Raw genomic sequence first — 72,089 nt, forward strand, 5'->3', positions numbered from 1 at the left:
TTTCATGTTTTTCATGTTTTCATTTTTTTCATTTATTCCATTTTTTGATTGTTTTCATTTTTTCCTTTTTTTCCTTTTGTTCTTGCCTTTTTTCATTTTTTCGCGTTCACTCAACCCGGGATAACTCAAATAGATAGAAAGCTATCTAGCTAGCCAATAGATAGCTAATAGCTAACCAGCTAGATAGCTATACAGCTAATAGATAGCTAGCTGTCTATTAGCTAGCCAGGGAGCTCGATAGCAAATATTATAAATAGCTAGCTAGCTAGCTAGATAGATAGCCGGCCAGGGAGGTAGATAGCGAATAGATAGCAAATATTATAAATAGCTAGCTAGCGATATAGATAGCCGGCCAGGGTTTTTTCAGGTGTCAAGTTTTTCTATGGGTGAGCAGTGACAACCATACGTGCCAGCGTATGGCAACCCTGAAGTAACACAAATAGATAGAAAGCCTAACTAGCTAGTCAATAGATAGCTAATAGCTAACCATCTAGATAGCTATAGAGCTAATAGATAGCCGGCCAGGGAGGTAGATAGCAAATATAGTGATTATCTTTCCGTCAAACGTCCCAGCCGCCATTTTTAAATCTGCGCTCGTCTGTAATGTGACCATAAAAAAATAAAATGAGCTCCCGCTCTTTTCCTGACCCTCGGCGTAACATTGCGGTCGGCACAGAGTGTCTTTCTACCCCCCCCCCCCCCCCCCCCCCCTCACGATCCCCCGTCGTCCTCCCGCATGGCAATTATCAGCCACTCCACCGGCGTTGCCCTCCCAGCTACAATTGGAGAATGGCTACATTTCTAATCAGTTTTTTCTCTCTCTTTCTGTGTGCCTATAGATTAATTTTCCAAGAAGGCCTGCCGTCGTAGGCAAGGGTGCTTGGGTGCTGGTTTGGGGTGTCGTCGGGGGGGTCTCATGGGGGTGAGGTTGGAAGATTGGGGCTTTTTTTTTTTTTTTTTTTTCCTTGACAGATCATTTTCCACGCGGAGGTACCATTCTAGCCCATAATTGGCATGCAGATTGCGGCTGATGGCGGCCCGCCACGGAAGAAAAGAGGCCGGTTAGTAGTTGGAATAATGAGCTAGCTTGCCTGATGGATGGAGGTCATACACAAAAAAAAAGCCCCCCTCCTCGGCCCTCAACGCCTTTCCTCCCTATGCTCAGAAGTTTTTTTTTATTTAATTTAATATTTCTATACGCCACCCAAAAAAAAAGCCCTGATGTTTCATTATTTCCGCTGCGTCGGGCAAATGAGATGGTCCCTCGCTACCTTTTTCCCTTTTTTTTCGTAGCATTCCAGCGACCAAACGAAGTCTCAAGTCATTAGTCGTCCGTCGGCCTTAAGAGACGACGGCGGACTTGTAATTACAACGCGGGAGTTAATTGCGGGAATCTCACTGGATTTGTGTGTTACGACGTGCGAGGATGGAAAACGCTGTAGCGTTAGCGGACGGCTCGTATTGTTCTTTTTTGCTTGTTAGTCGTTCACTCAATAAGCATCCGATTAGTTAACTGGATGGGGAATCCTAACATATCCAGCTAGATAGCTAGCTATTTGCTACCTAGCTAGCTAGCTAGCTATGTAGCTATCTAACTGATTTGTAACAGATGAGACTGAATGAACTTAACACAACTAGCTAGCTATCTATTAGCTATCTATTAGGTAGCTAGCCTTCTATCTATTTCAGTTATTTCTGGGTTTAGTGAACGCTGGCGCATGTGGCTCCCGCTGCTCACCCACAGAAAAACTTATCCTGTGACTGTAAAGTGACCTTGAGAGTTTTGAAAGGCCTTAGAAATGAAATTTATTCTGATTATTATTATTAAATGTACTTACATGCAAATCTATTAGCTTTGGTTTTGCTTGGACGGGGTGCCGATCAAGCGCTGGTCAGACCTCTGGCAATGTTTTTTTTTCCTTCAAAATTTAAATTAACTATTTAAAACGACTTTTTCATTTGGTTTAGCTTCATGCTAACAGACAATGCAAAATCCCATAGAAGAGTTCACCAAATTAGCAATTGCGTAATACCAATAATACATTACAAATGATTAATCATTAAATTAATTCATTGGCTGTCATTCCCGAATTTACTCGGGTTTTGTTTTTTCTTGCCGCGTTGGGGTTAGAGGGGTGCGTTTAAAGCTCCGGTCAGACCTCTGGCAATGTTTTTCCCTTCCATGAGGGGGTGCAGCATTTGTCTTTTGTCCATGTTAGCGCCTTGTTACAGCTTCAGCTGTTGTTAAAGCGCTATACAAACCGATATGTATTGGATTATATTTTGTACAGCTGCCCCCATTTCAAACTCAGATAACTCCAGGCCCATATCACTTGGCAATTAACTCGGGAAGATAATCTAAGGTTTTTAACGCTATATGGAATGTTTATGTAGTCGTACAACTCAATATTCTGTGGGTCCTGGAATTCCAGTGACAGTGACAAAAACCCTGGCACTGGAGTGGACACATTTTTTTTGCACATCATCTGCCAGTCTTCTTCTTTTCCTTTCAGCTTTTCCCTTCAAGGTGTCATCTGCCAGTGATTGGATTCATTTATGGTCAAACTAAAATGTGCATTTATTTAGCCTTTAGCAGCTAGCGCAATAGGGAACAAATGGATGGTTTCGCAGGGCGTTCTTCCGTATTGAGTATACAGTACACATCAACGATCGATCAAAGAGCTAATTGAAGAATAATGATTGGCGCTTAATCACGGCGAGCGGCGGCGGCGGCTAATTGAAGTGAAAACAGCAACAGAGAAAGAGGATATTGTAAAAAGCTGCCATTGTCTGGCAGATTAAACAGGAGAGAGCTATTAGCTCAAGTTAATTGGCTCGCTCATTTAGACGTGAAAGCCTAACGGATGCCCGCCTGTCGTCCGGCGACCGCCGCACTCTGTCACGCCGCCCTGTGACGCGCCCTGATTGGTTAATTACTTGAAGGATTTTTTTTTTTTTTTTTTAAGTTTAATGCCATCCCTCAAACGTAACACGATGGGTGGATTTGTCCTTAGCGGCTTTAGCTTTCTCGCTAATGCTGGCGTTTAGAATGACGGTGTTGTTTTATTCTGGGGTTTAATAATAATAATAATAATAATAATAATAATAATGGTGGTAGCAATATAAGATTAAGAATAGTAATATTTGTTACTTATAGAGAGCTTTAACAACAGCTGAAGCAGGAACAAAGCGCTAACAAAAATAAAAATAAACAAACATAAAAAATAAAAATAAACATAAACATAAAAAATAAAATTAATGTTAATAATAATGAGAATGATAATAATAAAATAAATAAAAATAACAATAATAATCAGCATCATCATCAATAATAATAATAATAATTTGCTGCTGTGAAATGTACATTTTTCCACTGCGAGACTAATAAAGGCAAATCCATTAATAATAATAATAAATGTCATTTATAGGCGCCTTTCAAAACTCTCAAGGGCACTTTACAGTCACAGGATCAGTTTTTCTGTGGGTGAGCAGCGGCAGCTCCATGCGCCAGCGTTCACTCAACCCGGAAGTAACTCAAATAGACAGAAAGGTAACTAGATAGGTATAGATAGCTAGCTAGAGCTAATATATTTGCATGCAAGTACATTTAATAATAATCATCATAATAAATGTCATTTCTAAGCGCCTTTCAAAACTCTCAAAGTCACTTTACAGACACAGGATCAGTTTTTGTGTGGGTGAGCAGCGGCAGCTACACGCGCCAGCATTCACTCAACCCAGAAGTACCGTATTTATTCGAGTATAACACACATTTTCTAACTGAAAAAGAGCTCAAAGTTTACTCGGTTTACTGGTTTAACCAGTAACTAATCACACATAAGAGTCGGGAAAATGAAATAAGACGTAGTTTGAGGTTTTTTTTCTTTTTAATTACAATAAAAAAACATGACGTTGGCTTCAAATGTTGCTGTATCAAAGGCTTGCACTCATGTTTACTTCCTGCAGTGTTGGGCCTCGTCTGCCCTCTGGTGGTCGTCGATGGGTACTACACCTCGCAGCACAGAAACACATTGACGTTGTTTTTTTCTTTCATAAAGGCGGAAGAAAATAAATGGGGCATTTTTCTACCATTTCCTGACGCTGCCTTTCATCATTTCCAGGACACCTCTCCCTCTCTAGTGTTTTCTTATTGTGGCCTGCTGCTAATGGAAGCTCTTGACTGCGCTCGCCAAAATCCCAAGTTGGTGTCTTTGTCAAAACTTTTCACCCCCTCAGCAACGACAAAGATGGCAGAAAATGAAGGCCGATTATGCCACAGCAGGTCGCGCTTGTCTGCGTTGTGGGATGGACTCTCATTTGGGGCTTTTTAGCCTTTTGTCGGCAAAGGCGCTAGCGGCATACTAGCCACAATTTGTGTGGGTGGTAGCGGGGCCATTTTGTTCCAGGCACAAATAAATGTTGCACTATATAGACATTCGCATTCAAGAAGGCTTTCAGATCTTTTGAACAAAGTCTGCCTTTTTTAGTCCCATAAATACACCTTATGGTTAAGGGGTTAGCTTGTCACGCACCCAAACAGGGTTTAGCTATCTAGCTATCTAGCTAGCTATCAAATCTAGAGAGCTTGATAGATAGCTACCAAATATAGCTACCTATCAAATCGAGAGAGCTAGATAGATAGCCAGATAGCTATCAAATCTAGCTAGCTATCGAATCTAAATAGTGAGACAGATTGCTAAATGGCAAGCTAGATTTGATAGCTAGATGAATTTGATAGCTAGCTAGCTGTCTATCAGTCGGGAGATAGACAGCTAAATAGCAAGATCAATTTGATAGCGAGATGGATTGGAGAGCTAGATAGCTAGATAAATTTGAGAGCTAGCTAGCTAGATAAATTTGAGAGCTAGCTAGATAGATTTGATAGCTATCTAGCTATCTATCATAGGGAGATAGATAGCTAAATAGCAAGCTAGATTTGATAGCAAGATGGATTTGATAGCTAGATAAATTTGATAGTGATCTAGATACCTATGATCGCTAGCTATATAGCTAGATTGATTTGATAGAAAGCCAGATTGATTTGATAGCTGACTAGATAGCTAAATTGATTTGATAGCTAGCTATATAGCTAGATTGATTTGATAGTGATAGCTAGCTAGATAGCTAGATATATATGATAGCTAGCTAGATAGCTAGCTATATAGCTAGATTGATTTGATCAATAGCTAGATTGATTTGATAGCTGACTAGATAGCTAAATTGATTTGATAGCTAGCTATATAGCTAGATTGATTTGATAGTGATAGCTAGCTAGATAGCTAGATATATATGATAGCTAGCTAGATAGCTAGCTATATAGCTAGATTGATTTGATCAATAGCTAGATTGATTTGATAGCTACCTAGATTGCAAAATTGATTTGATAGCTAGCTAGATAGCTAAATTGATTTGATAGCTAACGAGATAGCTAGACAGATTTCATAGCTAGTGAGATAGCTAGATAAATATGATAGCTAGTGAGATAGCTAGATAGATTTCATAGCTATCTAGCGAGATAGATTTGATAGCTAGATAAAGATGATAGATAGCTATATAGCTAGATTGGTTTGATAGATAGCTAGATTGATTTGATAGATAGCGATATTGATTTGATAGCTAGCTAGATAGCTACATTGATTTGATAGCTAGCAAAATAGCTGGATTGATTTGATAGTGATAAATAGCTAGATAGATTTGATAGCTAGCTGGATAGCCACATAGATTTTATAGCTAGCGAGATAGATAGCTAGTTAGATTTGATACCTAGCGAGATAGCTTGATAGATTTGATAGCTAGCTAGCTAGAAAGATTTGATAGCTAGCTAGCTCGATAGATTTGATAGCTACCTAGATAGATAGACAGATTTCATAGATAGATCCATTTGCTAGCACCAACACTAGATAGGGCGCTATCCGTGGGAGAAAATGCAGCATATTAGCTTGTAGCTAAATAGCTTGTTACCGTACCTGCCAAGGCTCAGATTGAAACCCCGAACTGCGAGGCAAACATGTTCGCCGTGACCCATGCTGCCCTTAACTTTTTGTTGTAGCGGGAAATTAATTTCAATTTAGCACGCAACGGGACAAAAAAAAACCAAACGCAAACAATGGAATGCGTGCGTGTCTGAGGCTATCGCACCAGAGATGATCAAAACAAAACATCAGGGACCAAACAAGCTACGTGTTGTTTATCCTATTAGCGTTATCGGGAGCAAAGGCATTGGTCATCGCCGTCGTCTAGCTACGCTACGTTATCTGCCGGCCTGCAGCATAAGCAACATGAATGAGGTAATTGGCGGTCGCCTTGTTTCCACGCCATTGATTCGGGCCAGTGTACATTTTTTTTGCTTCTTTTTTTTCAAAATTATTATTATTAAAGGCTTTGTTGCGGCGTGACGAGAGTGTTGCTTCCTCCTAAGCCTCCGGGAGGTGTCTTTATTTCTAAGGGAACAGACTTTAAAGGCTTTAAAATGGTGTGCGTGAAATCACATTTCTTGATGGGGCACAATTAATGGAAGTAATAAGTGTGCACACAGAATGGATCGCTTCATTCTTTTAAAGCGTTTTTTTTTTTTAAGGCTTGCAATTTCAAGGAATTAATACCTGCAAGGTGAATTTTTTTTTACATCACTTACTTTGTTCTCATACTTGAGTCTCTGTTGTAGTTAATGCTGTAAAAATAACCCGATGATGACATTGTATCTGTATGATAGAACTGACAATATCTTAGGGTTCCTGTTATGTCATAAATTATGACAATCTAGCTAGCTATCAAGTTACCTACCTAGCTATCTATTTGCTATCTGTTATATGTTAGCTATCTATTAGTGGTCTAGCTGGCTGGCTAGCTATCGAGCTCGCTATCTACTGTGTTAGAAAGCTAGCTATCTATTTGAGTTACTTACAGGTTGAGTGAATGCTGGCGCGTGTGGCTGCCGCTGCTCAACCGCAGGAAAACTTAGCCTGTGACTGTAAAGTGACCTTGAGAGTTTTGAAAGGCGCTTATAAATGAAATGTATTATTATTATTATTATTATTATTATTAAAGATAACAAAGCCGATGAACTGACGCAAAATTCCATGTGATTAATTAGTTAGGTTGTTAGTTTGATTGGTTGGTTGTTAGCGGGTTAGTTTGTTAGCTGGTTGGTTGCGAGCTGGTTGGCTTATTTGTTTGGTTGTTATCTAGTTATTATTATTATTATTATTATTATTATTATTATTATTATTATTATTATCAATTGTGGAACTCAAATTGGAATGAAATTGTGTACTGTCACCATATGACATCGCAAAATTACTCTCCTCTTTCATCTAAAACTGTTTCATGTCACAAAGAGGGTACAGCAAGTGCTGATGAAGAATGAATGACTCTCTGTGTCCTTGTGTTGTCATGATATTTAGTTTTTCGTTTACTTCTTTCTTTCCTTTCTGCTTCCTTTCATAACGTTGCTGCTGTGAAATGTAAATTTCTCCACTGCGAGACGGTACATCCAATCCAAAATAACAGAATCTAATGTCGCGAAATAAATAAATAAATAAATAAATAAATACAAATAAACAATGTACTGTAACGGTATGACTTTCAAAATTATGTATCTGTCAAAAAAAATGCTTGATGATAACGTATTTTAACTGCGACTGTCAATGTCATGTAAGCCTCTGTGTTCAGTGTACACTCCAAAACTGGATGATACAAATTACATTACAATGGAATGTAACTGCCTAATACTACTGCATGTTACAAATCATTATACAACATAATTTACACCGAATTCAACATCAACTTTGACTTATTGCAAAATGAACTGAACCCATTACAGTCCCAGTACAGGGACTCCAGTTCTGTTAATGTAACTCTCTCGCCATCTAGCGGCAGGAAACGACATCACGCCCAAATTCGTCAAATTTACACAGGATCGTGCAGAATTTTACATGATTGACACAAGACATAGATTAAATATTCTCATGTACTGAAGTACATCTACATATATACCTGTTGAGGGAGGTTATTGTCGTTGTATCAAATGAGGCGCGCGTTAGTCTAGCTGTTGTGTTAACGTGGGCATTTTTATTGGTTATCTGGTTATCGATGCCCTCTGTCGTCATCACCCAGCGACTCAAAACTTGTCAAACACAGTTATCATTACGGATTCAATTTTTGTATTGAAGTACAAGAGAGTCTGGAATGTCCATTGCCCAAGTAAAAGTAAACACGAATTGACAAGAAATCTATTTCAACGCAGTAGTAATGAGAAAGTAAAACTACATTGGAAATCAAGGCAGTTAAAGTAACAAGTTATTCAAGTATCGATAACAATGAAAGTATTTGGTACATTGTTACACAACATTACTTGTATTGACAAACTTATCACGTGACTCTAAAGTGTCCTTGAGAGTTTAGAAAGGCGCTTGGGAATTAAATGTATTATTATTATTATTATTATTATTATTATTATTAATACAAACTTCAGGTAATAAATGTTTGAGTTCAATCCGTAGCGCACGGCAGCTCGAATGTCAGATTGCCAACCACCATTTGCCCACGAAGAAGAATGCGGAAATGGCGTCACACGCTACTTTTGGCAACAAGCTAGCAATCGAGTCCCAACATCAAAACAAATATTTGCGTTCACATTTTCCTAATCGTATTATTTCATGGACGAACCCGTGTTTACTTTGAGATTTTCGAAGGGTCCAAAGTTTCCGTTTATCAACAGAAATGAGAGGAGAGGTGTGAAGTTGACGCTAACAAGATAAGCTAACAAGTTTAACTCTGGTTGAGAGCGTATTGAGTTATGGGGCAAGGCGGTAGAATTTAATCGCCGATTGTGAGGTTCGGATTTTTTTTTAGTTTGGTGAGACGTGGTCGACGACGGTGCGTGTACCGGACCCGAGCGGTGGTGATGCTCGTCGTGTGTGCTTAATGGGGCTCGTGAGGGTCATGACGCCGCCCAAGTTGCAGCTTTTGGCCCTTCTGACATTCGCTGTCACCATGCTCTTCATCGAGAACCAGATCCAAAGACTGGAAGAGTCCAGAGCCAAACTAGGTAAAGTACAGTGATACCTTGGCTTACTAACTTAATTGGTTCCCAGACAGAGTGTGTAAGGCGAAAAGTGTGTATCCCAAAAAATGATTTCCCATAGGAAACCGTTAAAATGAGAATAATCCGTTCCCAGGTCACCATAAAACATACTTTTCTACTTTCTAATTTTCTAAACCTTAAAACTACACAAAATATATCTTATTTTATGGATACTAAATGTGCTATGGTCTTATAATTAAAGAAATAAACTGTTCTGTATAATAGTGGTTTTAGTTACATTTGTGATGGTTCTTGATGGCTTGATGGAATGAAGTGGTCGGTTTCCTCAACATTAAACACTTGATGAGGAACTTAACCTTATTTCACTATCTTGAGGAATGATTCCTTGTAGGTGCTTTCTCTGCCATAATTTTATCTAGTTCCTCATCAATTGCGTTCTGTTTAGCCGGGTTGATAGCTTTTTGCATCAAGTGTGCGGGTTGTTTGTGGAACCTGTTTGATGGGATATTTTAACCTTGCAGTCTACTAGTCTGCGAAAGTTGAAACACTTTTTTTTGTGGGGGATGCTTTGTTTTCTTTAATATTAACAAAAATAATTTAAAAGCTGTTTCGATTGATGCTTCATTTTTGGGGGGGTTTCATCCCAGCAAGATACAAGTTGTGTTTTTATTTGTGTGTATGTTTTCAGCTTGGGTGAAAGCTTTTTAGTTACAAAATGCAATCGCACTAAGGTCATACTTGGTGTCGTTTTTCCAAAATATGACACACACAAAAATGTTTTTGTAGACTGTGCAAGTGTAACTAATCAACTGTCCAGTGATGTTGATGGAAAGTCAAAGAAATTTGTGTCCAAGTCCTGTTTAACTTCTCTTATCTCATAACGTTGATGTGTGTTGATCCGACAGAGCGCGCCATGGCCAGACATGAGTTTTCTGAGGTAGAACAACAGCAGCCGCAACGTCACGGCGAGGACAACCGTCACGGCTTCTCAGAAGACGACGACACGGTGATCATCTACAACCGGGTGCCCAAAACGGCCAGCACGTCCTTCACCAACATCGCCTACGACTTGTGCGCCAAAAACCGCTTCCACGTGCTGCATATCAACACCACCAAGAACAACCCCGTCATGTCCATCCAGGACCAGGTGCGACCCCGTGCGTGCTTTGTTGGCATCGTCATGACAACATGTTCTGCTTCTTAGTTTTATTAAAGGACAAGCGACACCTTTTTTTTTTGTTTCCTAACTGACATCAGAAAAATGTTTTATAGCATTTAAAATAGCCAAAACACGCAGGCTGATTTTTAGTCAAACGCAAAACACCAATAAAAATGACTTAAACTGTCCCAAAACTGCCACTAATGAGCTCAAAACTGGAGAGATTTAGAAAGTCCCGCCCCCCGGTTCGTGACGTCTCGTCAGGAAACTCCTTCACAAACTGCCTTGCTCCAGAATCAAAACAAACAACAAGAGTTCAGATTCGGAAAAAAAGATCCCTTCTTGTTACTCATCCAGTTATGAATATGAGTCAAATAGTTCTGAAGAGGAAAGCATAAATGTTTGTAATCGATTAAAGAAGTCCTTCCGGATCAATTTGAGGCGTATATGATGAAACTGGTGACGGACATGACATATGAAGCTCCGTGAATAAGCAATGTTGCATCAACTTCCTTGATATGTGGCATATAAGGACATGGATACCAAATAATAAACTACAAGATGTCAACATCAATACAGATAGTTTCATGGTTTTGCATGCAAATTGTTGTTTAAACAACTTGTCCGGAGGTGTCGGTTGTCCTTTAAAGATAACAAAAAAGAGAGAGAGAGAGAGAGAGCCAAACTTTGTCTTTTTGAATCTAGATACGTTTTGTTCACAACGTCACGTCCTGGCGAGGGATGAAGCCCGGTTTCTACCACGGCCACGTCGCCTATCTGGACTTTTCCAAGTGAGAGCCGCCATCTTGTCGCATACTCCTTCTCTCATTTTAAAATCAAAAAACAACTCAAACTCGCTGGAGTTCGATCTACTTGCTATCTATTAGCTAGGTACCTAGCTGGCTATCGATTTGCTATCCATTTGCTATCTATTAGCACATGTAGCTATTTATTAGCTATATGGGCACCTAGCTAGTTAGCTAACTGTCTTGCTGGCTATTTATTTGCTATCTATTGGCTATCTGTCTAGCTAGCTAGCTATGTAGCTGGCTATTTATTAGCTATATGGATATCTAGCTAGTTGGCCAACTGTCCATCTGCCACAATGATAATACATTTTATTTCTAAGCACCTTTCAAAACTCTCAAGGACACTTTACAGTCACAGGATTTTTTTTTCTCAGGGTGAGCAGTGGCAGCCACACGCGCCAGCATTCACTCAACCCGGAAGTAACACAATAGATAACTAGCTAGATAGCCAGCTAGCCAGCCAAAGAGCTAATAGACAGCAAATTGATAGCAAATAGCTATCTAGCTAGGTAGCAAGCTAGATAGCTAACTAGATAGCCAGCTAGCCAGCCAGATACCTAATAGACAGCAAATTGATAGCAGTTGGCTAGCTAGCCAGCCAGGTAGCCAGCTAGAGAGATAATACATAGCTAGCTAGATAGCCAGCCAGCCAGATAGCTAATAGACAGCAAATAGATAGCTAGCCAGATAGCCAATAAATAGCTAGCTAGATAACCAGCGAGCCAGCCAAATAGCTAATAGACAGCAAATAGATATTGGCTATCTATTCGCTAGCTATTAGCTATCTATTAACTAGCTATTAGCTATTTGTTAGCTAGCTGGCTCGCTTTCTATCTATCTGAGTTACTTCCGGGTTGAATGAACGCTGGCGCGTGTGGCTGCCGTTTCTCACCCGCAGAAAACCGATCCTGTGACTGTAAAGTGACCTTGAGAGTTTTGAAAGGTGCTTAGAAATGAAAAGTATTATTGTGATTATTGTGGCGACACTCGTCACGCTAATAAGGCTCTTTGTTGTCAGGTACGGCGTCAAGGCGAAGCCCTTTTACATCAACGTGGTACGAGATCCCATCGAGCGCCTGGTGTCCTACTACTACTTCCTACGCTTCGGCGACGACTACCGACCCGGCCTGCGGCGAAGGAAGCAAGGCGACAAGAAGGTCTTCCTTCGCTCCTCACAAAATAATTTGACAGCCCCCATCATACGTTTCCTTTCCTCTTCTACGTCTTCCAGACATTTGACGAATGCGTCGCTTCCCGTGGCTCTGATTGCGCCCCTGAGAAACTCTGGCTGCAGATCCCTTTCTTCTGTGGACACCAGTCGGAGTGTTGGTGAGCGCAAAATATTTGAATTGGATTGGATGTACCTTTATTCGTCTCGCAGTGGAGAAATTGACATTTCACAGCAGCAAAGTTATGAAAGGAAAGAAAGAAGTAGAAAACAAAATACAGGAGCTGCTGGAAAGGTAGCCACTTTTGCGGCGCCACGTCATTCCTCGAAAAATAGGAGTCTAATGATAATTTCTAAGTGCCTTTCAAAACTCTCAAGGTCACTTTACAGTCACGGGATGTGTTTTTCTGTGGGTGAGCAGCGGCAGCCATATGCGCCAGTGTTCACTCAACCCCGAAGTAACTCAAATACATAGAAAGGTAGCTGGCTAGCTAGCTAATGGATAGCCAACAGCTTATATCCAGCCAGGTAGACAGCTAATAGCTAGCCAGCTAGCTAATGGATAGCTAATAAATAGCTAATAGCCAGATAGCCAACAGCTCCCAGCCAGCTAGACAGCTAATACCTAGCCATCTAGCTAATGGATAGCTAATAGATAACCAGATAGCCGACAGCTTACAGCCAGCCAGCTAGACAGCTAATAGCTAGCCAGCTAGTTATTGGATAGCTCATAAATAATTTGGTGAATTCCTCTATGGGGTTTTGCATTGTTTGTTAGCATTAAGCTAAACCAAATGAAATAAGGCAAAGCTTGTGTGGTGGTTTTAAATCCATATGCCATGCTCTGTCTTATAGTTTGATGCTAATCTTTGACGCAACTAGCATGAATGATTTTTTTGGGCTAAGCGCCAAAATGCTGCTAGCCGCGAGATAGAATTCAGCATGCATCAAGCTTCTAAATCATAGCGAAATATCGTGACCCGAAAAACGCACTTGGTGAACAAAGACGTCGGTTGCTAATGCGTTCAGGAACGCGGGCAGTCGCTGGGCGCTCGAGCGGGCCAAATACAACCTGGTCAACGAGTTTCTCCTGGTGGGCGTGACCGAAGAGCTGGAGGACTTCATCATGATCCTGGAGGCCACCCTGCCGCGCTTCTTCAAGGGCGCCGCCGACCTCTACAAAACGGGTACGGACACGCCAAAACCCCGCCCTTACGAGCTCATCAACACCCGATTCCTCCTCCCAGGTAAGAAATCGCACCTGCGCAAGACCACCGAGAAGAAACCTCCCACCCGAGACACCATCGGGAAACTCCAGCAATCCGAGATCTGGAAAATGGAGAACGAGTTCTACGAATTTGCGCTGGAGCAGTTCCAGTTCGTACGGGCGCACGCCGTCCGGGAGAAGGACGGCGAGCTCCTGGTACTGCCGCAGAGCTTCTTCTACGAGAAGATCTACCCCAAAGTCGCTTGAGGAGGACAACCGAGACGCACTACATGCTGGATTCCAGGACTGTTTACAGGTACGGGTGTTTTGACTTTGGTGATTACGGACTGTAAAACACAACAAACGCGACTTTTTTTTTTTGCTGTCGATGAGAACATTTCGAGGAACGGCCAAGCTGGTCAAACCAGATGAGGATTTCTTAATTTTCTACGCTCCATTTCCAGAGCGCCTTTTCGGTCAACGCGTGACGAGACTTTTAAAGATGGCGACGGAAATGTGAATGGAGCAAATATCCGTCGCGTAAGATCACGTCGACGTTCATGATGCTCATTTGCACAAATACGTACCAACTGGGCCTCAATATCGGGACGCGGTTTTCAAAGCGATGGCTTCCATTCGACGTGGCGTCGGCCGACCTCTTTAGCACAAATATTCTACAGACGTGTCAGTTATAATAAGGCTTGAATTACCGAAAACGGGAACTTCCCGAAAACTCGAATATCATCAAGAGGCAACTACATCAACAACCATCACAAAGGTCAATAAAACGACTTTATTATACAATATAGTTTATGTCTTTAATTACAATACAATAGCACCGTTATTATACACAAAATAAGGTCTATTTTGTGTAGTTTTTTTAAGGCTAATTTAGTCGAAAATGATGTTTTATGGGGACCTGGGAACGCATTATTCTCATTTGAATGGTTTCTTATGGGAACTAAATGTTTGGAAAACGAACCCTTGGCCTTACACACACTTTCTGCGAACCAATTAAGTTCGTGAGCTGAGGTATCACTATACCATAGTTGAGGTTTTTTTTTTTTTTTTTCATGAGTACATTAGGTGTCCCAATAGGTCTTTTTTGTCTTTGTGTCGTCATCCATCTTAGGTCCATTTTGGGAGCGCCGCGGTGAGTTCAGAGTCGTACTCTTGATTGTGCCTTTTTTGTTTTACGCGGATGATTAAATAGGATCACCTTGTCGCGTTGGCACTCAAAATAATCATATTTGGATTTTTATTTTCGGTATTTCATCATGTCCACTTTCATTTCAGACATAAACACCTATCGACAAATGTTGTCTTTGTTTTGTTTTTTGTCTTACCGTGCTTTGTTATAGATGCGGCCCAATATGTCTTTTAGTAAATACTGGAAAGTGTCCTTGAAAGTTTTGAAAGGTGCTTATAAATGAAATGTATTATTATTATTTATTATTACTTTATTTCTGCAGATTTGGCTTACATTAGCTATCTATTATTAGCTATCTATCCGGCTAACTATCTAGTGGCTGGCTATCTATTGGCTATCTAGCTGACTGGCTATCTGTTAGGTGTCTATCCGGCTGGCTAGCTATCTATTAGCGAGATGGCTGGTTAGCTGGTTATCTATTAGCTATCTATTAGCTGGCTCACTTTCTATTAGCTCGTTAGCTACTTCGTCTATGATCTATTAGCTATCTATTAGTATGCTAGCTGGTTGGCTGTCTATTATCTATCTGGTAGGTAGCTAGATAGTTTTATTCATAATAGTCACAATTTGTCAGTCATCGGGGTGTACTTGATGATCCAGGACCCTCTCCCCAAAATGCCTCACAGGGACGGTGATCCACAAAAGTCCACGAACGCGGTGTCCACTCGGTGAGTTTCACGCTCCAACGGACAGGAGCACCCGTTTGCCGCTTTGAGGCGGTGAACACAAAAAAAGGAAAGTTTGGCCTGTCTCGGGTGGGGTGCTCAATTATGCATTTTGCCGTGGGCATATTGGAACATTGTTTCATTAAGTAGATGAATACAACCTGATAATTACTTTGTCTCAATTAGAGGGGGCAGAAAACTCTTATCGATTGCGGCAGGTGAGCCTAAAGGTTAATTAGAAAGACAACATTTTCTCTCCTATTCAATCGGAGTTTCAAGACTTTTCCACTTAACGACACGCAGCTCGTTGCCGCCATGAAAATGAGACCAAAGTCGTCTTAAACTTTCGATCACGAGCAACCATGCCCTCCTAAAAGGTAGCGACGGTTAAATATTAGTCATTTCACGATGCTAACATCGTTCATTTTGTTTTTAAAAATAGTTTTGTTATAATCGCCACCACAGGTCGTCGTGCTAAACAGCTGCTCGTTCTTGTACTAAAATGAGATTAAAGCTGTTTTTCCTCTAATTCTCTGCACATCTGTCGGTAAGTGACCATCGTCAACCCACTAAAAATATAGCAACGGTTAAATATTCATTTCACGATGCTAACTTTTGCTAATTTGTTAACAAAAACCGTTATGTTGTTCGGCACTAGAGGTCGCCGCGCTAAACTGCTGCTCGATAGCGTCATCAAAATGAGACCAAAATATATTTCCCCCCTTCTTTTTTCGAAAAAAAAAAAAAATATATATATATATATATATATATATATATATATATTTCTCTGAACATTTTTAAGTGACCAGCAGAAGCCCTCACCAAAAATATAGCAACGGTTAAATATTAGTAATTCACGAAGTTCACATCATTAATTTTGTTTTTAAAAAAAGCAGTTGTTTATTTGCCACCAGAGGTCGCCACGGTAACCGGCTCGTTGCTGTCATCGAAACTCAACCCCAGCAGCTCATGTATTTTGTTTTTCTACTTTCATTCCTTTCATCACTTTGCTGCTGTGAAATGTAAATTTCTCTACTGTGAGACTAATAAAGGCATATCCAATAACACACACACTAACTCGAACGAAAACATTCAAATATACATAATATTCAAATAGTTTAAATAGGGTTGAGTGAACGCTGGCGCATGTGGCTGCCGCTTTTCACTCGCAGAAAAAAACGATCCTGTGGCTGTAAAGTGATCTTGAGAGTTAGGAAAGGTGCTTATGAATGAAATGTATTATTATTATTATCGTTCATTTTGTTTTTCGCCGTCACAGGTCGCTGAACAGCTGCTCGTTGGTGTGAAAACGAGACCAAAGCATCCCGCCATCTCCAACCCCTTCGTTTTCCGACACTTTTTCCTGAACACAAGTCAGTAAGTGACCATCTAATATAGCTGAGGTTAAATATTCGTCATTTCACCCGGCTCCCATAGTATATTTCATTTAAACAATTTTGTTATTCGCCACCAGAGGTCGCCACGCCTCTTTCTGTCGAGTCTTGCTGTTCAGTGTGGCCTGAGAAACGGTTCAGCAAGTTATCCTCCTAACTCCCATCCCCGAATGCACCTGAGCTCAGCCCAACGGAACCCCCCTAATAGCACATTAGCATCATCGCCACAAATGACGCCATTAGCCTCACCTTGGACATAAATATTCTCACTTGGTTTCGGACAATTTGTTCCGCTACTTTGGTGTAATGATGCCACTGTCGCAGAATCGAGAGAATGTTCTGTGAACGGGCACTTAACCAAAAAAAAAAAAAAAAAACATGACGAAACTCTCCAAAATGAGCACAATGGTTCCATTACGCTTTATCTCACTTTACGGACAATTTAAGGAACCGTTTTTTTTTTTTCATAAAGACGGACGGGCGCGATATGGATCAATTTTTTGAGCTGCGTTGTCATATCAAAAACGTTTTGTGACATTTAATTTGAAGGACATTTTGACTGTGCTCACGGATATAAGTCCCATTTGCCAGATAGTATATTTTTAAAACTTATTTGGTACTCATCATTTTCAGAAAAGACAACTCCGAGAGTGCCAGCCATTTTGGAGCATTGGACTGATCTACCAAAACCCTCCAAAAATGTTCACCAAATTCACCAAATCTACCCAATGAAAGAATAGACTCTGCTACTATAAAACTATATACAAATAAAAGAAAAATGTATATATTGGTGCTGAGTAAAATTTAGGAAAAATGCCAAAATTTGACATTATTGAAATCCACAAAAAATAAAATGTCTATTTTACCAAATCTAACCTAATATTACCCCCCCCCCCCATCAAGACTCACATGTCCTCTCTATAGTGACAAATAAAAAATAGTGACTAATGCATAGAATAGGTCATTTTTGAAATTAGAAGTACAGCAATACCTCATCTTAATTGGCAACTGAATTGGTTCCCAGAAAGTGTGTGTAAGACAAAAAGTTTGTCTGCCGAACATTTATTTCCCATAAGAAACCATTTAGAATGAGAATAATCCTTACCCAGGTCCCCATAAAACATAATTTTCTACTAAATAAGCCTTCAAACTACACCAAATATACCATATTTTATGTATAACAAATGTGCTATTGGGTTGTAATTAAAGAAATAAACTGTACTATATAATAAAGTCATTTTATTTACCTAATGGTCATTGATGTAGTCACCTCTTGATGATATCCAAGTGAAGTTGCCATGCTATTTCGGCGATAATACCCTCACTCGCACTGTCCCCTGCTCCCTGCTTTTCGTTAATCCAAATCAACAGAGGTTTTTTAACCTCTTCTATTGGCTGAGACCATTGCTTAGACAGAAAAAAAATTCCTGTGACTGCAAAGTGTCCTTGAGAGTTTTGAAAGGCGCTTAAAAATGCAATGGATTATTATTATTATTACAACACAGAAACACCCTTAGCAACACGTAGCATTTGTCGACTTCGCATTTTTCGATGATCTTCTTCTTCTGCTTGATCGTAATTTTCTTGAATGTCTTTTTAGTCTTAACACAAGCCTGTGGTGGGGTCTTTTTCGGTCCCATAATAGCAAAAGTACTCCACATGATAACAAACCACGTCTGCACTCAGAGAGAGAGGGGGTGTGGAAAACTAGTCCGCCAGCCACCTTGGCGTTGCGTGGTTTGGTTCGTCCGCCAAAAAAGAAGTTCGTTAGCTAAAGCGTTCGTAAGCCGTGGTATCACTGTATGTGACAACTGATGTTAGGTAGGATGTCTACGCGAAATGGAATCCGATACTTCTTCCAGTGTATTTCATGGAATGTGATGCCTCATTAAAACCCAAAAAAACATAGATTTTTAGTTGTTTGAGTGCAACCTTCACATGACGAGTTCTTCTTGCTCCACGAAGCAAACAGAGCAGATCCGAGACAGCTTTTTGGGGTCGAATGGGACCGGCGACCGTTCGCTGGACGGGTCGCTGGGTGGCGTGTGCACTTTGTGTAATATGCAAATTTGTCAAAACGGGAGGTAAAATGGAAGCCGGCATGTCAGAGGCAGTGAGCCAAGAAAGCCTTGGTGCAGATGATTGATGGAGCTTGTTGGGGGGGGGGGGGGGGGGGGAAAAAAAAAAAGATGACGGACGCCATCATAAAGCTGGGCCAAATTCATCCCTTAATGGATACTTGCCTTCTGGTCTGATGCACATTAAAGCGCACCCCCTCCCCCAAATAGGATTAATGGCCGCGCTATGCTAAGGCTGCACTTAGGCCACGACTGAGCTAAATGCTAGCGTCACTGAACAAATCATTTGATTATCTGCTCACGTCATATTTCCCATTTTGGACATTGAAGTACAGTGATACCTTGGCTTACAAACTTAATTGGTTGCCAGGCAGAGTGTGTAAGGCGAAAAGTGTGTATCCCAAAAATTAATTTCTCATAGAAAACCATTAAAATGAGAATAGTCCGTTCCCAGGTCCCCATAAAACATCATTTTCTATTAAATAAGCCTTAAAAATACACAAAATATACCTTATTTTACGTATAATAAACATGCTATGGTATTATAATTAAAGAAATAAACTGTACTGTATAATAAAGTGGTTTTATTTACCTTTATGATGGTCGTTGATGGCTTGATGGAATGGAGCGGCCGGTTTCCTCAGCATTAAACACTTGATGAGGAACGTAGCCTTCTTCATTCACCATCTTGAGGAATGATCCCTTGTAGGTGCTTTCTCTGCTATCATCGTATCTAGTTCCTCATCAATTGTGTTTCTGTTTAGTTGGGTTGATCGCTTTTTGCATCAAGTTTACAGATGGCTTGTGCGGGTTGTTTGTGGCACCTGATTGATGGGATATTTTAACCTTGCAGTCTACACTCTGCCTTTGAACAAAGTAGAAAGTTGAATGAACGAGGGGGCGGGACTTTCTGAATCTCCCCCAGTTACGAGCTCATTTTGTGGCAATTTTGGGACACTTGAATTCATTTTTATTGGTGTTTTGCATTTAACTAAAAATAACAGCCTGCGTGTTTTGGCTATTTTAGATGCTATAAAATGTTTTTCTGATGTCGGTTAGGAACCCCAAAAAAATGGTGTCGGTTGTCCTTTAAAGTTGCCTTCCAAGAAGGACACACGCACGACGCCGTGTCACGGAATGCATCTCACTAAGAGTACGACGCTAAAAAGTAGGAGGATTCGTCATTCAACCGCTAATTAGAAAAAATTAGATCTATGAAAAAGCGGCGAGTGATCAAGGCCTTCAAGGCCCGCGCCGGTTGTCGCGCCGCGGCGGCACAAAAGAACTGGCAACAATGAGGCGGCAATGGGAGGAGAAGGGGACGGTGGGGGATAGCAGATAAATAATTTAATCCATTATCTGCTCTGCAAAGCTCATCAGCGCCGACACACAATGGATTCAATTGCTGATTCTACGCCAGCCTCCTGCAGGAAGAAGGAACGTGGGGGGGGGGGGGGTTAGCGCAGGATTCAGAAGCAGTGTTGGGTGTCTTCTTCCGCCAAGGTCAAACGACAATAGAGCAATCTAATTAAGAGTTTCCGCGTACGGACGGGGTCAGCCTCGCCGCACAGGCTCGTATTGTCCATTAGCTATTACATCATGTCCCGCCTGTCAGTGAATGAAAGATTGCTTATTAAATGCTACTTCTAAACTAAACCCCACCGTCGCTTTAATTGATGAGTGTGTTTTCATCAAGTTGTTCGGCTTGATCATGCCTTCTATGGTAACAAATCTTTCAGGATGCGGAACTGATGCCGCGCCTTGGAATTGAAGCGGATTGACATGGGACAGGAGATAATTGGAATAATATATTTCATTTATAAGCGCCTTTCAAAACTCTCAGGGTCACTTTAGGGTCACGGGATAAGCTTTTCTGCGGGTGAGTAGCGGCAGCCACATGCGCCAGCGTTCACTCAATCCGGAAGTAACTCAAATAGATAGTAAGATAGCTATCTAGTTAACAGATAAAGTAATAATAATACATTTCATTTATAAGCACCTTTCAAAACTCTCAAGGTCACTTGACAGTCACAAGATAAGCATTTCTACAGGTGAGTAGCGGCAGCCACATGCGCCAGCGTTCACTCAACCCGGAAATAACTCAAATAGATAGTAAGATAGCTAGCTAGTTAACAGAGAAAGTAATAATAATACATTTCATTTATAAGCACCTTTCAAAACTCTCAAGGTCACTTTACAGTCACAGGATACGTTTACGGACGTTACATTTATGAAAATTTTACCTTGGCATACAAACTTTTTTCATACACGGAGCTGCCACAATGAGTGATGTGTCTTCGGTTAAAGCCACGTGATTGGTCAAGAAGGCAGCAGTGAGGGGAGCCAATTGCGGTAACACAAATCAGCCCATTTCCAACGAGGCTTGTGCGCCATCTTGTGCATTTTCTGGGCGCTACGTTGGAGTCCAGACGGCTCTAATTGAGACGGAAGGACTTCTTTAATGGATTGCAAACATTTATGCTTTCCTCTTCAGAACTATTTTAATCCTATTCATAAGTGGATGAGTAACAAGAAAGCATCTTCTCCCAATCTGAACTCTCTGAAGCTATTGTTTTGATTCCGGAGCAAGGCAGTTTGTGAAGGAGTATCCTGGCGTGACGTCACGAACAAGGGGGCGGGACTTTCTGAATCTGCCCAGTTTCGAGCTCATTTTATGGCAGTTTTGGGACACTGTAAGTCATTTTTATATATTTTTTTTTGCATTTGACTAAAAATATCAGCCTGCATGTTTTGGCTATTTTAAATGCTATAAAACCTTTTTCTGATGTCAGTTAGGAAACAAAAAAATTGTGTCGGTTGTCCTTTAAAAGGTTTTTTTTTCTGTGAGCGCGAAGCAAAACACGCCATGTTTTTGTGTGTTGACACAGAGGATTGGCTAGGGAATTTCTGGTGTGGAGGGGGGGGGGGATCTGGATAAAAAACGCCCCAAAAAAGATGGAAAGAGGAAATCCAGAGTGGGGCTATCGTAACGAGTTCCACCTGTTTCCTTGAAGCCGGCTCCAGTTTCCCCCTGTCCAAACGCATGCAGATTAGCCATCAAAGACCCTCGCTGCCCACTTCGCCGCCACCACTCAATGGGCCCTTTGTTGCCCGTTGTCAGGAGGTCGGGGGTGTGGTGTGTGTGGGGGGGGGGGACACAAACAAGCCATTTGGAAGCGCATTTACAGTACAGGGAGGACTTGACTATCGAAGTGGCTAGCTATATTGCTAGCTATCTATTAGCTATCTACTAGCTGGCTAGCTAGCTTTCTATCTGTGTGTTTAATAGTGACATTCAGTGTATTAGCTAAGTAACTATCTAGCTGGCTGGCTATTAGCTATAGAGCTATCTAGGTGGCTAGCAATTTAGCTAGCTATCAAGAGCTATATACTAGCTGGCTAGCTAGGTTTCTTTCTATTTACTTCTGGGTTGAGTGAACGCTGGCGCGTGTGACCGCCGCTGCTCACCCACAGAAAACTTATCCTGTGACTTTAAAGTGACCTTGAAAGGGGCTTATAAATCTATCTATTTGAGTTACTTCTGGGTTGAGTGATACACGTGCTTTCTTGGGAACCAATGAAGTTCATAAACTGAGGTATTACTGTATTATGTTGACATGTTTCAAAATTCATGTTAACAAATGTCAATGCTACTATATTAGCAATGTATGATTTGTAAAAATGTAATTCTCAAAAAAAACATGCTCATCAGGATGCTAGCGCTGGCTAAATTTCAAGCATAGCCACGCCTCCTTTCAGATTTTTTTATGTGTTCTATGGCAACGGAGCCAATCCTTGGAGATAATTGGAAAAATAAACCCCGTCAATACCAAATACATGATAATCATAAGCAGATTTTATGATGTTTATTTTTTTCGGTGGCAAGCTGATCTTTGATTTGGCTGCTTGCTTTATCGGCCGGAGGGATTTGTACGCTTTATCAATTTTCGGGATCGCGTTTGAAATTGAGGACGGACCTAATCTCGTGGCCATGCTTCTATTTTGAGCTCATGCTTTTATATTGATGCCATGATTATTGGGACCCTTTTTTTCCAAGCGTATTTTACACAGACACGGCATATAGCTAGCTATATTTTACCTTTTAAGACTCGCGCTGAATATTCAGGAAGTCTTGTTTTCGAGTTGGTGACAATGCCTGACGTGACGTCACGGAGGGAACGCCCCTGACCGAGAAAGCGGCACACAATTTTGGGTACTTTGTTTCGTCTGAAGACATTGTGTTGATGGCGAAATTAGAAGGAAAAAAACATAAATAACGCGATGGTGAATTTTTGTGTGTTGCACCAAGACAACTATTTGATACTAGTTGACACAAATTCATAGCAGACAAATCAGCCCATTTCCAAGGGAGCTTGGTCGCCATCTTGTGCATTTTCTGGGCGCTACATTGGAGTCTAGACGCCTCAAAATGAGACGGAAGGACTTCTTTAATCGATGGCAAACATTTATGCTTTCCTCTTCACAACTATTTGAATCATATTTAACCTTCTGAACCTTCTGAAACTCTGCATCTCCAAGGTCATTTTGAAGTAGTTTTGGGACACTAATTCATTTTTTCGTGTTTTGGATTGGATTGGATTGGATATGCCTTTATAAGTCTCACAGTGGAGAAATTTACATTTCACAGCAGCAAAGTGATGAAAGGAATGAAAGCATTTGCATTGGACTAAAACTATCAGCCTGCGTGTTTTGGCTATTTTAGATGCTACAAAACGTTTTTCTGATGTCAGTTAGGAAACAAAAAAAATGGTGTTGGTTGTCCTTTGAAATATTTATTTTCAAAAACATTTATTTTAAAAAGTCAAATATTTTCAAAATATGACATTTTTATTTTAAAAAGAAACCACTCTCAAAATATTCAATTTTTGTTTAAAATAATCTGTCTTTCAAAAAAATATTGACAAAAAAAACGTTAAAGTTGTTTGAAAAAATACTTTTTTAAAACCCCTCAAAAAAAAAACTAAAAAGACTGGATATTTGTACTGTAAATATGAGTTGATGCAAGACAGATACATACAGCCAAACCTGGGTTTTCAAACGTCTCGGTTCTCATCCCATTCGGTTTTCAACCAAAAATGTCATTTTTTTATGCCCCGGAATACAACCGAAATTTGGTTCTCAACCAAACTGAGTGCATCTGAATGCATCACTCGACTACCCTCCGCTTCCTTATATGTCACTTCCTTATATGTCACATCTTCCTCATTGTGACCGCTGCATTAATATTGTTGTTGTTTTATTTTTGCGAAAATGCTGACATATTTGGTTCAAGAATTTGGATTGAAAAGTTAGTGTGCCCTGTGTTTGCCCAAAGACAGCTGGGATAGGTGGCAACACACCCCGTGGCAGAAAGAAAATTGGTGAAAATTAAAGTTTGTTTGTATAGAATTTTACACATGACCTGCTCTTTTATCTGGTTTATGCGATGAAATAGTTAAAAATTTGTTTTCTAGACTTTGAACGGATTAAGATTTTTTACATTGATTTTAAAGGAAAGTGCTGTTTCGGTTTTTGAACAAATCGGTTTTCGAACCGGTTTCTGAAACGGATTATGGTCGAAAACCGAGGTATGACTGTATATCAATATGCCTTTCTTGATACTTGTGCTATGTACAGTTTTTTTAATGAAACGGTTTTGCACATTTATAGTATACAGTTGACATTTTTATTTTACGATGCTTAGAATATCTTGTTTTTCTATCCTTTCACCCCCTCCAGCCCACCCCCTTTCAAATTGCTGCTGTGGACTGCAAATTTCCCCATTGTGGGACCAATAAAGCTTTTCTGATTCTGATTTTATTTTCAATGGAAATTCTTGTATTTTTTTTTTTTTTTGGGGGGGGGGGGGGGGGTTGTCAAAACCTATCAAACCAATATGAAATGTTATTTTTCTCCAAATAATGAGAATTTTTCCTCCTCAGATGATCCTTCGTACATGGGAAGAAAATGCTTGCCACCATGACCTCTTCATCGGATGGCCAGAAAAAGCAAAAAAAAAAAGGAGGAGGAAGAAAATATGCGTCGGCAAGGTAACGTCCGGCAAAACACGGCTTTGGATTGTTTAATTCAGTAACGGCGAGGGAAACACTAGCCGCGCACCTCAAAGGCCAAGGCGTGTTTGCAATGCATTAGCGGCGCAAAGTGTGCAATGTAGCGAGCGGGCGAGGTGGGGCGAGGCGGGGCGTCCCACCTGGCCCGGCCCGTCCGCCGCGGATGACTTGCAGATGTGCCTGCCTAAAGTCATAAGCAGGCGAGGCGAGAACGCTTTTGTTAGCGCTCCGTCCGTTGTTTTGCTTTCGGCTCGGCTAATCTGTGGCTGAAACGGACACTTTGGAATGTCTGTTTTTTTGTTTTTTTTTTTGGTTCTCTCCGGACTAGCGTCGCACGGCATCGGAAAGGATCTGAAAGAAATTGTTTGGGACGAGAATCAAGTCACGGTTCTTTCAAAGTAAAAGTTGTAGTTTGAAAATAAGCAATATATATATATACATACTGTATAACATAGTTTGAAGAAAATCAAGACTTTCGGGTGCGCACATGCGCATTATACACAGGAAAATACAGTGTATATAGGTAGGTAGGTAGGTAGGTCAATAGATAGGTAGCTTGCTAGGTAGGTAGGTAGATTGCTAAGTAGGTAGGTGGATTGCTAGGTAGCTAAGTTAATTGCTAGATAGGTAGGTAGCTAGATAGATTGCTGGATAGGTAGGTGGCTCGATAGATTGTTGGATAGATAGCTTGCGAGATGGACAGATTGCTAGCTTGCGAGATGGACAGATTGCTAGCTTGCTAGATAGATTACTAGATTGATAGATAGATAGGTTGGTTGATTGATTGATTGATTGATAGATCGATCAATAGCTACATCGATCCATAGCTAGATCGATCCGTAGATAGATTGATTTATAGATTGCTAGCTAGATAGATAATGCCGCTAGCTAGAAAGATAGATAGGTAGGATACATTTGATTTTTGGAGTACTTTAACTAAAATCTATATTTTTTTGCGTGGGAAAATGTATCAAATGCAATTTTTCATATATGTACTGAGATATTTCATTCACAGTATTCACATATAAATTCACATATAAATTATTATATGATATAAATTATTATATTTTTTTTTGTCAATGTTCTCGTTAACTCTCGTCGACTGTTTTTTTTTTTTTTTGTTTCGGTGGTAACGCCCGCTGGACTTTGCGGCGTTCCCAGGATTCTCAGACAGATTTTGTCCGTCTAGCAGAAGCGCAGGGACGTCCAAATTGGCCTGTTGTCATCGAGGCCCGCTCTCATCTTCTGTGATCCCCCATTTTCGTCCGTCAGCGGGCCGTGATCAAAACCGCGCGCTCGTCCCTCACTTCCTGTCAGCCAGGAAGCGGACAACAAAGGTCGGCCTCTGTCGCCGCCAAACACCCCCCGCGTCCCCCCACGTCCACCCCCGCGTCCCCCGTTGCGTTTTGATCACATTAGCCCCCATCTCGCGTTTCTGTATTAATGAAAGAAACTCTTGTTTTGGTGGTTGTCAGGCTTTTCTCTTGTCTAGCTAACAACAAGAAGACACACGCAGAACTCAAAAGATGAGTAAGGTTTAATATTTCCCACGCTACACAAACGCATCACCCCCAAACTGTTAGCGATAGCGATGGTGACGCCTCCAACGCAAACCCAAGACCCAGAAAAGGACTTTGGTGTCTTTCCGGGACTAAGAAAGGCCAATCGGACTACGCCGCTTGGCTGGAGTTCTATCTATTTCATATCTATTAGCTAGCTACCTAGCTGGCTATCTATTTGCTAGCTAATGAAGGAAATAAGTACATGTATTTAGCCATATTAAATCTTGCTCAAGATGAACATCCATTTGCTATCTATTAGCACATGTAGCTGGCTATTTATTAGCTATATGGCTGTCTAGTTAGTTGGCTAACTGTCTAGCTGGATATCTATTTGCTATCTATTGGTTATCTGTCTGTCTAGCTAGCTATGTAGCTGGCTTTTTATTAGCTATATGGCTATCTAGCTACTTCGCTAGCTTTCTAGCTGGCTATCTATTAGCTATCTATTAGCTCTCACGGTAAGATCAGAGCATTGTCATCAAATGGTGAGTCTAGTTTTTGCTTTTTTGAATGTTGCTGTGCCGATTATCATTTTGTTGTTTGGGAGCCTTTTACTGAGCGAGTTGCTTGTTTTGTAGCCACAAAGGGACATTAAGTCTTCTTGTGCGGGTCCCAAGCCCGGATAAATACAGAGGCTTGTGTCAGGAAGGGCATCCGACGTCAAAGCTTGGCCAAAACAAACATGCGGATCAAACCTCTAAAGATGGAGGAGACCGATTTGCTGTGGCGACCCCAAGAAGGGAAAAGAAGAAGCTATCTATTAGCTATCGGTTAGCTATCTATCTAGCTAGCTAATAGGCGTCTGTTAGTGTTGACTGCAAAGTCACTGGAATCTTTGAGGTTTTCGATCCGCCCGTAGTCTTGACGGGGGCTCCTCAGTAGACCCCCCCACCCCCCACCCAAACACACACACACACACACACACACACACACACACACACACACACACACACACACACACACACACACACACACACATGTACACACACGTATACACACTTAGGGCGCGGCGCCTCCCTGCTCGCCCATTGTGGAGCTTTGTAATTGGCTGTGTGTTCATGACAAAAGAGGCTCATGGAGAGCCTGTGATGAGAAAGTGCCTCAATCCAGCGCTTTTGTTTTCTGGATGGCCTTAATTAGAATGGCTGTAAAGAGCCCCCGCAGCCAAACAGAGAGCCTATTACGCTTTTGCTCGCCTCCTTTGTTGTACTCACGTACTCTTCTTTTTTTTCTTCTTATTCGCACTTTTTTTTCTTTAATTCAGGAATTAAAAAGAAAATCTTGGAGTGAGTATTGAGATGGCGCCCCCTATAACGACCTCATAGAAGGCCTCCCGAGAAGATACGGACCGGAAAAAACGCATCCGCCGGGTTGATGTCGAAGAAAATGCGCACGTTGGGTCCACCGACGACTCAAAAGTGCTTTTGGATTTTTCCGAAAATGAATAATCTATGAATAAAATCAATGATGATGAGGGGGGGGGGGGGGTGGATTGATCCAAATGTCGATACCGTCAATACAGTCGATACCAAGTATGCATGTCAAAGCAATGTGACATGCATGACATGTGAAACTGTGCGTTTGATACCAAAGTAGTCAACAGCACAAGTAGAGGAATTATGGGAAGTAAATTAATACATAAATACATACATAAATACATATATAAATACACAAATAATTAAATATTAAATACATATTAAATAAATATCAAATACATATTACATAAATGCATAAATGGGTGAATAAATAGATAAATAAATAAATAAACTGATACATAAATAAATCACCGTATGAATACATAAATAAATAAATAACTATAAATAAATAGTTATAAATAAATAAATACTTAATAAATATAAATAAATGGTTTAAATGGATAAAAAGTTAAATAAATAGATAGAAACAGATAAATAAAAAAAATAAACAATTAAATGGATAAATAAACAAATAAATACAAAATGGATAGATGGATAAATAAATGGATAAATATTTAAATAGATAAATAGACAAACCGATAAATAAATAACCGGATAAATAAATATATACATAAATTAATTAATTAAATAAACAGTAAAATGCATAAAAAGATAAATAAATAGATAAACAACTAAACAAACACATAAATGCATAAAAAGATTAAGTAAATATTAAAATAAATATTAAATAAATGAATAAATAAATGGATAAATAGTTACATAAATAAATAGATAAACTGATACATAAATACATTAACACATAAATAAATAACCGGATACATAAATAAATAAACAGTTAAATGCATAAAAAAATAAAGAAACAGATAAAGACATAAATAAATAAATACATAAATACATAAATAATCAGTTAGATAAATAAATAAACAAATAAATAATATAATAAATAAATAAATACTCGGTTAAATTGATAAATAAATAAACAACTAAATAAATAAATGGCGCCAAAAAAATGTCTTTATCGTACATGAAAAGTAACTACGTCAGGTCATAAAACGACACCGCTTAGCTTGGCGAGTCATGCGGGAAGCTAGCAGAACCAATCAGCCAATCAGATGTCGTCGTCGTCAAAGTAAAGGTAGCCAGAACGTTCTTAATGAGGTTCTGTGGAAAAAAAACAGCGCCGACTAATCACTTGACACCAATGGCCCCGAAGAGTAATAATCTACCTGCCGACGTTTTACACGCAAGTCAATCAGCCGCCAACATGGCGGCGGCGGGGCGGCGCCGTATGAGGGTGATGGGGGTAATCAGGCGCAGGGATGTGCGTGTCAGGGGAGAGATGGTGGTGGGGGTGGGGGGTTCTCGGTAGGAAGTTCCAGCAAACAAAGCGCACCCACTTTTCCCCCCCAACTCCATTTGTCTTGTTAATGCCCCCCCCCCCCTGATTACCTGATTGCGCTGGATGACTGTGGAGAAATATGATTGCGTCAAATTATACACGGCAAACTTTTGATTGGGGATCTGGTGAGCGAGCCGCCATCCACGCCAATGACGGCCTTTGTCAAATTTGCTTCCAAATCAGCAAAGTGTCACATCCTGTAATTGTAATCACCACTTTTTTTTTTTTTTTTTTTTTTTACACCGCCCCACACCGACATTTTTTTCATGTACTCCCTTCAGCTGGACAAAACTCGATAAGACCTCACGGGGACTTTTTTGTTCAATTTGTTTTACTCGCTAAATAGCGCGCAGTTGTACAGAAACGACTTTGCTAGCTTGATCAGGCTCATTTTTCAAAAAAAAAAATAATAATAATAATCTTAAAGGACAACCGACGTCACTTTTTTGTTTCCTAACTGACATCAGGAAAACGTTTTATGGCATCTAAAATACCCAAAACACGCAATATCATATTTTTAGTCAAATGTAAAACGCCAAGAAAAATGACTTAAAGTGTCCAAAACCTGCAAAAAAATGAGCTGCGAATTGGGCATTTTTAGAAAGTCCCGCCCCCAGTTGGTGACGTCACGCCAAGACATCTTGCATTGCTGGAGAATCAAAACAATGGCTTCACATTCGTAGAATATGCTTTCTTGTTACACATCCAGTTATGAATATGATTCAAATAGTTCTGAAGAGGAAAGCATACATGTTTGCCATCGATTAAACAATTTATTCCGTGCCATTTTGAGGCAACATTGGGGGGAAATGTATCACCAAAAAAGAGGCAGAAAATGGCGACATCCTGTGGCCACCTCCGTTTCCACAGGCTGATAAATTCCTTACATGGAGCTTGGTCGCCCTCTCCTGGCTCTTTTTGGTGCAACATGATGTTTTCAGACCAAACAAGTACAGCAAAATATATTGATGTGATGGAAGGACAGCTACAATCGGTCCTTTTTTTTCCGTCAGGGGCGTTCCTTCAGTGACGTCACGTACGGACTCGTCACCAAGTCATAAAACTAGACTTCCGGAATATTCAGCGTGAGTCTTAAAACGTAAACTATCGCTATATGCTGTGGAATCTTTGTAAAATACGCTCAGTAGAAGTCATTTGAAGCCATTTTACAAATTATGGACACAACTTGTCCGGAGACGTCGGTTGTCCTTTAATGTTGTTGTTTTTTTTTTTTTTTTTTTTTTTTTTTTTTGATTGGATTGGATTGGATTTGCCTTTTATTAGTCTCGCAGTGGAGAAATTGACATTTCACAGCAGCAAAGTTATGAGAGGAAAGAAAGAAGTAGAAAAACAAAATACAGAAGCTGCTGGAAAGGCAGCCACTCTTGCGGTGCCATCTTGAAAAAAACTAAATAACAAATAATACAATACAATACAATATCAATATTTAGTGAACTTAATGTTTGTTTGAGACCAGATCAAAGATTTAGCTAAAGCTATTGTACTCTGTTGTTGTAAAATAAATAAATATAACTATATAAATGTATAAATATTTAAATATATATAAATATGTAATATATATATATATATATATATATATACAGTAAAGTCTGGTTATATCGATATCGGTTATATCGATAGTACTGCTTATTACGATACTATTTCTATGAACGCAAGGAGAAAATGTACATACCGCAGGATCGGATATATCGATAGTCCGGTTATATCGATATTTTTTCCCACTCCCGAGAATATCGATATAACGACACTTTACTGTATATATAGAAAGAAAGAGAATACATAAATGCACAAATAAATACAAATACACAAATAAATACAAGTAAATACATAAATAAATGCATAAAAAAATACATAAAAACTACATAAAAACTACATGAATAAACACATAAATAAATAAACAAAGGCGCTATATTTTCCATTTTGCACCCTACTTGGGCAGATTTTTTCCAAAAAATTCCAGATCTGTTTTTGGTCATTCGCACAAAATATTTGCCGCCTTGGTTGAAATGAGACATTCAAGGTGAATCAGCCTTGATGTCATCTTTTTTTTTTTTTTTCGAGAGGTTCAACGGTTGCAGCAAGGCAAAAATAAATAAAGAAAAAGAAAAAGGGGGGAAAAAGCCAATCCATACTCCGCCGCAGTCCTCATTAACTAACTATTGATTAGTGGCCTTGCACTTCTTTCCATTTGGTACATTGGCGTACAGTGAGGCTGCCGTCGCTCTTATCTTCTCAAACGCCCGCTTGCATTCAAAGCGCCATTAAATGGCGGCCATGGATTACATATTTCTGCCGACGGCCAATTCGCCAACGACACTATAGTGTCATTTTAGTTAAATTTTTTTATTGAAAACGTTCATTGAACTCCTGCGCGCCAATCAAAATGCGATGCCTTCTCATTTGCCATCGTCAAAAAAAAACCATATATAATCAATAAAATGGCGATATTGAATTTCCATCAAGTTTGATGAAAGCGTCTGATACTGTGCGAAATGTATACCCGTCACATATCGCGATAACAATATTTTTTTAAACTAACCGTTCAACTTCATGAGCTAAGCTGCCACATCAAACATGGCCGCTCCCAATCTTATCTTTTCTTCCCACCTAACTGTCAATCACAAATCGAACACAGCTGCTCTTTGGTTTGTGTGTGTGTGCGTGTGCGCGCGTATGTGTGTAAAAAAACTGTCAGTGGAAGACTGCAACTAGTTTGATGTTTTTTTGGGCATATTTCGTTCTCACTAATACAGTAAAGTCTCGTTATATCGATATCGGATATATCGATAGTCCCGGTTATATCGATACTATTTCTATGCACGCACGGAGAAAATTACATGCAAACAGGGTCGGATATATCGATAGTCCCGGTTATATCGATATTTTTTCGGACTCCCTTGAATATCGATATAACGAGACTTTACTGTAATAATTATTCACTTATTATTATTTATTATTATTATTATTTATTTATAATACATGAAATGTGTTATTATTATTATTATTATTATTATTATTATTATTATTATTATTATTATTATTACTATTATTATTATAAATGCAATGTATTTTTATGATTATTATTATAAATGAAATGTATTTTTATTATAAATGAAATGTAGTATGTTTATTATGATTATTTTTATTATGATTATTATTATTATTATTAGCATTATTATAATCATCATCATCATCGTTATTATTATTATATTATTATAAATGAAATATATTATTATTATTATTAATAATATTATTATCATTATCATAAAAAAAAACTAAACACAAAAAAAAAATGGGAATGGCGCTTACGTCATATTTTCAATTCCCGGAATAAATTTGTGAATGGCATGAGTTAAAATTAAACAAAATGGGTCGGGGCGATGCTTGGGGCTGCATTATCTTTTAGATTCCTATATTCAAAGAATTACTACATAAAGACCAGCGTTCATAGCATGAATACCTGGACTTTGGGTTGTTTATTAATATGCGACTTAAAGGGGCCTCCCCTTCAACGTGGAAGAAACCAAAAGAACTTTGGTGGGGGGGGGATGGGGAGGGGAGTTTGAAAGACCAACACAGATGTCCAAATAATATGTCAAGCATTCATTTGGACAAGATTAGCTTTCCCACACACGTTCTTCATAAATTGATTTTTTTTTTCTTCTCAGCCTTGAAAGACAAATTAAATTGAAATACTACCACACAAAGAATATCACCCCCCGCCCCTCACCACCGCACTCCGTTTCCCACCACCACTACTTCCTCCATTTTCTTTTTGTGGTCAATTCCCCCATCTAAAGTGATCCCAAGTGTTCCAAGTTATATTAAGATGTGTGGCGATGATAAAGAGTTAAAAGCAACGGTCGCCATGGCGACGCCACGCTGATTGCATTGCAATCCGGCGGCAATCAAGTTTCGACGATAAGGAAGCCTGACATTTTTCTTTCTCCTTCTCTCTCTTTTTTTTGGTATCTTATTCCTGCGTCCAACCTGCCCGCAGTTTCAATGATGTATTTATATGCAGCCCAGCGTGACAGCCGACAGCTTCGTTCTTGCCGTTATGCTAAGCGCAGCATACATGCTAACCGATTAGCATGAAGTTTCCGCATGCTAACCAAAGCGTAACTTTGATCGCGGCTATCGTGCCCCGTGTTGATCTTTAGCGTGAGCGTTGTAAATTGCGCGTTTCTGCACGCTAACTGCTAAAATGCTAACAACGAGCGCCGTGCCTGTTAATAATAATACATTTCATTTATAAGCGCCTTTCAAAACTGTCAAGGTCACTTTACGATAACAGGATACAGTTTTTCTGTGGGTCATCAGCGGTAGCCACGTGCGCCAGCATTCACTCAACCCCACAGTAACTCAAATAGATAGAAAGCTACATAGATAGCTAATGGATAGCAAACAAATAGTAGATAGCCAGATAGCCAACAGCTAGACAACTTACAGCCAGCCAGACAGCCAAAAGCTAGCCAGCTTGCTAATGGCTAGCTAATAAATATATAATAGATAACCAGATAGCCAACAGCTAGCCAGCTAACAGCCAGCCAGCTAGACAGCTAATAGCTAGCCAGCTAGCTAATGGATAGCTACTAAATAGCTAATAGATAGCCATATAGCTAACAGCCAGTCAGCTAGACAGCTAGCTAGTGGATACCGAATAAATAGCGAATAGATAGCCAGATAGCCGACAGCTAGACAGCTTCCAGTCAGTCAGCCAGCCAGCCAGCTAGACAGCCAATAGCTAGCCAGCTAGCTAATGGATAGCTAATACATAGGTAATAAATAGCTAATAGATAGCCAACTAACAGCCAGTCAGCTAGGCAACTAATCGCTAGCTAGCCAGCTAATGGATAGCTAATGTATAGCTAATAAATAGCGAATAGCTGTCCGGTTGTGTATATTTTTTTTGGATCTTCAAAATAAACGACATAGTTGGAGTTTGGCTCAAACTTTTGAGCAGCTTGTGGTGAATAAATATTAAAAAACTGAATCATTTAGTAAAGTGAACTCAAAGACAAATGAAATATGCAGTCAATTACCGCAACGCTTGTAAGAAGCTAATAAAGCTAACGTCCTGACAAGACATCGCAAAAGCCTTAATGGATGCCAACTCATTTGCCTTGACTGATGGATTTCCCGCGCCGCTCACGCTAGAGGGGTGGAGTGGGGGGGGGGGGGGGGTCCGGTATAATTATGAAATTCATCACCAGGCTTCGGAACTCGTTAAGGTTTCATTAAGGGGGGTGCGTCGTTAGCGGCTGTTTGTGTGTTTGTACGCAGACGCGTAACGGGGAGTCGCCAATAATGAGCGGAATTAATTATCAGACGATTAAAGCGCTTGAAGGGAAGGGGGCGGGGCATAAGAGGGGGCTTTGGAATGTACCATGAGTCTGTCCGCCTTATCTATACGTAGCGTATCGACAAAATGGCGGAAAAATGGCGCCATTGGGCCCACGTGGGTTTTCTCCGGGTACGGGTATGTATATATACAGTAAAGTCTCGTTATATCGATATCGGTTATATCGATAGTACTGCTTATTACGATACTATTTCTATGAACGCAAGGAGACATACCGCAGGATCGGATATATCGATAGTCCGGTTATATCGATATTTTTTCTGACTCCCGAGAATATCGATATAACGAGACTTTACTGTATGTAACTATATATATATATATTCTATCTGTGTATTTAATAGTGACATTCAGTGTATTAGCTAACTATCTAGCTACCTATTAGCTATATAACTATCTAGGTGGATAGCTATTTAGCTAGCTATTTGTTGGTTATCTATTAACAATCTACTAGCTGGTTAGCTAGCTTTCTATCTATTTACTTCAAACTTACTTAAATTTTTACATATTTCAATATTTTTTTTTTTTTTTTTTTAATTTTTAATTTTTAATTTTATAATAATCGACTCTTACACTATGAGTGGTTAATCTGGTTAATTCTGGACTGGTTTTCGGGACAGAGACAAGTTGATGCATCTCTTTTTTTTAACTTTATTGAAAAAAGAAAAAGTTCAAAGGTCGATAACCCCCCCCCCCCAGTAGGAAAAGTTGTCCCTGGGACTTTTGGGAATTTGCCAATTGGGTTTTCCATGACAAAAAAACATGTTGATGATGAGATGCCCGCGGCCTCATCGGAAAGACATCAGATGTATAAAGACAATCTTTTACTCCCACTTTAATTGTTTTATTCTTCCTGAAACTCTGAGGAGACGCCGTCGCCACCGCCGCCGCCATCACGCCCGAGCTGATTTCCCCTTTGGCAAAGCGGGCGACGCCAGCCCACTTTGCTCCTCCGTCTTGACAATCTCATCAACCCAAAACAAAAAAAACCAAAGATGGTGCAGAATATCTTTTGCAGTGTGCCGTGATTAATTGATTTCAAATGATTAAAACAGAGGGAAATTACCAGAGGAGTCCGAAAAGAGAAAAAGGGGGTTCGGGGGGGGGGGGGGAAAAAAAAAGCTTTGTTTGTTCCCAGCTTCTTTTAATGAGCTTCTCATAACACAGAGCAGAGAGAAATTACTCTGAGTGTTCATCATTTTTTTATTTTATCAATAATTACGACACGTCGCTGCGAGTCAGGGAGATCAGGAGGGAGACCTTGATCATATGTATTTATTTGTTTGTTTATTTTTGTATTTAATATTATTTATTTATCTATTTATTTATGTACAGTAAAGTCTCGTTATATCGATATCGGTTATATCGACAGTACCGCTTATTACGATACTATTTCTATGAACGCAAGGAGAAAATTACATGCGCAGGGTCGGATATATCGATAGTCCCGGTTATATCGATATTTTTTCGAACTCCCGAGAATATCCATATAACGAGACTTTACTGTATCTATCTATATAGACCATTGTTTATTTACAGTATTCTGTTTATTTATTTTTTATTTAATTTGTATTTGTGTATTTATCTATTCATTTATGTGTTGGTTTATTTAGTTTTATTTTATTTCTATCTATGTATTTATTTGTTTTTATTTATTTTTTGATTGAATTTGTATTTATTTATATTATTTATATATGTATTTATTTCTGTATATATTTATATGTTTATTTATTTGCTTTATTTATTTTTTATTGAATTTGTATTTATTTATGTAGTTATCTATGTATGTTTTTATTTATTGGTTTATTTCTTTTTATTGAATTTATATTTATTTATTTATTTGTTTTTATTGGATTTGTATTTATTTATTTGGTTTATTTATTGGTTTATTGATTTTTTAATTGAATTTTTATTTAATTTTTCATTTATGTATTTATTTTGTTATTTTTTTATTTTTTTTATTTAATTTGTATTTAATTATCTTTTTTGTTTATTGATTTATTTTCTTTTTTTATTTGTGTATTTATTTAATTATCTTTTTTGGTTTTTGCTTTATTTTGTTTCTTTTTTTAAGTTGTATTCATTTATGTATTTATTTATTCACGTGTTTATTTATATGTTTATATGGAATTTAATTATACATATTGGAATTTTATATATAGGTTTTTATGGAATTTTTATTTATGTATTTATGTATCTATTTATTTGGTTTACATCTGTATTTATTGGTTTGTTTGTTTTTTTCTTGAATTTGTATTTATTGATGTATGTATTTATTCATCTATTTTTAATCTTTTTTTTTTTTGGTTTATTTCTTTTTTTTTTTTTTTATTTATTCATTTGCGTATTTATCGATCTTGTTTTTTCTTTTGACGTCACCTGACCCAGCCTTCTTCCCTCTCAAGCAGCACCCAAACCAGTCCATGCAGACGGCAAGCGCTTTGGATGAAAAACAACAACATTCGCACTTTTCTGACTGCCTTGAATTCAGAAACCAGAGCATTGATCGGGGCAATGACGGTCGGATACATCTCACTCCGTTGATGTTAGCATCGAAAATGAACGAGAGAGGAGGAGACTGAAATAGTTATTTGCTCCGAACACCACTCGAATGTGAAGCTAAACCATCGTCATGAATTCTTTCTTTTTTCTCTCTTTTTCCTCCCTTGGCAGGACAAGCGTCTTCATTACCAAACGTCGCGGTTTCCCTTTTCACTTGAAGGGGGAGAGGGGGTGAGATCAACCCTGTGGGGAGCATCCAAACATGTGAGGTCGGAGCCTCCGCCGTACTGTTTGCGGATGCCTTTTAATCTGTTTCATCGTGCGGCTTCTTGAGGGAGAGAAACAAGCCGCCATGGGACACAAAGCAAAGAAAGAAAGAAAGAAAGAAGGTGATCAATTTTCTGATTTTTGGAATGCCTTCACATGCGCCAGTTTCATACTCCGTTTCTGGATTAAGCCGTCTGTACACCCCCACCCCTTAAAGGACAACCGACGTCTCCGGACAAGTTGTGTCTATAATTTGTAAAATGGCTTCAAATGACTTCTACTGAGCGTATTTTACAAAGATTCCACCGCTTATAGCTATATTTTACCTTTTGAGACTCGCGCTGAATATTCCGTAAGTCTTGTTTTTGAGTTGGTGACGAGTCCTCACGTTACGTCACTGAAGGAACGCCCCTGACCGAAAAAAGAATACATTGTGGCGGTCCTTCCATCACGTCAATGCATTTTGCTGTGCTTGTTTGGTCTGAAAACGTCGTGTTGCACCAAAATGAGGCAGAAGAGGGCAACAAAGCTCCATGTAAGGAATTTATTAGCCTGTGGAAACGGGCTGATTAATTCCTCACACGGAGCTTGGTCGCCATTTTCTGCCTCTTTTTTGGTGATACATTTCCCCCCAATGTTGCCCTAAAATGGCAGGGAATAAATGGTTTAATCGATTGCAAACATGTATGCTTTCCTCTTCAGAACTATTTGAATCATATTCATAACTGGATGAGTAGCAAGAAAGGATCTTCTCTGAATCTGAAGCCATTGTTTTATTCTCGTGCAATGCGAGACGTCTTGGCGTGACGTCACGAACTGGGGGTGGGATTTTTTGAAAATGCCCAATTCGCAGCTCAATTTTTTGCTGATTTTGGACACTTTAAGTCATTTTAATTGGTGTTTTGCATTTGACTAAAAATATCATACTGCATGTTTTGGGTATTTTAGATGCTATCAAACGTTTTTCTGATGTCAGTTAGGAAACAAAAAAAGTGATGTCGGTTGTCCTTTAAACCCAAATATAAAATAGCCCTTTGTGTTATTATTTTCTAAAAAACAAGCCATTTTCTTTTTTTTAGCTTGAGGCCAACTTCCCAGGGGTCTTACATGAAGTCACAAATGACCCTATGGGGGCCAGGCTGCAATTGCCATCCGTGCCAGACGGTGGCGCCACTTCACGTAAATAATTACAACACACGTCGATACGTGCCGGGACTTGGCACGCGACGCCCCTTTGGAATGTCAGGTAATTAAAGTCATGCGCGTGGTGACGTCTACTTTCCGTACGTTTCCGTTGAGGATGTAAATAATGATTTACGGAAGATAGTTAAAAGATGAATATTTAACATGGATATTTGGCGAAATATGTGTGGGAAATGTCAATAATAGTGACACATTTTAGTATTTACGAGTTTTTTTGTGCTCTCTCGCCCATCCTCTCTCTCTCCACCCCGTTTTCACTTATTCTGATTGGCTGACTGTCGCTAATCCCCACCCTCCGTTTCCTCTATATTGGCCCCGATTGGCTAAAACGTTGCCGTCGTCACGCCTGCAAGAAGTCATTTCTACGGGCGCTCGTTTCCTCGTCAGAGAACACGAAGAACGTGAGGCACACGAGCTCCACTCTGAACAGAAACGGCAGCGGTATCCTGCGCGCTTCCTCACCCGTCCAAGGCGCACTCCATTCGGCGTGAGGAACTTACGGCGGGTCGGTAGACCTCCGAGCTTCTTTTTCACCATGGACTCTCCGTGTTCTCGTCGCAACCGAACGCCGAAGCAGTAAAACGCTGGAAATACTATAACACAAAAGTATTTTTTTGAGGAGGGGGGGGTCCACAAAAAAAAAAAACTTGTCGGACTTTTTTTGGGGGATTTTTTTTTCTTCCTCCTGCTTGTTCACTTCGCTTGAACGCGTTTTGGACTGGGTGAGTTTTCATGATTTTTTTGCTGAATTAGTAGATGTTTTAAAACGTAGTTAACAGCCTTTTAAGGGGTTTTGCATGTTGGGGCTAAGATAGTGGGGGCGAACGAACTTGACTTATTTTTTGTATTTTGCGCGTATGCTAGCTGACGTTTGTTAGCATAGCGCTCTTCGTCCTCAAAAAAAAAAAAAAGAACGACCAAAACGACACACTTGTTCTAATGATTTTGACTTTTACGCCGTCTTATCTCTTACCGTCTTCAAATTACCCGGCCGTGTAATTTACCTGAGTGAAGTTAAAAGCTCCTTTCCACTCCACCGTTGCCCCCACCGACCCCCCTCTTCCCTGTGTGAAACTTGACGATGGCTGCGCGTTGTTTACCCGGGGAGTCACTTTCAGGTCGCCCCCCCCCCCCCACTTCATCCTCCTCTTCGTCAGATGCAATCAGCTCGAAAGGTAGGCTGTCTGCTTTTGTCCCTAAAAGCCATCGCTAATGGCTTCGTGAATGGACCCCCCACTTCTCTCTCTCTCTCTTTACCCGAACCCAATTAGCCTACCTGCCCGTAGCAAAAGATTTGGCTGCCTCGCCATATTGCTGTTCACTTTCAAATGACAAAAGGACAACGGACATCACTTTTTTTGTTCCTAACTGAAATCAGAAAAACGTTTTATAGCATCTAAAATACCCAAAACACGCAGTATGATATTTTTAGTCAAATGCAAAACTCCAAGAAAAATGACTTAAAGTGTCCAAAATCTGCAAAAAAAATGAACCTGGAAGTGGCCAGTTTCAGAAGGTCCCGCCCACTTGTTCGTGGTGTCACCCCAAGACGTCTTGCCTTGCTGGAGAATCAAAACGATGGATTCAGATTTGGAGAATATGCTTTCTTGTTACTCATCCAGTTATGAATATGATTCTAATAGTTCTGAAGAGGAAAGCATACATGTTTGCAATCGATTAAAGAATTTATTCCGTGCCATTTTGAGGTATCTGGGGGTGGGAAATGTAGCACCGAAAAGAGGCAGAAAATGGCGACAAAGCTCCGTGTAAGGAATTAATCACCCGTTTCCACAGGCTGATTAATTCCTTACACGGAGCTTTGTCGCCCTCTTCTGTCTCTTTTTGATGCTACACGAAATTTTCAGACCAAACAATGTACAGCAAAATGCATTGACGTGATGGAAGGACTGCGACAATGTGTCCTTTTTTCGGTCAGGGGCGTTCCTTCAGTGATGTCACGTACGGACTCGTCACCAACTCAAAAACAAGACTTCCTCAATATTCAGCGAGAGTCTTAAAACGTAAACTATCACTATATGCGGTGGACTCTTTGTAAAATACGCTCAGTAGAAGTCATTTGAAGCCATTTTACAAATTACGGACACAACTTGTCCGGAGATGTCGGTTGTCCTTTAATGGCTGTTTGCTGCAGAAAACGTAGTCGATACGTCATTTTCCAGCAGCTCCACTGGCTCCCTGTTAAACTTCGTATTAATTTCAAGATACGGTAAAGTAAGTCTCGTTATATCGATATTCTCGGGAGTCGGAAAAAATATCGATATAACCGGACGATCGATATATCCGATCCTGCGCCGAACTGCATTAAAAGTGGGCAATAAATGGGGGATTTAAAGCCATCCATAACCTTGACCCCGATATCTGTCTAACCTACTTAAAATCTCCATTCCCTCTCGGGCCCTCAGATCCTCATCCTCCGTCCACCTCTGTATGCCCTCTGCCCGTCTCACCACGATGGGGTGCAGAGCTTTCAGTCGCTCATGGGTGTTCAGAAAGGCGCTTGTAAATTAAATGTATTATTATTATTTTATTTTGGAAGAGGAACGATGGAGGATGTCAAGATCCAGACAGTTAGAAATGCCAAACACCCCCCCGCCCCAAAAAAAAAAAAAAACTGCAAAAATAGCTATGTGGAACAATACTGCAAAGGGGGGTAGGCTTTAAAAATGATTTTTTAAGACAAAACGCTTCCCTCAAATCGGACACCTTTGCGATTTCCACGCAGCGGGACAGAAGCTCAGGTTCTTGGGTTTCCAATATGGGGTTCTCAAGGCAAGTTGACGTTTTCAAATTCTGCCTCCAGATGGGATAAAATTAGGGATTTACAGGTAACATCCGATTTACGATCGGCTCGATTTACGACCACCCCTACTTATGACCGCCAGACCCTATTTTTAACATTTTAATTGTACGCCTGGCACCGCAACGCGCTAGCAGGCCGGTAACACGTACGTAATTTTAATAATATAATAATACATTTTATTTCAAGCGCCTTTCAAAGCTGTCAAGGACACTTTACAGTCACAGACAAGCATAGATACAATAATAAATAACATACAATTATGAATAGAATACAATAAATGACATACAATTATAAATAGGAACAAGAGATAGACCTACACAGAAAATGCAATTTTAAATTGGTGGCTCTTGAGATTTTGGCCAGCCGGCATCTCACTCTTGCACAGCAATCGACTGTGCGATGGCACCAGACGGGCCTTCAAATCTCTATTCAACATTTTGAATGTATTTCAACTTGCGACCATTTTGACTTACGACCGTTTGGTCGGAACGGAACTCGGTCGTCAGTCGGATGTTACCTGTAAATCAAGGATAGGGTTTCAAATAAGGAGTGTGAGACTTGGTTAGCGTTACGAATGAGTGATTGGAGGCAGGGATATCATCTCAAAGAAGGTTGAGGCTTGGAAGTCTCGTCTGACCCAAAGCAGTCCTAGTTGCCGTGGGTGGCATCCTTCTTGATGCAGAAGGAGACTCAAGACAGGATCAGAGTGAGGATGCAGGATTAGCCCATTCGCCTCCTTAGGTCAAAGTACACAAATATACACAATTTCATCGTGAAACGTAGGCTGGCGCACGGATCCAAAATGTCGATTTTTGACATGCTGCGCACAAGGGCGCCATCTTTTGTGTTGCCTTCGAATCGCGGTCGTTCGCCTTCGAATTGCGGTCGTTCCATGTTGGGCATGTGCCATGTTTACGTTCCAGTCAGCGTTTTTTGCAAAGATGCACGGATGCCATCTTGATTTTTTTCCAGAAGTATCAACAAACATAACCGCATGTCAATTCTCTTTTATTTTGCCCCTCCCCCCCTTTTCCCTCTAGGAACCATGGTTAACCCCGGAGGAAACGTCCAACAGCAGCAGCCGACGTCGTCCATGTCCGCTGGCTCGCTGCCGTGGAAACGTTGCGCCGGTTGCGGCGGTAAAATCGCCGACCGCTTCCTCCTGTACGCCATGGACGGCTACTGGCACAGTCGCTGCCTCAAGTGCTCGTGCTGCCAGGCGCAGCTGGGCGAAATCGGCACGTCGTGCTACACCAAGAGCGGGATGATCCTATGCCGGAACGACTACATCAGGTAAAGGACACCCTTCAAAATCCAGCCCCCTAAAAAAAACAAAAAAAACTGGAATTTAGCGTTTTGGTTGAACGACGGTATTTTGGTGGGGTTGCTAATCAAAACAGTAGCCCCGCTCGTTTACTCGATTGTTTTTGATTTTGAACTCAAAACAGCATCACTCGAAGTCCGATATCTGCTGGCTCTGCGTTTTTTTTCTGTGCCAAAATTGTTGTTGCTAACCAAAACAGCAGCCTGAATCGCGCACACTATCGCGGAATAAAAAAAAATGTCCAGCATCAGGAGGTCAGTCCAGTGGTTAGCACGTTAAGCTCGCATTGCACAGATACAGAGGTTCAATTCCAGTTCTGATCCCCCCAGGTTTTTAGTTTGCATGCCCTCCCTATGCTCGCGTGGCTTTTTCTCCGGGTGGGTACTCCATATTCCCAAAAATATTCAGGGCAGGTTGTCTAAACACTCAAAATTGCCCCTACATGTGAGTGTGAGCGTTTGTGTGCCTTGTGATTGGCTGCCAAGAGGTTCAGGGTGCCCCCCGTTACTCCCCTAAGACAGCAGGGATGGGCTCTGTCATCCCCGGTGACCCCTTATATTGCTGAGCGAATTAAAAAAATTGACATTTCACTCCATCTTTTGACAACCATTTTCATTGGATGACAAAAGTGTCCGTTAAACGTAAACCCCGCCCTTTTTCCCCCTTTTTTGCTCATCCGCACAAAAAAAAATCCAGTGACTGTAAAGCGTCCTTGAGAGTTTTGAAAGGCACTTAGAAATTAAATGTATTAATATTATTATTAAATAGAAATTGATATCTTATCCCATGTTTTGACAACCATTTTCATTGCATGACTGAAGTGTCCGTCAAACGCAAACCTGCCCCTTTTTTCCCCCTTTTTGCCCTTTTTTTGCCTCTTTTAGTCCCCATTGTGTCCCTTTTTTTGTTTTTTGGAGCAGCGACATGGCCGCCCCAAGCTGTCTGAAAGTTCACTTTGTTCCTTCCGAGTGAAAGCAAGAGTCAAATAAATCACATGGCGATATGATATTTGAAAGCGAGCGCGGCGACAAAGTGTTTTGTCTTGATACTCATCTGACAAGACGTATTACGAGCGATAATGTTTATAGCATTTGAATGTTTTTGAGAATTTGCTGCGGCGCAGCAAATTCGTCTCCGGGTGGGTAACGCGTTCGTCTGAACGTTTCGGTTGATGTTGCCGCCTGCATCGCTAATACCCTCAGCTTTGTCGCAAACCAAAAACAGGAAGCGGTCTCTTAAAAAGCGCAAAACTGGATGCTAGCTAATAACCAACCGCTAACATTTTCGGCAAACTGACTAGCGCCGGTTCGATGCGTCAATATCACGCCGTCAAATTCTCAAGGTTGCTAATAATAATAATAATAATAATAATGATGATGATGATAATAATATTTTTTCCTGTGGGTGAGCAGCGGCAGCCACATGCGTCAGCGTTCACTCAACCCAGAAGTAACTCAAATAAATAGAAAAGGTAGCCAGCCAGGTAACAGATAGCGAATAGATAGCCAGCCAGACAGTTAGCTAGCTAGCTAAACAGCCATATAGCTAATAAATAGCCAGCTACATAGCTAACCAGCCAGCCAGATAGCCAATATATAGCAAACAGCTAATGGATAGCAAATAGATAGCCAGCTGGGTAGCTAGCTAACAGATAGCTAGCTTATAACTAGCCAGCTAGACAGTAAGCTACCTAGCTAGATAGCCATATAGCTAATAGGTATACAGCTACATAGCTAACAGATAGCCAGATAGCTAATAGATAGCAAATCGATAGCCAGCTAGGTAGCCAGCCAATAGGTAGGAAATAAATAGCTAGTGACGTCACTTCTCCCTATCCTCTGTCCGTCTGTCAATCACTTCACGAAACTGCAACAAAATGGCCACCGTAATGCGCTCCCTCCACGTTTCTTTCTTTCTTCGCATTGCGCTTGAGTGGAAATAAATAAATAATAATCATAATAATACATTTAATTTCTTAGCGCCTTTCAAAACTGCCTCAAAACACGGCACAGTTTTAGTCTCGCTGTCGTCGTATCTTTTCATCGCGTGCAGAGTGTCCGCAAAAGGGCCTCTTTTCAATTGCCGGTAAGCAACGACGGGGCGCTCGACGACTGCCCGGGCGTCTTGGTCCCGCCCACTATACAAGGGGGTGTGGCCAAGTCACGTTGACACCTTAAGGACGCGAAGAGGGAGTCGATGGGACACTTGATTAGGAACGGGGCAGTCGCCAAAACGCCGACCAAGCTTAAACGCGTGTGATGGAAGCGGCGGGATCTCTGCGGAGATAAATAAAACGGGCATCCGACAGTGAGTCTACACAATTAAATGCTTTAATTATAGCCGCCCCCCACCCCTACCCTTCCATTTCCTTTTAGTCCTGATGGGTTTTATCTAATGAGATCTGCTCCCTGGCTTGTCTTTGCTGGCGCGCTGACGTGTCCGAAATGAATGAGAGGCGCGCGGCGGGCAAACAAAACATTTAATTAAGCAAATTGGCTTTTGAGAGGGGAAGCAGCGGAGAAAAGGAAAGATAGCGAGAGAGAGAGTGGGCGAGCGAGGATTATTGCCAAGGCTATTTATTTGATGCCTGCCCTTTTTTTTCTTTTGTTTTGTTTCGTGCCCCCCCCAAAAAAAAACATCATGTTGCCTTTTTGCTCCCAGTTTTTTTCCCACTTGACTTCACTTAGTCAGTACAGTGATACCTCGCTTTACAAACCCTTTCAGTTTACAAACGTTAAATTTATGAACATTTTACCTTGGCATACAAACTATTTTTCAGGATACACACGGAGCGCCACGACGAGTGATGTGGCGTTCGCGAACGAGCCCACTCTAACAAGAAAATGGCAGCCAACATTTTTTTGTCCTCTATTCCCCGCCCCCGGTCTTCGGTAAAAGCCACGTGATTGGTCAAGAGCGCAGCAGTGAGGGAAGATGGTTTAAACATTAAAGAAACAGGCAGACGACAGAGAGAGAGTGACAACATGGATAGAAAACAGTGACATTTGGACTTGTTTCAACTTTGATAATTCAAAGGCAGAGTGTAGACTGCAAGGTTAAAATTCCCCTCAATCAGACTCCACAAATAACCCGCACAAGCCATCTGTACACTCTTGATGCAAAAAGATATCAAGCCAGCTAAACAGAACACAATTGGTAAATAAAACGACTTTATTATACTGTACCGTTTATTCCTTTAATTATAATACCATAGCACATTTATTATGCATAAAATAAGATATATTTGGTGTAGTTTTAAGGCTTAGAAAAGTAGACAATTATGTTTTATGGGGACCTGGGAACGGATTATTCTCATTTTAATGGTTTCCTATGGGAAACTAATTGAGTGACCTTGAGAGTTTTGTAAGCTGCTTATAAATGAAGTGTATTATCATTATTATTATTATAAATGTATTATGATTATTATTATCGTTCGTTGTTTTCGAGCATTGAGCCGGGGATATCCTGAACCTCTCTCCAGCAAATATCAGGGCACAAGGTGACGAAAAAAAACCCATCCCAACTCACACTTATGGACAATTTGGTTGTTGTTTTTTTTTTCAGTTTTCCGGCCGGGCATGTTTTCGGAGTGTGGGATGAAACTGGAATACCTGGAGAAAACCCACGCGGGGTGCTAACGTTTTGCGCTAGTTGCGAAAAGATGGCAAATGTGTTGAAATCGGTCTTAAAAGCCTATCGGCGGCCGTCACATCGCATTTTGGGGAACGCTAACGTCTCCGAGGGATTCCATTAGCCCCGCCCCTCCGTACCCCCCCAACCGCCGCCGCTTAATTGAATGAGCCGAGGTAATTAAATGGCACTTTTCCAATGGCGCGCGTGAGGTAAATCCAATAGTTGGCTATTTAATATCACTCCGAACGCCGCCCCCCCCCCACACCCCAACGGCCGAGCGCCATGACAGCGGCGGCACGGCGTGAACTATTAGAGCGCCGGATCTCGGGGAATTAATTAAATGGCCGTGCAATTTAGCGCCGGCGTTTATCTTGATTTGTCATAACGGAATTAATTCCGGCGTCGGTGGGGGGGGGGGCGATCTGTTACTTGGCTTTAACCGCATGTCATCCGCCGACGCCGCCGTCCTGCCGAAACACGTGCGTAACCCACGCCTGACACCCCACCCCCCACTCCGCCGCCACTCTAATGCACCTTTTCTGACATGATGTAAAGCCGCGCTTCGCTTTCAATATGGCCTCATGCTTTTAAGGTGCTTTGGCCGCTGATGCGCGCAAGCCTTTTTAATGGACTCCTTTTTAAATAGCCCCCGCCCTCTTTGCCCCCCCCCCCCCAACAGTCAAAGGCAGCAGCGAATGAGCTCAACCCGCGGTGTCGACATCTTTTCCACTCTTTTTTTTTTTTAAACATTTAAACCTGACATCAAGTCAAGCTCATGTTTTCATGCGGGTGGGGGGGGGGGGGGGGGGGGGGGATACAGGGAATTTGGGGGTCGCAATTAAAGGGTCCGACGGTGTTAATTACGGCGTGTCATCTGGGCGCCCGTGACTTCAACAATGGATAAGCGGTTAATTGTGCATGCAACACCTTTTTGGGGGGGTCACTGTGTGCCATTAAGAGTAGAAAGATGGAGATTATTATATAGTACAGTTTATTTCTTTAATTACAATACCATAGCACAATTAATATGCGTAAAATAAGGTTTATTTTGTGTAGTATTAAGGCTTATTTAGTAGAAAATTATGTTTTATGGGGACCTGGGAATGGATTATTCTCATATTTAATGGTTTCCTATGGGAAATTAATGTTTGGAATACACATTTTTCGCCTTCTGTGAATCAATTGCGTTTGTGAGCCGAGGTATCACTCTATACATATACAAGTAACATCCGACTTGCGACCGAGTTCCCTTCCGATCAAATGGTCGTAAGTCGAAACGGTCGTAAGTCGAAAGACTTTCAAAATGTTGAATAGAGACTCAGAGGCTAAATGACTCGCAAACTCACCCTCTTAAAAGGTTAAAAATATAGTCTGGAGGTCATGGTCGTAAGTACGGGTGGTCGTAAGTCGAGTTAGTCGTAAGTCGGATGTTACCTGTGTGTATATATATATATATACACACTTCCGGGTTTGGTGAACACTGGCGCGTGTGGCTGCCGCTGCTCACCCGCAGAAAAAATATCCTGTGACTTTAAAGTGTCCTTGAGAGTTTTGAAAGGCGCTTATAGATAAAATGTAACATTATTCTTATTATAATTTTTATTATTATTATTATAAAGGAAAAAAAGGACAAAATCTGTCATTTTTAAATAAAAGACGAAAATATATACATAAAAAATGCAATAAACACACAAAAGGCTAAGAAAAACAAATATTATTATTATTATTATTATTATTATTATTATTATTATTGGGGCAGCAGAAATGCTGTTATTTCAAATCAGACCTGAATTGAAAAAAAAACCAACAACAACTCGCCATTAGTTAAAAAAAAAAGCTACAAAAAATAATCCATATTAAAGCTAAAAGTGAGCGAGGGTGGGTGGTTTTTATGGGGGTAAACAATCCACCCGTAAACCCAAACATGCGCGAAACTGACTTTGCATCAAAGTTCAAACTGTGCCGACCAAACCAGAAGTGAAATGAAAAGCGTCAACGACGTCTTGTATTGTTGTTTCTTCAACACGAGCGGCACAAAAAGGCAACCCGAGTAGTGCCCTTGGCAGCCCGACCGCGTCACGTCGAGTCCCGTTGAAAGCGCCGACTTGGCACCGTGTGTCGCCATCGGCCTCCAGTTAATTAGTTTGCGGAAATGACTTTTTGGGATGGAGCTTTTCCAAATTCGCTGCCGTCTTATTGAAAAGCGCCAGCTGCTTAGACGGGTTGTGGCAACCTCCCATTTAGCGCGTCGCGTTGGCATAAGAAGCCCGCTGGAGATGTCCGAATGAGGATGTGCCTTTCTCCTACCTCGACCCCATTTAACCCCCTCCCCCACGGCCTTCCCGTCGAAGCATGTCAGATGCGGCGTTCTTATTTGATTGCTTAGCAAAAGTGGCGTGATGGAGCAAACACCCGCTGAGATATGATGACAAATGGCTCCAGATTTCACTAAATTACTTTCTGCTCAAATCGAAATTTCATTCAGTTTGCCGCTCGCTGAGATGAAGTCATCTAAATTGTGGACGATAGAAAGGAAGCGGCAGCGAGCATTTCATTATGGGGCGGGGGGGTGGCTCGTCGGGTGGTGGCGGTGAGGCGGAAGAGATGAGTAGAAGCAAATCTAAAGTGTTGACACCGTGATTGAAAAGGTTAACCCGCGAACATGATATAGCAAGCCCACTAGCTACGGCTTTTGGAGAATGCCTGCAACCGCCTAAACGGGCTGCGGACGCTCCCGCCTGCAATTCATCGTTAGCTTGCATTTAGCGGATGTTTTGTGAGGATGAAAAAAAAATGGCTGCTTTTTAGTAGAAAAATGATCATGATGGGTTTGTGATGCCTAGATGGGCTGCGGACAATCCTGATCCGATTTATTGTTAGGTACATTTGGTGAATCTCGATATGATAAGAAATGGAAGCGCAGTAGCGACTTTGAGCATCCATTGACCTTTGCCGCCTAAACGGGCTGCAGATGCGCACATTTTAGTTTTTTATCCGCTCATAGGAAGAAAACATTTACTTTGTACGTGTACGGTCCAATGCCGCCGCCTCGATGGCTTGCGGCCGGATGCTCTGTCTGATTTTTACAATAAGCGGGCATTTGAGCAGAAATATGTAATTCGCTTGCCGAAATATCCGCTTTTTTGTTGTTGTTATTAATCAAAGCCTTCATCCAGTCCCGCAACCCGACGGTGCAGCTCACTTAACTCCGCCTCCTTTTTGTGTTTGCCCACAGATTATTTGGCAACAGCGGCGCTTGCAGCGCGTGCGGCCAGTCCATCCCCGCCAGCGAACTGGTCATGCGGGCGCAGGGCAACGTTTACCATCTCAAGGTAAGCTCCTCCCACAAGAACTTTCGCGGCGCCATTTTTGGAAACCAGCAAATAATTTGAATAATTACAAGGAAAATAACTAGCAAAAAATATATTAGGATTATACAATTATAGTTAATTTAGGCAGTAATTAATTAGAATATTAAAGTACGCTTCACCGATGCTTTTAGCGCATTTTTCAAACATATGATAATTATTTTTAAAGTAATTTTTTCACATCATCATATCGATTGACACTCATCTGAACATGCTTATAGTAGCTGGCTACCTAGCTTGCTATCTAACTAGCTGGCTGGCTACCTAGCTAGCTATTTATTTGCTATCTATTAGCTATCTAACTAGCTAGCTGGATACCTAGCTAGCTATTTTCTATATATTTACTATCTCTTCTCTATCTAGCTAGCTATCTATTAGTTATCGATTAGCTAGCTAGCTAATTTTCTATCTGAGTTATTACGGGTTGAGTGAAGGCTGGCGCGTGTGGCTGCCTCTGCTCACCCGCAGAAAATCTGATCCTGTGACTGTAAAGTGACCTTGAGAGTTTTGAAAGGTGCTTACAAATAAAATGTATATTATTATTATTATTATTATTATTATTATTATTATTATTACTAGCTAGCAAGCTATCTATTAGCTATATGACTCGATAGCTAGCTAATTGAGTCAGGAAACCTATTAGCTATCTAACTAGCCATTGGCTGTTAGCTATCTATTAGCTGGCTAGCTATATTTTTGCTATCTATTTGCTATCTAACTAGCTAGCCGGCTACCTAGCTAGCTATCTAACTAGCTACTTTTTAAATAAATGTTATTAAAATGTGTTATATTTTTTTTTGTTTAATTGCAATGTGTTAGCGCTAGCGGGCTAGGACGTGTAGCGTTTGCAGCTGTCCTCAGCCTGAACGTGAACGGGCCTCGTAACAAAAAGTCTCGTTTGCGTCTGCGGCAAGGATGTCATCTATTAATAGTCCGCCGACTTTGGGTCGCGGCGGAAGTGGAAACCGGCGCGTGAAGGTGACCCGTTTAGTCGGAAACCCCTCGTGAGCCTCATTAGCGGCTCCCCAATTGCAGGTCATTAGTCGCAGGTGGCCATGTTCCATGTTTTCTTTTCTTTTTTTTCTTCGTAAACTTCAGAGATGTCACGACCCCTCCTTCAACTTTTTTTTTGGGGGGTGTGGGTTTCCTTCTCTCCAGTGTTTCACGTGCTCCACCTGCCGGAACCGTCTCGTCCCTGGCGACCGCTTCCACTACGTCAACGGCAGCCTGTTCTGCGAGCACGACCGACCCACGGCGCTCATCAACGGCCATTTGAGCTCGCTGCAGACCAACCCGCTATTGCCGGACCAGAAGGTAAGCCCCGACTTGGTAGCCCGCTTGGTAGCCGACTTGTTAGCTGGCTTGTTAGCCGTCTTGATAGCCAACTTCTTAGCGAATGCTAATTGTGGACATAAGCTCGCGACGTGTAGCTTGTTATGATGTCACAGCCGACCACCGAGAGGACCAACGCAAAAAAATGTTTTGTCAAATAGTTGACTGTGGGATGCATAAAAATGCAATGTAGCTGGCTACCTAGCTAGCTATCTGCTATTTATTTGCTATCTGGCTGGCTAGCTAGCTATTAGATAGGTCTTAGCTAGCTAGCTTTCTATATTTGAGTTATTCCGGGTTGAGCTGGCGCGTGTGGCTGCCGCGGCTCACCCACAGACTAAAAAAAGCGTATCCTATGACTGTAAAGTTACATTGAGAGTTTTGAAAAGCACTTATAAATGAAATGTATTATTATTATTATTATTAAATGTGAACTAAAATTTGAGCTTTGGGTCTGTTGAGCTAATTGGCTAATGCTAACAGTGAGCCTTAAAATGTGATTGGCTGACTCCTTCTCTTCTCCTTTGATTCAGGTGTGCTAAATGAACACCACGTGGGAAAGCAAGGACCTGTGCCTTCATTTTAGCCCCGCCCCCTTCACCCTTCACTCATCCTCACCGCAGACATTTTGTGGAACCCCCCCCCCCCCAAAAAAAAAAGAAATAAATCATCAAAAATGGACCAGATAACTTGCACTTAACAAGACACAAAAAGACTCTCCGAGGAAGAGTTTTTTTTTTTTTCTTAAAAATATGACATCCATAATCGATGTCATGTTTTGTTTTTTTATTGAAGCGACGTATCATTTGGATGTTGTGGCGGGATTGTGATATATATCTATTTTTTTTTTCTCGCTCTTAGCTGGTATGTCTACACCCCCCCCCAAAAAAAAAGAACACGCTTGATGTATTTTATATGTACGGTATGCATGTTAATGTTGTCGTCATCCCCCCCCCCCCCCCCGTCCCCTTTCACACCACCAAAAATGACGTAAAGTTTCCCCCCCCCCATTAAAATGGCCGACAAAAAGAGATGAATTTATTTGTGATATTTTCTGAGACATTTGCTCCACTATCCTGTATTTAATTAATAAAAAAAACAAACAAATATGGATGCTTGACTCTCTCTTCAGATTGCTCGCTCACAATCGTTTATTTAAAAGTACCACAGCATCGCTTTAATAGCAATTATTAGCATCTCCGATGCTAATAATAAAAAAAAATAGCAATGAATTGGATTCTAAAGTCGCTGCAACAAGTTGACTGACAAGATGACAGATTTTCACACAAATCTATTAGCTGGCTATCTTGTTATCCGGCTGCCTATTTAGCTGGCTACTGTATCTATTAGCTATATAGCTGGCTAGCTATAATAATAATATATATCATTTATAAGCGCCTTATAAACTCAAGGACACTTTACAGTCACAGGATTTTTTTTTTCTGAGGGTGAGCCGCGGCAGCCACACGCGCCAGTGTTCACTCAACCCGGAACTAACATAATAGATAGCAAATGGCTAGCTAGCTAGGTAGCCAGCCAGATACCTAATAGAGAGCAAATTGATAGCAGCTAGCTAGATATGTAACCAGCTAGATAGATAATAGATAGCTAGCTGGATAGCCAGCCAGATAGCCAATAGGTAGCTGGCTAGATACCCAGCTAGCCAGCCAAATAGCAAATAGACAGCATATAGATATTAGCTATCTATTCGCTAGCTATTAGCTATCTATTTATATCAACTAGCTAGGTAGCTAGCTTGCTATTTAGTTGAGTTACTTTTGGGTTGAGTGAACGCTGGCGCGCGTGGCTGCCGCTGCTCACCCACCCAAAAACTTATCCTGTGACTGTAAAGTGACCTTGAGACTTTTGAAAGGCTTTTAGAAATGAAATGGATTATTATTATTATTTTTCCGCAACAGGCAACACCCTCTTTGTGACTCTTGGGCCATTTATCAACCGGGCCGCCCGACACAAAATGGAGGAAATTGTCCCTTTGAAATGTAAATTAGAGTGAAGAAGGGGGATGGGGTCAGGTGGTCTTATCCCCCCCCCCCCCCGACTCCCCCACTCGTTCTTTCTTGCGCCACTCTCATTTGGCAGCCGCAAATTGAACGTCGTATTTGCGCAACAAATTGCTGTTTGAAGACCTCGTAGGACCTAACGCGTCTCAAGGGGGGAGCAACCACCCCCCCACCCGCAACTATTCACTAATGGCACCGCCGCCGCTTATCTGCTGCTCGCGCAGGACGGGACCGCCATGGAAACTTTGACGCGCGCTTAATAGCGCATTCTTTTAGTGCGTCAAAAGATGGCCGATTCATTTTTGAAACCTTACCGTCGATTGAAACCGTCGGCGAATGTTTGACAAAAAAACAAAATGGCCGCTAGTTCAAAACTCCTCCAAGGACAACTTGAAATTTAGCGCTCAAGTCAACTAACAACGTTGCTTTGGAAACTGGAAAAAAACAACTTGATTACCGTATTTTCTGCACTATAAGGCGCAAAACAATAATAATAATAATAATAATCCATATAATTTGTAAGCGCCTTTCAAAACTCTCAAGGTCACTTTACAGTCACAGGATAAGCTTTTCTTTGGGTGAGCAGCGGCAGCCACATGCGCCAGCATTCAACCCAGAAGTAACTCAAATAGATAGAAAGCGAGCTAGCTAGCTAATAGATAGCCAACAGATAGGCAGCTAGATAGCTAATAGATTACAAATAGATAGCAAATTGATCACACATAGACAGCTAGCTAGGTAATTTTAACAATAATACACTGTCTGTAAAAAAGAATCTGTCTTAAATTAGATATCAAGTAGACAGGATGAACTTAATGCAACTAGCGAGCTAGGTAGATAGCCAGATAACATAGCGAACGGAGTAGCTTAGCGCTTCAAATGGATCCCACGCTGAAAACAAAAATAAATAAAAAAAATTCTCCAATGCATTTTGGTGGACTTGATCCCAAATCAAAGAATCTGACGGGATAATTCCCGCGTGGAAATTGCATTTTGGCAGCCAGCGCGAGCTAACACTTAGCGCCATAAAAGCGCCCTTTTATCTATTTCATTTATTTATCGTTTGGCATTAATGACTTTCATCCTCATTGAGGCCAGCCGACGCTTTTACATTTAAGGTGATTTCGAGCACTTTAACACACACAAAAATAAAATATTTCAAAATAACAAAAAAAAAGTGAAGTGAAAGCACTCAGGTGGCGCCTCGACGGGTTTGGGGAATAAAATAAAAAAAGTGATTGTGACAATAATCTTTAATGTTTATTTTGGCTTTTGTAATCCACGTGGCGCTAACGGCATTATGTCGTGCAGCAGCGCGCCAGGATTTTCTTGCCATTAAGAGATCCGCTTGCGTCCATTAAGCCGTTTGCTCGCTTTCACATCTTTTTTAAATTCAGCTTTGTTTGGAAACATTTGATTCATTTTTTTAATCTCCTCGTTCATTTATGTCATTATCTATTTATTAATGTATTTGTTTTTAATGTGCTTATTTCTTTCTTTCGTACGATGCTTTGGAAGCATTTTATTCATTTTAGATTTACTCATTTGTGCACATCATTTTTTCCCCCCGAATTTATTTATTTAGTTATTCATTTATTGGTTTGTTTATTTGTTTATTTACTTAGTATTATGCTTCTTTTGGAAGCATTTTATTCATTTTGGATTTACTCATTTGCATACAGCAATTTGTTTATTTATTTGTTTGTTTGCTGTTTATTTATTTGTTTATTATTATTATTTTATTTATTGTTTGGAAGCATTTTAATAATTTTGGATTAACTCATGTGTGTACGTCATTTTATTTTTTTAATTTATATTTTAATTTATTTATTATTTTTGTTTGGTAGGATTTTATTCATTGTGGATTTACTCATTTGTATACATCATCTTTAAAAATTAATTCATTAATTATTTTTTGGGGGTATTATTTATTTAATATGTTTGTCATTTGTGGACATCATTTTATTTATTTATTTATTTATTTATTTATTTTATGTTTTGTTTGGAAACATTGTGTTCATTTTGGATTACCCATGAACGTCATTTTTTCCTGAATTTATGTATTTATGTATTTATTTATGTATTTGTTATGTTTTGTTTGGAAGCATTTTGTTCATTTTTGATTACTCATTTACGCCATTTTTTCCGAATTTATTTAATGTATTTGTTATGTTTTGTTTGGAAGCATTTTGTTCATTTTTGATTGCTCATTTACGCCATTTTTCCAAATTAATTTATTTAATTAATTTTATTTATTTATTTATTTATCTGCCTATTTATCTATTTATTTTCTGCTTGTATGTTTTTTCATGTGCTTGTGGAACAGATTTTTCTTATTTGGTTGTGCATTAATTCTAGTTTATTTACATATCTTGTGATTGGGCAAACGTTTTGGGATTTGCACGTTGATGCCCGTCATTTGGCATATCGGACTAATGTTTGGTTGAGAGTACGTTGACTGTCTTTTCATCTTCTCTGATTTCATTGGAGGAATGGAAGTGGTGTCGGTTAGGAGCCCTGAGGCGCACACACCCGGTTGGAAAAAGGGAAAGAAAATCAGGTGAGTTAAACAAAAAGCAAACAATTCATGTGTGTAAGGGAAGTCATCCACGCTGGAGGGTGTCGTCTTGCAAGATTCAATCCGTCAGGTCGTCTGCAACGTAAAGCGACACCCCGAAAGACGCCCTTAATGGCCGCCCTTAATGGCCGCCTTCATACGCTTGATGACTGACTGTATGATGCTTGAAGGTGCTGTTTAAAAAAAAAAAAGTGCATTTGGCCTCTGGGAGGATACGGAAACTGGATCCTGTCCATTATGTGCGCCTTTTTTTAAACTAAAAAAGGCTGCTGACAAAAAAACAAAACAATTACCAGCTCATTTTACAGCCTCAAAGGTAGAAATATTCTGACAAAGACGGTTTAAAAAAAACAACTGAGGGCAAAATTTGACGCGTTGTCATCATTGGAGTGGATTGGATTAGCCTTTATTAGTGGAGAAATTGACATTTTACAGCAGCAAAGTGAAATGAAAGGCGGAGGAAAGGAAAGAAAGAAGTAGAAAAACAAAATACAGGAGCTGCTGTAAAGGCAGCCACTCTCGCGGCGCCATCTTGAAATCAAAACAACAAAAAAATGAATAATATGACAACACAAAGACAATCTTAAGCAATTTCTGCACCCTCTTTGTTGTATGAAGCAGTTCTAGATGAAAGATAGCGTCCTTTTCACCAGTGGATCAGAGATGTCATGGTAGAATGTTGTGAATGTCTGCTACAGGCTAAATGTTAAAAGCAAACACAAGCTGTAGCATCCACTGATGGAGAAAAAAGATTGTCTCACATCTCCTCTTCAAAGTAAATCCACTTCAATTTTGGCGTCACTTTTACATTTTTTTTCAATTAAAAAATTGACATTTTAGAAAATGTAAAGAACATATTTTTTTAATTAGAAAATTGGCATAAAAAAAAAATGCAGCATTTAGAAAATCGCCATTTTAGATGTTTTTTTAAATTTGAAAATCACCATTTTTGAAAATTTAAAAAACATTAAAATTGCCATTTACGATTTTTTTAATTAGAAAATCGTCATTTTAAAATAATTGTAGAACAGAAAATCTGCATTTTTTTAATAAAAAAAAAACATTGAAATTTCCATTTTAGATTTTTTTAGATAGAAAATTAACATTTTAGAAAATTTTAAGATTTACAAAATTGCCATTTTAGTTTTTTTTAAATGAAAAAATCATTCAAAAAAGTATCAAACATTTAGAAAATCGCCATTTTAGATTTTTTTAAATTAGAAAATCGCTATTTTTGAAAAATTTAAACTATTAAAATTTCCATTTTAGATTTGTTTAAATAGAAAATTAACATTTTAGAAAATGTAAAGACCATTTTGAAAATTGCCATTTTAGATTTTTTTGAATGAGAAAATTACTATTTAAAAAAAAAAAAAAAATATTTAGAAAATCGTCATTTTAGATTTTTTTTACATAAAAGAAATACTTTTGAAAATTTAAAAAACATTAAAATTTCCATTTTAGATTTTTTTAAATTAGAAAATTTAAAGAACATTTAGAAAAACACCATTTTAATTTGTTTTTAATTACAAAATCGGCATTTTTAAAAAAAAATATAAAACATTTAGAAAATCGCCATTTTAGAAAACTGGGGTGCTCATTCATTCAATTAGTCATCTACTACTACTACTACTACTAACTAGCTGTTCCTCATTGAACCTCTAGATGGCAGCACTTAGCACACGCAAATAACAGCGCTACTGCCCAATGTATTCATTGTACATGCGGGCCAAACACGTTGATTTTATGACGGAAGCTGCGGGCCGAATAAAAATTGACCACGGGCCGCGTTTGGCCCCCGGGCCATATTTTGGATCATAAAACCCCAAAATGGCTTTGAAAGTGAATAGTAAGTTAGCTTAGCTCTGTTTTACCGCCTGGACAGGAAATGATGGCTGTGGCGTTGCATCCGAAGCGACACGCCCACCCGCACGCACGCACGCACGAGCGCTCGCAAAGCGTCAACATTTGTCCACAGCAATTTGCCGAGTGCTCCGGATCAGTGGCGGCGCATCAGGTCCGGACATTAGCGATATTAGCGCTGCGTATGTGCGCCCGGTCACCTGATGCTCAAGGTCACCTTCATTAAATGCCCGCCCTCTAATTAAATCCCCGCGCAGCAACCCGTTTATTTATAGCCTGCGCGCACGCGGACGGCGATGATTGGGTTGGTTCAATACCGTGGCAGGAAATAGGATTAAAGACGCAAACAAATTAGCTAAGTGGGCCAACAACAAACATGGCATCTCCTGCCATTTTAAGGCCGTGTCAAGCCGCCATTTTGATTTTGGGCCTTTGATTGACAAGATATAGATCTCGGTGACTACTTTACTACTATTTTCTGTCATCATTTTTATTGTTCATATGCTCGAGTTCATTTAGCTGTCTATCTATTAGCTATCTATTAGCCGGTGGCCGACTAGCTAGCTATCTGGCTGGCTATCTATATGAAATGTATCTAGCTAGCTTGCTGGCTATCTATTAGCTATCTATCCCACATATTTAAAATCTCATTTTCTGTGTAGTTCTTTCTCTTGTGTCTATTTATGATTGTATATTATTTATTGCATCCTATTTGTGATTGTATTTTATTTATTATCGTACCTATGCTTGTCTGTGACTGTAAAGTGTCCTTGACAGCTTTGAAAGGCGCTTAATATGAAATGTATTGTTATTATTATTATTATTATCTTGTTCATCCCTAGTCTGCGCGCCACCTAGTGGCTAAAAGTAGTACATTGTAACTGTGCCGAACGACTGGCCAAACACACACACACTTACACACACAAGCACGCACACAAACACACACACAAAATATCACAAACGTTAAAAGTCGTCATCCTCAATCCAATCACTTTGTCTGGAGTAATTAAAATGATTATCTTAATGAGCTTAATTAACTACATTTGACTACGGGACACAGCCATATGGCGCTGGAAAACAAAGACGGCGGCTAATTAAAGTTAAAATAATGCAGGTTTTAATTAAGTCAACCCCGAGGCGTCAACATTTTCACATGTATCCCAGCTGATAATTAAAAAGTCCTCGTTGCCCGAGCTGCGTCGTCGTCGGCGTCGTACTTGCCAGCTAATTAAATCTGGAAATAAATTAGCAACGCCACAACGCTCCAAATATGAAGACGACTTCACTTTCTAATGAAATTAATTAAGTGCGGCGGACGGACGGATGGACGGACAAGAGGACGGAGACTCGTCTCGTCTGTCAGCCTCGGGCGGTCCATTTGCAACCCGAATGAAGAAGACGGGCGGCGAACTCGGCCAATCGGAATGCAGACGCGGCGGAAAGCAGATTTTTGGCCTGGAGCAAACGGTTTGTAACCTGTAGCCGATCAATGAAGTCTCGAATACACGACGGATGCCAAAACACTTTTTAGAGAAAGTCTGCACACCCTTGTTGTCGCGTGAGAGTTTTTTTTTTTTTTTTTTGTGACATTGTGAAGACCCGAACAAAAGTGGATTCAAGTTACTCAGAAAGACTTGAAATGGTGTCAGGTAAGTGCCGACTGCCATTTTGGATGACCTTCACTGCGATTGGTTCATGGTGAATCTTCTCAGGTAACACGAGTTCATTTTTTTAACAATTATTTTTAGCCGAAAAAAACCACCATGTAGCATTTTTAGCGGAAAAAAACGACCATGTATAGTAAGGCGTTTTTGACATAAAAAATGACCGTGTTTCGTAAGGCGGTTTTAGCCGAAAAAAACCCACCAAGTATATAGTAAGGCCTTTTTGACACAAAAAACGACCATGTATAGTAAGGCGTTTTTAGACGAAAAAAATGACCATGTATAGTAAGGCGTTTTTAGACGAAAAAAAATGACCATGTATAGTAAGGCGTTTTTAGACGAAAAAAAAACGACCATGTATAGTAAGGCGTTTTTGACATAAAAAAATGACCGTGTTTCGTAAGGCGGTTTTAGCCGAAAAAAAACCACCAAGTATATAGTAAGGCCTTTTTGACACAAAAAACGACCATGTATAGTAAGGCGTTTTTAGACGAAAAAAAACGACCATGTATAGTAAGGCGTTTTTAGACGAAAAAAAAACGACCATGTATAGTAAGGCATTTTTGACACAAAAAAACGACCATGTATAGTAAGGCATTTTTGACACAAAAAAAACGACCATGTATAGTAAGGCGTTTTTGACATAAAAAAATGACCGTGTTTCGTAAGGCGGTTTTAGCCGAAAAAAAACCACCAAGTATATAGTAAGGCCTTTTTGACACAAAAAACGACCATGTATAGTAAGGCGTTTTTAGACGAAAAAAATGACCATGTATAGTAAGGCGTTTTTAGACGAAAAAAAACGACCATGTATAGTAAGGCGTTTTTAGACGAAAAAAAAACGACCATGTATAGTAAGGCATTTTTGACACAAAAAAACGACCATGTATAGTAAGGCATTTTTGACACAAAAAAAAAACGACCATGTATAGTAAGGCGTTTTTAGCAAAAAAAAAAAGGACCAATATAGTAAGGCGTTTTTAGACGAAAAAATGACCATGTATAGTAAGGCGTTTTTAGACGAAAAAAAACGACCATGTATAGTAAGGCGTTTTTGACACAAAAAAAACGACCATCTATTGTAAGGCGTTTTTCGATGAAAAAAACGACCATGTATAGTAAGGCATTTTTAGATGAAAAAAACGACCATGTATAGTAAGGCGTTTTTCGACGAAAAAAAACGATCATGTATAGTAAGGCGTTTTTAGACGAAAAAAAACGACCATGTATAGTAAGCCGTTTTTGACACAAAAAAACGACCATGTATTGTAAGGCGTTTTTCGATGAAAAAAACGACCATGTATAGTAAGGCATTTTTGACACAAAAAAACGACCATGTATAGTAAGGCATTTTTAGACGAAAAAAAACGACCATGTATAGTAAGGCGTTTTTGACACAAAAAAAACGACCATGTATTGTAAGGCGTTTTTCGATGAAAAAAACGACCATGTATAGTAAGGCATTTTTAGATGAAAAAAACGACCATGTATAGTAAGGCGTTTTTCGACGAAAAAAAACGATCATGTATAGTAAGGCGTTTTTAGACGAAAAAAAACGACCATGTATAGTAAGGCGTTTTTGACACAAAAAAAACGACCATGTATTGTAAGGCGTTTTTCGATGAAAAAAACGACCATGTATAGTAAGGCATTTTTGACACAAAAAAACGACCATGTATAGTAAGGCATTTTTGACACAAAAAAAACGACCATGTATAGTAAGGCGTTTTTAGCAAAAAAAAAAAAGGACCAATATAGTAAGGCGTTTTTAGACGAAAAAAAACGACCATGTATAGTAAGGCGTTTTTAGCTGAAAAAAACGACCATGTATAGTAAGGCGTTTTTCGACGAAAAAAACGACCATGTATACTAAGGCGTTTTTGACACAAAAAAACGACCATGTATTGTAAGGCGTTTTTCGATGAAAAAAACGACCATGTATAGTAAGGCATTTTTAGATGAAAAAAACGACCATGTATAGTAAGGCGTTTTTCGACGAAAAAAAACGATCATGTATAGTAAGGCGTTTTTAGACGAAAAAAAACGACCATGTATAGTAAGGCGTTTTTGACACAAAAAAAACGACCATGTATTGTAAGGCGTTTTTCGATGAAAAAAACGACCATGTATAGTAAGGCATTTTTGACACAAAAAAACGACCATGTATAGTAAGGCATTTTTGACACAAAAAAAACGACCATGTATAGTAAGGCGTTTTTGACATAAAAAAATGACCGTGTTTCGTAAGGCGGTTTTAGCCGAAAAAAAACCACCAAGTATATAGTAAGGCCTTTTTGACACAAAAAACGACCATGTATAGTAAGGCGTTTTTAGACGAAAAAAATGACCATGTATAGTAAGGCGTTTTTAGACGAAAAAAAAAACGACCATGTATAGTAAGGCGTTTTGACACAAAAAACGACCATGTATACTAAGGCGTTTTTAGACGAAAAAAAAAAACGACCATGTATAGTAAGGCGTTTTGACACAAAAAACGACCATGTATACTAAGGCGTTTTTAGACGAAAAAAAAACAACCATGTATAGTAAGGCGTTTTTGACACAAAAACACGACCATGTATAGTAAGGCGTTTTTGACACAGAATAAAACGACCATGTATAGTAAGGCGTTTTTGGCACAAAAAAAACGACCATGTTTAGTAAGGCGTTTTTAGACGAAAAAAACGACCATGTATAGTAAGGCGTTTTTGACACAAAAAAACGACCATGTATAGTCAGGCGTTTTTAGCCGGAAAAAAATCCATCGTGTATAGTAAGGCGTTTTTAGCCGAAAAAAAAGACCATGTATAGTAAGGCGTTTTTGACACAAAAAACGTCATGTATAGTAAGGTGTTTTTGACACACACAAAAAACGACCATGTATAGTCAGGCGTTTTTAGCCGGAAAAAAATCCATCGTGTATAGTAAGGCATTTTTAGCCAAAAAATGACCATGTATAGTAAGGCGTTTTTCGACGAAAAAAACGACCATGTATAGTAAGGCGTTTTTAAATGAAAAAAAACGACCATGTATAGTAAGGCGTTTTTGACACACAAAAAAACGACCATGTATAGTAAGGCGTTTTTCGACGAAAAAAACGACCATGTATAGTAAGGCGTTTTTAGACGAAAAAAACGACCATGTATAGTAAGGCGTTTTTGACACACACAAAAACGACCATGTATTGTAAGGCGTTTTTAGCTGAAAAAAACGACCATGTATAGTAAGGCGTTTTTAGACGAAAAAAAACGACCATGTATAGTAAGGCGTTTTTAGCTGAAAAAAACGACCATGTATAGTAAGGCGTTTTTCGACGAAAAAAACGACCATGTATACTAAGGCGTTTTTGACACAAAAAAACGACCATGTATAGTAAGGCGTTTTTGACACACAAAAAACGACCATGTATAGTAAGGCGTTTTTAGCTGAAAAAAAACGACCATGTATAGTAAGGCGTTTTTCGACGAAAAAAACGACCATGTATAGTAAGGCATTTTTAGCCAAAAAATGACCATGTATAGTAAGACGTTTTTTATTGCATCTAGTGGTGATGTAGCTCATTGGGTGAGTGCATACTTTCAATGTATGAAGTCACGGGTTCGATCCCAGCCATCTGTGCTTCTGATTTTTGCAAATTTTCCCATTGTGGGACTATTAAAGGCTTTTTTTTTAATTCTTATCAAAAAACAACCATGTATCGGAAGCCGTTTTTTTAGCCGAAAAAAATGACCATGTATAGTAAGGCGTTTTTAGCCAAAAAAAAGGACCAATATAGTAAGGCGTTTTTAGACGAAAAAAAACGACCATGTATTGTAAGGCATTTTTAGCTGAAAAAAATGACCATGTATAGTAAGGCGTTTTTAGCTGAAAAAAACGACCATGTATAGTAAGGCGTTTTTAGCCGAAAAAAATGACCATGTATAGTAAGGCGTTTTTAGCTGAAAAAAATGACCATGTATAGTAAGGCGTTTTTAGCCGAAAAAAATGACCATGTATAGTAAGGCGTTTTTAGACAAAAAAAATGACCATGTATAGTAAGGCGTTTTTGACACACAAAAAACGACCATGTATAGTAAGGAGTTTTTTGCCGAAAAAAAAAACGACCATGTATAGTAAGGCGTTTTTAGCTGGAAAAAACCACCATGTATAGTAAGGCGTTTTTGACACAAAAAAAAAAACCATTTTGACATGGTCGTTTTTTTCATCTAAAAACGCCTTACTATACATGGTCGTTTTTTTCGTCGAAAAACGCCTTACTATACATGGTCGTTTTTTTTTCAAAAACGCCTTACTATACATGGTCGTTTTTTTGTGTCAAAAACGCCTTACTATACATGGTCGTTTTTTTTTTCTGTGTCAAAAACGCCTTACTAAACATGGTCGTTTTTTTTTCGTCTAAAAACGCCTTACTATACATGGTCGTTTTTTTCAGCTAAAAACGCCTTACTATACATGGTCGTTTTTTTCGTCTAAAAACGCCTTACTATACATGGTCGTTTTTTTCGTCTAAAAACGCCTTACTATACATGGTCGTTTTTTTCGTCGAAAAACGCCTTACTATACATGGTCGTTTTTTTCAGCTAAAAACGCCTTACTATACATGGTCGTTTTTTTGTCAAAAACGCCTTACTATACATGGTCGTTTTTTTGTGTCAAAAACGCCTTACTATACATGGTTGTTTTTTTCGTCTAAAAACGCCTTACTATACATGGTCGTTTTTTTCAAAAACGCCTTACTATACATGGTCGTTTTTTTCAGCTAAAAACGCCTTACTATACATGGTCGTTTTTTTGTCAAAAACGCCTTACTATACATGGTCGTTTTTTTGTGTCAAAAACGCCTTACTATACATGGTCGTTTTTTTGTCAAAAACGCCTTACTATAAATGGTCGTTTTTTTGTGTCAAAAACGCCTTACTATACATGGTCGTTTTTTTCCAGCTAAAAACGCCTTACTATACATGGTCGTTTTTTTTCTGTGTCAAAAACGCCTTACTATACATGGTCGTGTTTTTGTGTCAAAAACGCCTTACTATACATGATCGTTTTTTCCAGCTAAAAACGCCTTACTATACATGGTCGTTTTTTTTTCTGTGTCAAAAACGCCTTACTATACATGGTCGTGTTTTTGTGTCAAAAACACCTTACTATACATGGTCGTTTTTTTTCGTCTAAAAACGCCTTACTATACATGGTCGTTTTTTTCAGCTAAAAACGCCTTACAATACATGGTCGTTTTTGTGTGTGTCAAAAACGCCTTACTATACATGGTCGTTTTTTTCGTCTAAAAACGCCTTACTATACATGGTCGTTTTTTTCGTCGAAAAACGCCTTACTATACATGGTCGTTTTTTTGTGTGTCAAAAACGCCTTACTATACATGGTCGTTTTTTTTCATCTAAAAACGCCTTACTATACATGGTCGTTTTTTTCGTCGAAAAACGCCTTACTATACATGGTCGTTTTTTTCAGCTAAAAACGCCTTACTATACATGGTCGTTTTTTTGTCAAAAACGCCTTACTATACATGGTCGTTTTTTTGTGTCAAAAACGCCTTACTATACATGGTCGTTTTTTCCAGCTAAAAACGCCTTACTATACATGGTCGTTTTTTTTCTGTGTCAAAAACGCCTTACTATACATGGTCGTGTTTTTGTGTCAAAAACACCTTACTATACATGGTCGTTTTTTTCGTCGAAAAACGCCTTACGATACATGGTCGTTTTTTTCATCTAAAAATGCCTTACTATACATGGTCGTTTTTTTCGTCTAAAAACGCCTTACTATACATGGTCGTTTTTTTCGTCGAAAAACGCCTTACTATACATGGTCGTTTTTTTCAGCTAAAAACGCCTTACTATACATGGTCGTTTTTTTCAGCTAAAAACGCCTTACTATACATGGTCGTTTTTTGTGTGTCAAAAACGCCTTACTATACATGGTCGTTTTTTTGTGTCAAAAACGCCTTACTATACATGGTCGTTTTTTTCCAGCTAAAAACGCCTTACTATACATGGTCGTGTTTTTGTGTCAAAAACGCCTTACTATACATGGTCGTCTTTTTTCGTCTAAAAACGCCTTACTATACATGGTCGTTTTTTTCGTTGAAAAACGCCTTACTATACATGGTCGTTTTTTTCAGCTAAAAACACCTTACAATACATGGTCGTTTTTTTTGTGTGTCAAAAACGCCTTACTATACATGGTGGTTTTTTTCATCTAAAAACGCCTTACTATACATGGTCGTTTTTTCGTCTAAAAACGCCTTACTATACATGGTTGTTTTTTTCGTCTAAAAACGCCTTACTATACATGGTCGTTTTTTTCGTCGAAAAACGCCTTACTATACATGGTCGTTTTTTTCAGCTAAAAACGCCTTACTATACATGGTCGTTTTTTTCAGCTAAAAACGCCTTACAATACATGGTCGTTTTTGTGTGTGTCAAAAACGCCTTACTATACATGGTCGTTTTTTTCGTCTAAAAACGCCTTACTATACATGGTCGTTTTTTTCGTCTAAAAACGCCTTACTATACATGGTCGTTTTTTTCGTCGAAAAACGCCTTACTATACATGGTCGTTTTTTTCAGCTAAAAACGCCTTACTATACATGGTCGTTTTTTTGTCAAAAACGCCTTACTATACATGGTCGTTTTTTTGTGTCAAAAACGCCTTACTATACATGGTCGTTTTTTTCCAGCTAAAAATGCCTTACTATACATGGTCGTTTTTTTCTGTGTCAAAAACGCCTTACTATACATGGTCGTTTTTTTCGTCTAAAAACGCCTTACTATACATGATCGTTTTTTTTGTCTAAAAACGCCTTACTATACATGGTCGTTTTTTTCGTCGAAAAACGCCTTACTATACATGGTCGTTTTTTTCAGCTAAAAATGCCTTACTATACATGGTCGTTTTTTTCGTCTAAAAACGCCTTACTATACATGGTCGTTTTTTGTGTCAAAAACGCCTTACTATACATGGTCGTTTTTTTGTGTCAAAAACGCCTTACTATACATGGTCGTTTTTTTTCCAGCTAAAAACGCCTTACTATACATGGTCGTTTTTTTCGTTGAAAAACGCCTTACTATACATGGTCGTTTTTTTCAGCTAAAAACACCTTACAATACATGGTCGTTTTTTTTGTGTGTCAAAAACGCCTTACTATACATGGTCGTTTTTTTCATCTAAAAACGCCTTACTATACATGGTCGTTTTTTCGTCTAAAAACGCCTTACTATACATGGTTGTTTTTTTCGTCTAAAAACGCCTTACTATACATGGTCGTTTTTTTCGTCGAAAAACGCCTTACTATACATGGTCGTTTTTTTCAGCTAAAAACGCCTTACAATACATGGTCGTTTTTTTGTGTGTCAAAAACGCCTTACTATACATGGTCGTTTTTTTCAGCTAAAAACACCTTACAATACATGGTCGTTTTTGTGTGTGTCAAAAACGCCTTACTATACATGGTCGTTTTTTTCGTCTAAAAACGCCTTACTATACATGGTCGTTTTTTTCGTCTAAAAACGCCTTACTATACATGGTCGTTTTTTTCGTTGAAAAACGCCTTACTATACATGGTCGTTTTTTTGTCAAAAACGCCTTACTATACATGGTCGTTTTTTTTGTGTGTCAAAAACGCCTTACTATACATGGTCGTTTTTTTTTCGTCTAAAAACGCCTTACTATACATGGTCGTTTTTTTCGTCTAAAAACGCCTTACTATACATGGTCGTTTTTTTCGTCGAAAAACGCCTTACTATACATGGTCGTTTTTTTCAGCTAAAAACGCCTTACAATACATGGTCGTTTTTTTTGTGTGTCAAAAACGCCTTACTATACATGGTCGTTTTTTTCAGCTAAAAACACCTTACAATACATGGTCGTTTTTGTGTGTGTCAAAAACGCCTTACTATACATGGTTGTTTTTTTTCGTCTAAAAACGCCTTACTATACATGGTCATTTTTTTCAGCTAAAAACGCCTTACAATACATGGTCGTTTTTTTGTGTGTTAAAAACGCCTTACTATACATGGTCGTTTTTTTTCATCTAAAAACGCCTTACTATACATGGTCGTTTTTTTCCAGCTAAAAACGCCTTACTATACATGGTCGTTTTTTTCAGCTAAAAACGCCTTACTATACATGGTCGTTTTTTGTGTGTCAAAAACGCCTTACTATACATGGTCGTTTTTTTCGTCTAAAAACGCCTTACTATACATGGTCGTTTTTTTCGTCGAAAAACGCCTTACTATACATGGTCGTTTTTTTGTGTGTCAAAAACGCCTTACTATACATGGTCGTTTTTTTCATCTAAAAACGCCTTACTATACATAGTTGTTTTTTTCGTCTAAAAACGCCTTACTATACATGGTCGTTTTTTTTCGTCGAAAAACGCCTTACTATACATGGTCGTTTTTTTCAGCTAAAAACGCCTTACTATACATGGTCGTTTTTTTGTGTCAAAAACGCCTTACTATACATGGTCGTTTTTTTTGTGTCAAAAACGCCTTACTATACATGGTCGTGTTTTTCCAGTCAAAAACACCTTACTATACATGGTCGTTTTTTTCGTCTAAGAAACGCCTTACTAAAAATGATCGTTTTTTTCATCGAAAAACGCCTTACTATACGTGGTCGTTTTTTTCAGCTAAAAATGCCTTACTATACATGGTCGTTTTTTTCGTCTAAAAACGCCTTACTATACATGGTCGTTTTTTGTGTCAAAAACGCCTTACTATACATGGTCGTTTTTTTGTGTCAAAAACGCCTTACTATACATGGTCGTTTTTTTCCAGCTAAAAACGCCTTACTATACATGGTCGTTTTTTTCGTTGAAAAACGCCTTACTATACATGGTCGTTTTTTTCAGCTAAAAACACCTTACAATACATGGTCGTTTTTTTTGTGTGTCAAAAACGCCTTACTATACATGGTCGTTTTTTTCATCTAAAAACGCCTTCCTATACATGGTCGTTTTTTCGTCTAAAAACGCCTTACTATACATGGTTGTTTTTTTCGTCTAAAAACGCCTTACTATACATGGTCGTTTTTTTCGTCGAAAAACGCCTTACTATACATGGTCGTTTTTTTCAGCTAAAAACGCCTTACTATACATGGTCGTTTTTTTGTGTGTCAAAAACGCCTTACTATACATGGTCGTTTTTTTCAGCTAAAAACACCTTACAATACATGGTCGTTTTTTTGTGTGTCAAAAACGCCTTACTATACATGGTTGTTTTTTTCGTCTAAAAACGCCTTACTATACATGGTCGTTTTTTTCGTCTAAAAACGCCTTACTATACATGGTCGTTTTTTTCGTTGAAAAACGCCTTACTATACATGGTCGTTTTTTTGTGAAAAACGCCTTACTATACATGGTCGTTTTTTTTGTGTGTCAAAAACGCCTTACTATACATGGTCGTTTTTTCGTCTAAAAACGCCTTACTATACATGGTTGTTTTTTTCGTCTAAAAACGCCTTACTATACATGGTCGTTTTTTTCGTCGAAAAACGCCTTACTATACATGGTCGTTTTTTTCAGCTAAAAACGCCTTACAATACATGGTCGTTTTTTTTGTGTGTCAAAAACGCCTTACTATACATGGTCGTTTTTTTCAGCTAAAAACACCTTACAATACATGGTCGTTTTTGTGTGTGTCAAAAACGCCTTACTATACATGGTTGTTTTTTTTCGTCTAAAAACGCCTTACTATACATGGTCGTTTTTTTCGTCTAAAAACGCCTTACTATACATGGTCGTTTTTTTCGTCGAAAAACGCCTTACTATACATGGTCGTTTTTTTCAGCTAAAAACGCCTTACTATACATGGTCGTTTTTTTGTCAAAAACGCCTTACTATACATGGTCGTTTTTTTTGTGTGTCAAAAACGCCTTACTATACATGGTCGTGTTTTTGTGTCAAAAACACCTTACTATACATGGTCGTTTTTTTTGTCTAAGAAACGCCTTACTAAAAATGATCGTTTTTTTCGTCGAAAAACGCCTTACTATACGTGGTCGTTTTTTTCAGCTAAAAACGCCTTACAATACATGGTCGTTTTTTTGTGTGTCAAAAACGCCTTACTATACATGGTCGTTTTTTTCAGCTAAAAACACCTTACAATACATGGTCGTTTTTGTGTGTGTCAAAAACGCCTTACTATACATGGTTGTTTTTTTCGTCTAAAAACGCCTTACTATACATGGTCGTTTTTTTCAGCTAAAAACGCCTTACAATACATGGTCGTTTTTTTGTGTGTCAAAAACGCCTTACTATACATGGTCGTTTTTTTTCATCTAAAAACGCCTTACTATACATGGTCGTTTTTTTCCAGCTAAAAACGCCTTACTATACATGGTCGTTTTTTTCAGCTAAAAACACCTTACAATACATGGTCGTTTTTGTGTGTGTCAAAAACGCCTTACTATACATGGTTGTTTTTTTCCTCTAAAAACGCCTTACTATACATGGTCGTTTTTTTCGTCGAAAAACACCTTACTATACATGGTCGTTTTTTTGTGTGTCAAAAACGCCTTACTATACATGGTCGTTTTTTTCATCTAAAAACGCCTTACTATACATAGTCGTTTTTTTCGTCTAAAAACGCCTTACTATACATGGTCGTTTTTTTCGTCGAAAAACGCCTTACTATACATGGTCGTTTTTTTCAGCTAAAAACGCCTTACTATACATGGTCGTTTTTTTGTCAAAAACGCCTTACTATACATGGTCGTTTTTTCTGTGTCAAAAACGCCTTACTATACATGGTCGTGTTTTTGTGTCAAAAACACCTTACTATACATGGTCGTTTTTTTCGTCTAAGAAACGCCTTACTAAAAATGATCGTTTTTTTCGTCGAAAAACGCCTTACTATACGTGGTCGTTTTTTTCAGCTAAAAACGCCTTACAATACATGGTCGTTTTTTTGTGTGTCAAAAACGCCTTACTATACATGGTCGTTTTTTTCATCTAAAAATGCCTTACTATACATGGTCGTTTTTTTCGTCTAAAAACGCCTTACTACATGGTCGTTTTTTTCGTCGAAAAACGCCTTACTATACATGGTCGTTTTTTGTGTGTCAAAAACGCGTTACTATACATGGTCGTTTTTTTGTGTCAAAAACGCCTTACTATACATGGTCATATGTATCTATACATTAGAATGTTTAAATCCCCTCAAATATTACATATAGAGCACACAGTAAATTAATGAATAACTCGTATTCACATCTGAAGTCAAGAATAATGACTTTTATTGTGGTTGACATCCAAAAATCTGAAATTTTGGCTCAGATTTTAGCAATCATCATGGAATTTAACAAGTTTGATGTGCTTTCGCGGGCCGAAAAAAATGATGTGGCGGGCCGGATTTGGCCCGCGGGCCTTGACTTTGACACCTGCGATGTATAGTAAGGCGTTTTTGACACACAAAAAAACGACCATGTATAGTAAGGCGTCTTTAGACGAAAATAAAAACGAGTATAGTAAGATCTCAGACTTAGCGCTCGTCACGGTGAACTGAAAGGGCGAGCCAGAGGTCACGTCAGCCACCTGAAGAAATGAGCAAAAACGTGTCAAGATTTCATTGAGAGGCCAAAGCGTGTGACAGGGGTTAAAAAGTACCCTTCCCTTTTCTCCTCGCCGGCGTAACGTAGCAATTACGCTAACAATCTGCCCACGAGGAAAGAGAAACGACGGCGATAAAAGTGGAGACAATAGCGTTCTTATCTTCATCTCACCAGCGGGGCCGGCGTTCATTTGTCAGGCTGGAGTGCGGACAAGTGAAAGGTCGCCACGTCGTACGCAACGTAGCATGTTATAGCGCATCGCGTCGTAGCCTATCGCGCTATGCAAATTCTGCGAGGCTCGCCCGCATTCCTTACGTGCGCCGCACGCGCTAACAGCACACGAGGAGAGCCGTGAACATTTCTTGCGCGTTTGTCTACGCGCCGCTAACGGTTGCTAATTAGCGCCTTATCACTCTCTGCACCGAGGAGTATTTATAACTCGTCTCCGGCGACAAACGCGGGTCCGCGTGGCCGACGGCCAATGACGACATTTTGCCGGAGCTAATTAGCCGCATGGTCGCCCCCCCCTTTTTTTTTTCCTCGTCAATATTTGACAATAAAACTTTCCGCGCGTGTCGTGCCTTGTAACTGTTTGTCTTGGTTTTTGTGAACCGCGACGTCTCGTTATGCTCTTGCTATCATCTTCAAGCTAACGAGACAAGCGTCTGTCTCCACACGAGCGCTCAATGTTGCGTGACGAGAAAGGAAAAACCGATACCAACAAGTGCTACTTTGAATCCCTTTCTTATCGACATTTGGGTCAATTAAAATGTATTAATAAATACAGATATTAAAAACAATAACATTTGGCTTTTTTATCGCGTGTTTCAGGTAGAACATATGTGTCAAAGTCAAGGCCCGGGGGCCAAATCTGGCCCGCCGCATCATTTTATTCGGTCCGCGAACGCAAATCAAACTTCTGAAATTCCATGCTAATCTATCTAGTTTGCTATCGAGCTAGCTAGAGATTGAGCAGGCTAACTCGCAGGCTAACTCTCTTTTTATTCCGCTAGCCAGCTAATCCCTTACATAACTGGTGTTAAAACTAAGGCATGCGGGCCAAATGTGGCCCACAACATTTTCGATCCGCGAAAGCAAATCAAACTTGTGAAATTCCATGCTAATCTAGCTAGCGATTGAGCAAGCTAACTCGTTAGCTAGCTCTCTTTTTATTCAACTAGCTGGCTAATCCCTTACATCACAGGTGTCAAAGTTAATAATAATAATAATAATAATAAGTTTCGTTTATAAGCACCTTTCAAAACTCTCAAGGTCACTTTACAGTCACAGGATGTTTTTCTGTGGGTGAGCAGCAGCAGCCACAGGCGCCAGTGTTCAGTCAACCCGGAAGT

At 39.5% G+C, this 72,089-nt stretch overlaps 2 protein-coding genes across 5 annotated transcripts; both read left to right on the forward strand.

Moving 5' to 3' along the window:
• Positions 1-8,612: 8,612 nt before the first annotated feature.
• LOC148895047 (heparan sulfate 2-O-sulfotransferase 1-like) lies at positions 8,613-37,399 on the forward strand. Of its 2 annotated transcripts, XR_016115532.1 has the most exons (10): positions 8,613-9,049; positions 9,952-10,193; positions 10,911-10,996; positions 12,033-12,171; positions 12,246-12,343; positions 13,212-13,369; positions 13,430-13,705; positions 16,544-16,641; positions 24,679-24,786; positions 37,261-37,399. XR_016115532.1 is itself a non-coding variant. In XM_089000643.1 (7 exons), the coding sequence occupies exons 1-7, from the start codon at positions 8,926-8,928 to the stop codon at positions 13,654-13,656; spliced, it is 1,074 nt and encodes a 357-aa protein (XP_088856769.1). In that variant the 5' UTR covers positions 8,613-8,925; the 3' UTR covers positions 13,657-14,814. The 2 variants fall into 2 exon arrangements, 1 of the variants encoding a protein (XP_088856769.1); XM_089000643.1 differs by lacking the exons at positions 16,544-16,641; positions 24,679-24,786; positions 37,261-37,399 and having other exon boundaries at positions 13,430-14,814.
• Positions 37,400-38,463: 1,064 nt separating this feature from the next.
• lmo4b (LIM domain only 4b) lies at positions 38,464-52,148 on the forward strand. 3 transcript variants are annotated; one of them, XM_089000644.1, is made up of 5 exons: positions 38,464-38,602; positions 42,421-42,673; positions 49,573-49,669; positions 50,864-51,019; positions 51,571-52,148. In XM_089000644.1, the coding sequence occupies exons 1-5, from the start codon at positions 38,464-38,466 to the stop codon at positions 51,577-51,579; spliced, it is 654 nt and encodes a 217-aa protein (XP_088856770.1). In that variant the 3' UTR covers positions 51,580-52,148. The 3 variants fall into 3 exon arrangements, with proteins under 3 accessions (XP_088856770.1, XP_088856773.1, XP_088856771.1); XM_089000647.1 differs by lacking the exon at positions 38,464-38,602 and adding an exon at positions 38,925-39,064; XM_089000645.1 differs by lacking the exon at positions 38,464-38,602 and adding an exon at positions 39,141-39,281.
• The last annotated feature ends 19,941 nt before the right edge of the window (positions 52,149-72,089 follow it).

This window comes from Hippocampus bargibanti, linkage group LG07, assembly GCF_051943395.1.
Source record: "Hippocampus bargibanti isolate YZ-2025 linkage group LG07, ASM5194339v1, whole genome shotgun sequence".
NCBI classification, from domain to species: Eukaryota; Metazoa; Chordata; class Actinopteri; order Syngnathiformes; family Syngnathidae; genus Hippocampus; species Hippocampus bargibanti.

Excerpts from the sequence above, each read along its gene's own strand:
- LOC148895047 (XM_089000643.1), top strand. The coding sequence starts at position 8,926 with ATGGGGCTCGTGAGGGTCATGACGCCGCCCAAGTTGCAGCTTTTGGCC. Across the intron at positions 10,194-10,910 it reads TCATGTCCATCCAGGACCAG|ATACGTTTTGTTCACAACGT; the intron begins GTGCGACCCCGT and ends TTTTGAATCTAG. Across the intron at positions 12,172-12,245 it reads GGAAGCAAGGCGACAAGAAG|ACATTTGACGAATGCGTCGC; the intron begins GTCTTCCTTCGC and ends TACGTCTTCCAG.
- lmo4b (XM_089000644.1), top strand. The coding sequence starts at position 38,464 with ATGAAGTCACAAATGACCCTATGGGGGCCAGGCTGCAATTGCCATCCG. Across the intron at positions 42,674-49,572 it reads TGCCGGAACGACTACATCAG|ATTATTTGGCAACAGCGGCG; the intron begins GTAAAGGACACC and ends GTTTGCCCACAG. Across the intron at positions 49,670-50,863 it reads GCAACGTTTACCATCTCAAG|TGTTTCACGTGCTCCACCTG; the intron begins GTAAGCTCCTCC and ends CCTTCTCTCCAG.